Source organism: Ananas comosus, linkage group 25, assembly GCF_001540865.1.
Source record: "Ananas comosus cultivar F153 linkage group 25, ASM154086v1, whole genome shotgun sequence".
Classification (NCBI taxonomy): Eukaryota; Viridiplantae; Streptophyta; class Magnoliopsida; order Poales; family Bromeliaceae; genus Ananas; species Ananas comosus.
The window spans coordinates 1,604,424-1,675,968 of NC_033645.1; the positions used below are offsets into that span (position 1 = coordinate 1,604,424).

The 71,545-nt window shown below is 36.3% G+C and overlaps 9 protein-coding genes across 14 annotated transcripts; 1 reads left to right on the forward strand and 8 right to left on the reverse strand.

Moving 5' to 3' along the window:
- On the reverse strand, nt 9,345–12,782 carry LOC109703685. Its single transcript, XM_020224400.1, has 6 exons — nt 12,579–12,782; nt 12,244–12,379; nt 11,677–12,153; nt 10,639–11,140; nt 10,367–10,448; nt 9,345–9,743 (listed from the first exon to the last, which is right to left on the reverse strand). The coding sequence occupies exons 1-6, from the start codon at nt 12,615–12,617 to the stop codon at nt 9,540–9,542; spliced, it is 1,440 nt and encodes a 479-aa protein (XP_020079989.1). The 5' UTR covers nt 12,618–12,782; the 3' UTR covers nt 9,345–9,539.
- LOC109703473 lies at nt 13,796–21,391 on the reverse strand. Of its 6 annotated transcripts, XM_020224073.1 has the most exons (5): nt 16,220–16,661; nt 15,909–15,936; nt 14,861–15,402; nt 14,530–14,752; nt 13,796–14,450 (listed from the first exon to the last, which is right to left on the reverse strand). In XM_020224073.1, exons 3-5 carry the CDS (start codon nt 15,398–15,400, stop codon nt 14,002–14,004), a joined length of 1,212 nt encoding a protein of 403 aa, XP_020079662.1. In that variant the 5' UTR covers nt 15,401–15,402; nt 15,909–15,936; nt 16,220–16,661; the 3' UTR covers nt 13,796–14,001. The 6 variants fall into 6 exon arrangements, with proteins under 6 accessions (XP_020079662.1, XP_020079663.1, XP_020079658.1 ...); XM_020224074.1 differs by lacking the exons at nt 15,909–15,936; nt 16,220–16,661 and adding an exon at nt 20,976–21,391; XM_020224069.1 differs by adding an exon at nt 18,087–18,175 and having other exon boundaries at nt 14,861–16,493.
- LOC109703715 lies at nt 18,152–20,756 on the reverse strand. Its single transcript, XM_020224435.1, has 3 exons — nt 20,669–20,756; nt 19,104–19,511; nt 18,152–19,006 (listed from the first exon to the last, which is right to left on the reverse strand). The coding sequence occupies exons 2-3, from the start codon at nt 19,509–19,511 to the stop codon at nt 18,152–18,154; spliced, it is 1,263 nt and encodes a 420-aa protein (XP_020080024.1). The 5' UTR covers nt 20,669–20,756.
- LOC109703550 (phytosulfokine receptor 1-like) lies at nt 25,478–29,158 on the reverse strand. The gene has a single exon (XM_020224200.1). It carries the CDS (start codon nt 28,853–28,855, stop codon nt 25,748–25,750), a length of 3,108 nt encoding a protein of 1,035 aa, XP_020079789.1. The 5' UTR covers nt 28,856–29,158; the 3' UTR covers nt 25,478–25,747.
- On the reverse strand, nt 40,696–43,645 carry LOC109703551. The gene is made up of 5 exons (XM_020224201.1): nt 43,578–43,645; nt 42,065–42,166; nt 41,882–41,975; nt 41,577–41,754; nt 40,696–41,019 (listed from the first exon to the last, which is right to left on the reverse strand). The coding sequence occupies exons 2-5, from the start codon at nt 42,149–42,151 to the stop codon at nt 40,953–40,955; spliced, it is 426 nt and encodes a 141-aa protein (XP_020079790.1). The 5' UTR covers nt 42,152–42,166; nt 43,578–43,645; the 3' UTR covers nt 40,696–40,952.
- LOC109703717 (inactive leucine-rich repeat receptor-like serine/threonine-protein kinase At1g60630) lies at nt 46,999–51,794 on the forward strand. The gene is made up of 4 exons (XM_020224439.1): nt 46,999–48,431; nt 50,350–50,383; nt 50,590–50,973; nt 51,293–51,794. The coding sequence occupies exons 1-4, from the start codon at nt 47,388–47,390 to the stop codon at nt 51,634–51,636; spliced, it is 1,806 nt and encodes a 601-aa protein (XP_020080028.1). The 5' UTR covers nt 46,999–47,387; the 3' UTR covers nt 51,637–51,794.
- On the reverse strand, nt 52,629–55,699 carry LOC109703718 (receptor-like protein 12). The gene has a single exon (XM_020224440.1). The coding sequence runs from the start codon at nt 55,697–55,699 to the stop codon at nt 52,766–52,768; it is 2,934 nt and encodes a 977-aa protein (XP_020080029.1). The 3' UTR covers nt 52,629–52,765.
- Nucleotides 61,569–64,677, reverse strand: LOC109703719 (receptor-like protein 12). The gene is made up of 2 exons (XM_020224442.1): nt 64,087–64,677; nt 61,569–62,432 (listed from the first exon to the last, which is right to left on the reverse strand). Exons 1-2 carry the CDS (start codon nt 64,675–64,677, stop codon nt 61,569–61,571), a joined length of 1,455 nt encoding a protein of 484 aa, XP_020080031.1.
- Nucleotides 65,725–67,467, reverse strand: LOC109703593 (tyrosine/DOPA decarboxylase 2-like). The gene has a single exon (XM_020224265.1). It carries the CDS (start codon nt 67,444–67,446, stop codon nt 65,932–65,934), a length of 1,515 nt encoding a protein of 504 aa, XP_020079854.1. The 5' UTR covers nt 67,447–67,467; the 3' UTR covers nt 65,725–65,931.

A 71,545-nucleotide genomic window follows, 5' to 3' on the forward strand; every position in this document is an offset into this window, starting at 1 on the left:
TGGTTAAATAGTATAATCTAACGAGTAAAAATAATCAAATGGTTAAATTTAACGGTGAAAAACTGGATACCACTAAACTCTGGTGTTATCTATAATATCCCAACCGGAATATATATATATACACACACACACGCACGAGCGTTATGTTTTCAGCTAAACAATTTATTAAAATATAGGACAAAATTAGCCGTGACATTATTCACACCTTTTCTTTTCTATTATTATTATTATTATTATTATTAGTACATCTTATGCCGGAGAGAGTTGCTGGAACAAAAATTTTACAGAGACGGTCCCTAAAATAAGACCGTTTTAACTAACACGAATCTCAAAGCATGACAGTCAGAGAAACAGACGGTCCGGTTACGGGAACTGTCGTGAATAAAATTTTTGTTCGGAGTATATATATATATATATATATATATATATATATATATATATATATNAAATTTATGAGTACAAAGGGCTCTATACTTATAAAAGTAGAGTAGCCCTAGCCTAATATATATATATATATATATATATATATATAGTGCGGCTAGGATGCTTATGGAAGCACGGAGGGCCACTTTATTTTCGATCTTCGAACTTTCGAATCGACGATCGGCTCCGTTAGACTTGATCTAGAGTATTTGAAGTATGTAGAAAATAAATTTTGTGATTTTTCGATATCATTTGCCTAGTGATTGAAGTGGCTCAAAATCAACGGCTGAAAATAAAAATCTTACAAAATATGATGATATGACATTAAAATTTTAGATCAAAGTTATTGATCTTATTTTATATAGTATAAAGAATTTTTTATCAAAATTTTATGTGATTTGAATATTTCTACACCGTTAAACTTGCAACCGGCTTACCACGGCTGTTAAAATTATTGATTTTGAACCTCTTCGATCACTAGGCAAATGATATCGAAAAATCACAAAATTTATTTTCTAGATACTTCAAATACTCTAGATCAACTCTAATGGAGCCAATCGTCGATTCGAAAGTCCGAACATCGAAAACAACTTGGAAGCACAGAGGGTTCCGTGCTTCCATAAGCATACCAGCCCACTCTCTCTCTCTCTCTCTCTCTCTCTCTCTCTCTATATATATATATATATATATATATATGGAGCTAGGCTACTATACTATCTATAATACCGAGCTCCGGTACTATAGTGTTGGTTTTCGATCTTATGGCGTTCAAATCAATGATCCACACCGTTAAAACTGATCTAGGGTATTTAAAGTTTTTAGAAATAAAATTTTATATTTTTTTGACATAGTTTACTTTATAATCAAACTGTTTCAAAATTGTCAATTTTCAATGGCTATTATGACAAGTTTGGAGTTTAACGGTGTAGAAGAATATAAATTTCTTCAAATTTTGATAAAAAAATACTTTAAACTATAGATTAGTGAACATTTTTATCTTGAATTTAAAAGTCCTATTATTCAAGTTTTAAAGATTATTCAATTTTACCGTCTATTTTGATATATATTTATTTACTAAGTAAATGATATCGAAAAAAACTAAAATTTATTCCTAAGAGATTCATATACCCTAATCATATTTAACGGTGTGATCGTTGATTTGAACGCCCTAAAGATAAAAAATAAAACACTATAGTACCGAAGCTCGGTACTATAGATAGTATAGTAACCTAATTCTATATATATATAATATATAATATAAAACGTATATTCAAATTTGGGTCTGTCGACAGACCCATTTTTCGGCGGAAAAGAATTAATTCCGCTTTCTTTACGTAAAATAAGTAACATAATTAAACAAACTTTATTTTCTCATTATTTCTACAACAAAAAAAAAATTTATGCTTTCCAAATTTTTGCCAATCGGAAAAATATCTACTGTGAATTTTATTAATTCTTCTTATTTCTATTTGTGATATGATATCTATACTATCCTATCTATATCTATACTATAATAAAAATCACGTATTTCAAATTTTTGATATGTCGACAGAACCATTTTTGGCGAAAAAAAATTAATTCTCTTTTCTTACTTAAAATAAATAACGTAATGAAACAAACTTTTAATTTCTCTTTATCTCAAAATAGAAAAAATATACTCATCCAAATTTTGCCAACCAAAAGATATTACTGTGAACTATGTTTAATTCAAAATTATTTAATTTCTTTTTATCTCTAAAATAGATATAAATTCATGCTTATCTAAATTTTTGTCAGAATATCAATCTTTAAAAAATAGTATTTTTATCCATCTATTTTACAACAAAATTTAAATTTGAGTTTAAATCGTGAATTAAATTTAATTTTTGATTTGATTTCAAATCTATCCATCTATTTATACTAAAATTTAAATTTGATATCATAGAATATTTCTATAAAAATAATAACATATAAATTTACAAATATTTTATTCTAAATTTTTAAAAAATATGATTACACTTTTTATTAATTTAAAAATAAATAAAATAATTGTTACGTGCATTTGCACGTACGCTCAACTAGTATATATATATATATATAAAAGCACGTATATTCAAATTTGGGTCTGTCGACAGACCCATTTTTCGGCGGGAAAATTAGCGCCCATTTTCTCTTTCCGACGAAAAATTTAAATATAAAATAAAAATAGAAATAGAACACAATGAATACGTAAGTTCTCTATAATAGATTACTGATGTGAAAATCCTAAAATATAAATTTTTTATTTAATTTCAAAAGTAATTTTCTATAAACAGATTACGGTGTGAAATCCTATAAAAATATTTCCCATTTATTTTAAAATACTTTTTAAGATATTATCTATTTAATTTCAAAATATATTTTCTTTTTAAGATAACGGATTTTATTTTTCTATTTAATTTCAAAAATTTATTTCCTAACAGATTTTATTTTTCTATTTAATTTCAAAAGTAATTTTTGCATTAGAGATTATTGTTAATTATTTATCATTTAAAGCATATCTTTCTTAATAGCGTGATTTATTATTTTAAATTTTTTAGATACATATTTGGCAATCATATAAAATATGACCTAAAATTAAAAAATAATTTAAAAAAATTATAACTTTTTCTAATAATTATTATGTGCATTTGCACGTACATTTTACTAGTATATATATATATATGCAGAAAGTTACATAAAAGAAATTCCTATCTCTCTCAAAAAAAAAAAAAAGAAAAAAAAAGAAAAAAAAAGAAAGAAAAAAAAGAAGAGTTCCTATGGACAATTATTTATTCTTGCAGCGGTTCACGTACGCATGCATATATAATTCAGTTGTGGCGGGTTTGAATCTGTCGAGAGCGGGAGACATGCAATGAAGAGGGGCACGTTGCTGCACTAAAAAGCTGGTGCTGAAAGCGGGGGCGCGCCCGCCAGTCGCCCTCGTTCGTGCCGACGGCCGCCGTGCGGTCATGACGTGACCGTAGCTGGCGGGCCCCACCGTACTCCCAACTGCATCTATATTATATATTATTTAGGGTTAATTTCGTAGAGATCACTGCAAATATAATAAATTTGAAATATATTTCTATAAAATTTAATTTATATATATATATATATATATATATATATATATTATTTTTATAAAAATTTTGATATTTTTAAAATATTCCTCTAGTTTGTTACCGTTAAAATATAAGTGAAATGACTTTTTTACTATCATAAAAACGTTCCTTCAAAAATATCAACTATTAATTAAAAAAAATTAAAAAAATCAATTCATCTCGTTAACAAACTATAATTAAATATTTTATCTATGATTAGTAAATTTTTTTTAATAGATCATGACGGTATGGACATATTTGAAAATATCAAAATTTTTATTGAAACAATATATAAAAATTAAATTTTATAAAAATATATTTATAATTTACTGTAGTTATAGTATAAAATTATCAATCCTATTATTTGAGTGAACCACGAAATCAGGAGTAAGAGATGCGGGCCCCACGGTTACAAATTGGTGGTATGGTCCAGTGATTGTACCCTGGTAATTAATTAAAGCCGTAGCATGCACCCGGTGCACGTCTGTTCATCTTGTGCACCACATTTTTTTTTTTTCATTGCATTGAATGCTACGGGCTACTGCCCTAGAAGGCATGTTTGCTAAGCAGGACCGTTAACTCATTGAAGTAGTCGGTTATTCCCGCACAAGATTGTAAATTCGCAACATATATACGAAGGGTTGATAGATTTTCTGCTTTCTACTGTCTGATGTTTAGAATTTTGGGTATTCCACAGGTTTGCTCATGAATCTGTCCAACCCAATACTAGGCCGCAGTTTGAAGATCGATGGAATGGACAGCTTATAAAAAATAGCGACCACCATTATTTAGGACAATTGGTTCATACTCTCTTAGAAATGATATATATATATATATAGATATAAAATAATAAATTTATGAGATCTTACCCATTAAACTTTGATCTAATGGTTGAAACTTTATATATAAATGGGCTTTTTTATAATTCAATTGGGCTTTATATTAAGGTTGGGCTAAAGTTTAAATCATAAAAATTTATATATATATATATATATATATATNGATTTCCGGCAAATAAAAAGTCTGAAGGTTTTGCAGCAGTTAGAAAGCAAAAATTGAGTTCTTAAAATTCAAATATAAATTTTAATTTGAAACTTCTATTTCTGCTGCTGCTAAACACTGTTAGCAAGATTCTAGCAAAATTGTTTGTGTATATGATAAAGAATTATATCTGTGCAAAGACATTTACACCTCATTGAGGAGTAACAACACTATTGGGATAATCAATCAGCTCTTCCCTAGGAGGCCCCCTCTCTCTCTCTCTCTCTCTCTCTCTCTCTCAAGGGTGGAGATTGACATAATGTTGGTGGGTCCTAGCAAAAGATAGGGAAAGAGAAGATAGAAGAGAGTTCGAGAATAAATTATTACACTAACCTATCTACACATTCACCACTAACCTATTTACACATTCACCGGAATCTCTATTTAGGCTTTTATACGGTAGTTCAATCTCCTGACCTTATGTCGAATATCTAGATGTCCTACCATTAGAACTTCAGTACCTTGGCCATGGGCCGCGATTTCCTAATACACAAACCTAGGGGAATATAATTTTTCATGATTTTTTTTTTTTCATGTAGTAACAAACGACAAACGCCTTAATAGTTAATACTCTAAAACTTTAAATTTAAAATCTCCAAGTTTGACCTACTGTCCTTAGAGTAAGTGGCAAAAGATTTGATAATTGATATTCGAGATCCTAAGTTCGAATCCTAGTTGATTCATATTTCTTGCTAAGTTTATTTTCTAAATAAAATAAACGAAGCGGGTAGCGTGCTATCTATCTCTCTCTTAAAAAAAAAGTATCTCCAAGTCTGAATTTTCGTATTTAAGAGATCCTGATTTATAGATCGTGCGTAAAATTAGAGAAATGGAGGATGAAGAATTATTGCATGTATCGAGTAATGTTATTCATATACTTACAAATTGGTGTAAATTCTACACTGTCTAATTGGTGGATTTCTCATCAATCACCTTGATGTCATTGATGAAAAGATTCCACCTATTAAATAGGTGGGGTACAAAGTATACGCCTTACATGGGGTGCATATATAGGTAGTATCAAGAAATTAAGTGCCGTCGCACGGGTTGTGCCAGAAACTTGCCAACACGATACGTGTCGAGCCGTACCGATCAAAAAAGTACTTTTGTGCCGACATATAATAGCATGAAATATTTATTTTCTTTAGCAACAAAATATTCTAACTATTTATTATATCTTTTTATTACATCTTTTGAACTTTATTGAGGAAATTACTTATTAATTTAAAGAATAGAGGGTTTTGAGTTGTGCCATTGGTACGGGATCGATGTATACGGCCCGTGCCGACGAATATCTTAAAACCTTATATATTCTGATGCATGAATACGTGAATTTATACGAGCTGAAGCCAAAAAAAAAAAAAACAAAACAAAGACAAGAAAATCTAGAGGGGTCAGAGTGGGTTATGTGCATGTCACTGTTGAACGAAACGTGGAAACAGTAAGCGGGCGAAGGGCCTCTTCTGAATAGTATGGATCAGTAGCAAAACTCCTTTCTAAGATTTTATGCGACTCACCGTCCCTAGGAGATTTAATGATTGATATGTGAGATCTAAAACTCAAAATCTAATTATTTCATATTATTAGTTGAATTTTTTTTAAAAAAAAATTAATGAAGTGGATAGCATGCTGTACGTCTATCTCTCTAAAAAAAAATCTATGCCACTCGATCTCTGTAAAACTTTTCTTTCCACTAAAATTGTTAATGCTAAATTACACTTTTGATCATTAAATTATGAGCTGTGTGACATTTTGATTCTCAAACTTTGATTTATTATAATATTTTAGATGAATTTTTTAAAGTGTAATCGATGAGACGACAATAATTAGATACCATATTACTTGCACATTAGCGATACGTCAATATTTAATCAACTAAATTAAATTGTAGAATTTAATTTTGACAATCCATTCAGAAACTAGACAATTCTTTTGAATTTTTAATATTAAAAAAATGGAAGTGCAATAAAACTTAAGTGAAAATTTGGGCTTTTGGATAAAAAGGGTATAAGATTTCCACGTACAATTGGATATACATGCAGCATTGCTCATACAAAATTTGCTGATTTATTTCTACAGAAGTGTTATTGTTAGGGTAAAAATGTTTCAAGGAGCACTGATAAGATTCTACACAGAACTACTCAGAAAACTAAAAGCTCATTTTAACTACATACCAAGGCAAAAACTGTAACTTCTCTGCTTACTACCTGATGACTAGTAGATACTGTATTTTATAGAGAAGCAATTCCAAAAACTATGTTATAAAACCGGTTTTACAAAGCCAAAATCAGTAGCATTATTTATGGGCAAATGATTCTTCTGGCCATGGCATCATACAAGAAGATCACACAAAAATCAGCTAAGTCTCCCTCGTCTGACAAATCAAAACAGATTACAACTATAGCAACCCTACAAGACAAGAGAAGGGCTACCAAGAAGAGAGTCCATGGGCTCCTACAAATAGGAAAAAGGAGACTTTGGTGCTGTGCATTGGATTATCAACAGTAGCTCAAACACCACCACCATTGGATAAACCTAAGTTTTAGTAATGCCATAGCCTGATGTTAATAGGGATGCAAACCGGGTGGATCTGGGGGTGGGAGCCACGCCCCGCCTCCCGCCCCGACTAGCAAAATCCCGCCCCGCCTCCCGCCCCGAATCCGTGACGTGTTAAAAAATACGTCCCATAATCCGCCCTGCCTTGTAATCCGCCTCCCGCCGGCACCCCGAATCCGCCCCGCCAACTAATATTTTTTATAAAAATTATAATATTATTAATATTTGGTAAAATATAAATTAATAATTTTTAATAAAATTATATATATAATTTAACAATATCAATTATAAAAATAAAAAAATATCAATCGTAATTCAAAATAAAATTCAAAAGTTTCAAATACATTAAAAATGAAAGTACTAATTTATTTCTATTTTAAACTTTTTTGTAAATACATTACTTTTTAGGAATATTTTTTAAAAATATAAATGATTTTTAGGGCGGATCATGGCGGGGCGGATTGAGGGTGGGTCAAAATTTCTCTCGTTTCCTGCCCCGAATCCATCTCGGATCGTAAAATTTACCCCGAATCCGTTTATTTTCTCCCATTTACCGCCCCGTCGAGGCGGATCGGGGCGGGAGCTCCACCAACCCAGATCCGTTTGCATCCCTAATCCCAACCAACACTAGCAAGTATTATGATCTAAACACAACCAATTATCTAATCACTCATAGAGAAAACAAATATAAATATTTCAAAGTAATCGACCGTTCCTAGAGCAAGTGCAAAGGGCTTGGTGGTTGGTACTCGAGACCTAAGTTCGAATCCTAGTTGATTCACATTTCCAGGTAAGTTTATTTCTAAATGAAATAAACGAAGTGGTTAGCGTGCTACCTATCTCTCTCAAAAAAAAAAAAAGAAATATTTCAAAGTAAGTGCAAACCAATCATCCAAACAGTGAAAATCTACTTAACCTCGCATCAATCCTAATCAATCCTAAGATTGCTGAAAACAAAGTTAGAATCAAAACAAAGATAAAACCCTAGGGCTTTTCCTGGGAGGAGATCTAGGGTTTCTCATGACGGGGTCGGGTGAGCAGAGTCAGAAACCAGCAGCGAACAAAGTGGGAGCGGAGTAAGCTCAGAGAGAAAGAAAGGAAGGAAGAGAGAGAGAGAGAAAGAAAACATGGCGAGTCCACGCAAAGCCAGTAATGGAAAGGTCAGGTAAGGGGGAAGTTCATGGGGCTCGCTAGTCGACGCGCCATGGCGAGTAGACAACGAAGCAGTGCTGAAGAAAAAGAGATGTGAGGACATAGGGGAAGAGCAACGGAGTCCTCCAAGCCCTAATCCGTGCCAACCCGACATGATCCGGCCCTCCTCGATCAAGAGAGTGCTTCTAGGGTTTTTATTTATGTCGATCTCTTCGGATTTATAGATAAAGAAGGTAATCGAATGACTTTTTCAGTAGAGGAAGCTAATTGGACAGTGATAATATACGAATCGAGGGATAGGTTTGGGAAACAAAAACNTAGTAATGCCATAGCCTGATGTTAATAGGGATGCAAACCGGGTGGATCTGGGGGTGGGAGCCACGCCCCGCCTCCCGCCCCGACTAGCAAAATCCAGCCCCGCCTCACGCTCCGAATCCGTGACGAGTTAAAAAATACATCCCATAATTCGTCCCGCCTCATAACCCGCCTCCCGCCGGCGCCCTGAATCCGCCCCGCCAACTAATATTTTTTATAAAATTATAAAATTATTAATATTTTATAAAATATAAATTAATAATTTTTAATAATATTATATATATAATTTAATAATATTAATTATAAAAATTAAAAATATCAATCACAATTCAAAACAAAATTCATAAGTTTCAAATACATTAGAAATAAGAGTACTATCTTATTTGTATTTTGAAATTTTTTGTAAATATATTATTTTTTAAAAATATTTTTTTTAAATATAAATAATCTTCGGGACGGATTCGGGGTGGATCATGGAGGGGCGGATTCGGGGCGGGTCAAAATTTCTCCCGTTTCCTGCCCCGAATCCGTTTCGGATCGCAAAATTTACCCCGTTTCCTGCCCGAATCCGTTTATTTTATTCTATTTACTGCCCCCGTCGGGGTGGACCGGGGCGGGAGCTCCACCAACCCGGATCCGTTTGCATCCCTAGATGTTAATACATCCCCTAGTGCTAAAAAATATTTGATAGTCCTGGCCTATGTGGGAATAGGGACTTCATGTCAGAAACAAAGCAACTAAAACCAATTGCTTTTGTTAAAAAGTAAAAGTTAATGATCTTGAAGTGACATATAGATGCTCAATTTCCAATGAACAGAGTAATTCAAGCTGCAGAGACAAAGCATAGAACAAAATATCTGACAGTAAAATTTACAGGCAAATTAAAAGAATGGTAGAAACCTCGAGTAGTTTGAAGATGATACCGAGAGCTTCTTCGTTGAAGACGAAAAGCTAAGCGCACCAACCCCAGCAGGAAATTGAGGTCGGTATGCGGCCGGTTCTTCTGATATACTCTGCTTGCTGGGCAGTTTTTGCCGCTTCTCTGTTTCTGTTGGCCTCGGCTGCTGCGCGCTTTGCCTCGGCCTTATGCTTTGCTGCTGCCAACTTGTTCATAAGCCTATCGTGAGCGTTGGCTCTCATCCTCTCCACCTCAACCTTGATATTCATGGTTAAAAACATAAGATTCATGTAAACAAACAATCAAGAGATACAGTGAACGAGGTTAGGAACATCTGCAAGAATCATAGCTTTTTTCCCATAGCCCATTTATCTTTTTGAACCATATAGCTTATAACAAATCTCTAATTTCACTAGCTGTAGCTTGGAACTTAACAAGCCATAACTGGATTTCTTCTTATCAACAGTTGAATATCCTTTTAACTTTTTCCAAATAAAAAAAAGCAATTACATCTAAAGGGCAACACATTAAATTTTGAATGGAATTGAAGCACTCCTGATGAAACTCCGAAACCTTGTAAACGAATCCTTTTCATTCCCTAAAGGGCCGTTATTTTCCTTTCAGCCAAGCTGAATTTCAATACTAACAAATATTTACAAGGAGACTAAACGACAACAAGTAATGGAAGTTAACACAGAACTAGAATTTTTGCAGATTTTCAGTGGTAGATAGTTTCTAAAGGTAATATTATACCTTGCCACAAACTGCATAAGTGAAAATTTTCAAAGGGACATGCCAACTACAAGAGCAACAGAATGAGATGATGAAAATGTAGATTCCACAAATTATCTTTATTCTGAATAAGTAGCCACAGTATTACCTCAATTTTTCTCATTTCAGCTTCAGTTTTCGCTTTTTGATGATTTTCCCATGCTTGGATCTTCATTTCTTCTTGTTTAAACCTAAAAAATAAAGAAAGATAATTATTACCACAGGTTGACATCCATAAAGTAACCAATATACAGAAGTTTGAAAAGTTCAGTGTTCATCGATTGACTTGTTTATTCACAGACAAAGCTAAGATACTTGTTGTCCTTAAAGAGGGTGAAATTAGAAGCTCTAAGCAATAAAAGATCATAATAAAGTAAGAACCTGGCCAAGTATTTTGCTTTCTCTGCCTCCTCCCATGCTGTCGCACGGGTTTCAATAACTCTACTAGCAGGACCTGGTTGGTCCATGGACAAAGTATTGAGAGAGACAGATGCATCTGTTCTCTGCTCCTCTCTGCTTGCCCATGCCGCAATGTTGGTCTTGCCTAACTGTGTGCCAAGAATCATTATTTCCCTTCTAATCTTCATTTGCAGTTCCTGTTCGCTTAATTCCTTTTGGCTACAATCACCATGATTCTCAGCCAGGGCAGCTGCCTCTGAAGTAGGTCGTGCTCTCCTCGGAGTTGATGGCCGCGAAGAATTAGGGCTTCTCGTTGGTGTTGTAGATCTTAAAGGAGTTCCAGTCCGGGAAGGTTCTTCACTTGCAATGGGAGTCATCTCGGTGCCCATATCTCTCATGGATACGGATCTGACTGTTGACGGGGGATTTACAAATGCTGTAGCACTTTGAAGGGATGTAGACGAATCATGGCGGCTAATAGTAACTGTGAAAGGTTAATTGACACAGGGTTGCTCAAACTAAAGTGATGTTTGAATATTTTCGCAGTAAACAATACTAAGAGAAAAGTGATCAAGAATTCACTCAACGAATATGCAATTACTTTATGATACAAGGAATTTATTAGCCTTTTCACAGAGGAGAAGATAATAATCAAATCCAAAGTCAACATGTATCCAAAAAAAGTTGACCACAGTAATAGCAAAGCATTTGGCATAAGTTCTTTTTCCTAGAAGCAGAAGCAGAAGCAAGGCTGTTAGCAAACAAACCCAAAAGCTGAAGCTACAATTTGCAGCTTTTGCTTTCAATTGTGGCAGTTCATGCAGGAATTTTGATGAAAAAGCAGCTACTACTTTTTCAAAGAATTCAGAGCTTTAACCATGCCAAACAGGCCTATCTTATCAATAGCTCGAATCATCATCACCTATCAGCAGAATACGAAATGACATTGCATATATATATATCATAGTAAAATGTGACTACGAAACCATCGCGTTTAATGCACAATCAAATGCTACTTACTCTCAGATTCAGCAACAATATTCTCCATTTCTGGATAGGGATCAGGCACACAACATGAAACCTTTGCTTGGTTATGATCAATCCTCTTCGTTCCTAATTCCTCCGTAACCTCGACCACTACCTTCGTGGCCGGGAACCTGTTACCAACCCCAACCTTATCCATCTTCTTCGGCATTGCGCCACCAACTTTGCCTACCCTGTTCAAATTAGGGCTTGCAATCCACTTCTGCGCGTCGTCCCATTTCGACGGGGCCGGTTTCGAGAATGGCGGCATGATCGTTGCTGCCGCCACCATCGCAGCTCGATTAGGGTTCCGATCCTTGTGGAACTCGAAATTGGACGCTATGCTCTCCGAATCGAAAGAGTCCTCGTCCTGAGATCGAAGCCTCGGATCTCTCGATCTGTGAGTGATCGAGGTCTCCAACGAAGTGGAGCTCACCATGTCCACATCCTTGCACTCGTCGCAAACACTACCACCTATCGAATCCGCATTACAGATTCAGAAACCGAATCGACTTATAGGGTGGTTTTCGCAATGTAGAGAGATCGAGAGGGGCGAATGCTTACGCCTTTCATCGGTTTCCGACACGGTGAGCTCGGATCTGAGCGAGAACTCGGACTCCACCTCTTCCGCCTCCTTCCTCCTCTTCTCCGCTCCCAACAACATCGCCCGAAGCTTCTTCGGCGAGAACCCTCCTCCGCCCTAAAGCATCAAATCACCGTAAAAAAAAACAAAAAAAAAAAAGCGATCAAATCGACGAGAATCAAATGCCACGATTTCCAAATCTCGATCTACATCGATCCTTAATCCTCCCCAAAATCGCCTTTCCACAAGCAACAGGAGATCAAATCGAAGCAAGAGACTAGACGATCAAGTAGCAGGCGAACGGATCTGAGATTACCTGGTGAGAGAATGGCTTCTCGATCCGTTCGTAATCCATGGCGAGATCTACTGCTACTCCACCACCACGATCCCACTTCAGAGACTGCGGTGGCGCCGCCGCCGCCGCCGCCGCCGCAGGGGAGTGAGAAGGGGCCGGAGAAATGGATCCGATGCGGCGGTTACTACTTGAGCTGAGTGCGGGGGGTAAGAGAAAGGGCTTGGGGTTGGGTAATATTACACTGTGTGCCACTCCCTTTTTTTTTTATTTTTTCTTTATTGAGAGTGATTGAGAAACAGGGGAAAGTATGGCTTTTGACCGGTCAAAAGAGCGGATTTGGTAGGGGCAGTTACGACATTTAATGTGATTGGTGAGGGTACAACGACAGAGTAGATAATGACGCACGGAGTACCTCACTAACGGTCACGTTTTAGGACTTTAAGTTCCGTGCCTAGTCAAATCATAGTCCCTTAGACACCACGAGCAAGTACATTCGTTTGATTTATTTCTTTTCCAATCTCCGTAGTAGCTCATTAATTCATAACCTGTTACGGACCCAAAAAAGATACTAAATTACTGTTCAACTGGATCAATCAGTCATTAAATTTATCGACATTATACCATAAGGTACCGTTTGGTTCGGGGATAATAAATTTGGGGATAAATTTTTTTAACCCTGGGATAGTAGGCTAGTCTAGGATAGTGAAGGATAAAAGTAAAATAGTGTTTGGTTTGTAAAACAATCATTACTAGGAATAACAGAAATTATGTTTGGTAAGTTTATTAGAATAACTAAGAATAGTGAGAAAAAGTGTTAGATTATTTTTGCAAATACCAATTTTGCCCTTAGGTTTCATGTACAAATATTTTGTAAGTTACAGAACTAATTAGATTTTACATTTAGCTAAGCAAGAGAACATTTTATAGACATGATTGTTGGATTAATTTTTTTTAAAAATTTAATGTCAGAAATTATGGTAGTAACATATGCTGAAGAGAAAATAATTAAATTTATGCACTTCAAGTCACTGTTAAATAAAATTAATATCGTCAAATTATACAAGAAGGTTGTTAATTACATCAAATTTAAAATTACAACAAAGTTCAATGCTGCTTAATTACTATTATACAAAACCAAACAGCATGAAGGTATTCAAGAGGATGTTAATTACAAATTCCCAAAGGCATAAAACCATAAAGAAGACACATTACATTGAAAAATATCAACAACCAACTCATACAATTATCAACTATTTTTTCAAATTTAAGCAATTCAGATTGCAAGTAACAATGCAAATAGTTAAAAAACATCCGGTTACGAAAAATTTTCAAACACCAATTAGTGAAGGTTCAAGGTGAAGGCAAGATACATAACTAAATAAAGCAAATTACAAAGCATGTTCACACAAATTTATAAAGATTACATCATTTCTAATATAGCCTCCTATCTATTGTTCCACAATTGCTCTGTGATCATAGTGCGAAGGGCGTCACCTCGCCGAGACTCATCTGGGCCAATAGGAGGTATCGAGTCATCATTTTGGTCGTCTGTAGGAAATTGGTCCGTTTGCATGTTGAAGTATCTATCGGTCCCTTGATGCCTCTTTATGAAATTGTGTATCACACAACAGGCAAGGGCAATGCGGCACTGTACTTTGTAAGGAAAGGGTGTAGCTTGTCGCAGCACCTTGAACCGTCGCTTTAGGATCCCAAAGGCTTTCTCAACTACATTTCTCAATTGAGCGTGACGATGATTATATAAATCTCGAGGTCCTCGATGCCTTCGTGCCTGTGCGTTTACATCAAATTGGCTCAAGTGGTATCGCTCGCCTCGATAGGGAGCGAGGAAGCGGTCAGTGTTCGCATAGCCTGAATCGACTAAATAAAATTTTCCTAAACAAATATAAAGCTTTATTATAATTACAATAATTAAACTTGTATCAGACATTAAATAGCAATATAATTTATTTACCTCCCGGTACTGTGAAACCGCCGCTCTCGCAACACCATCGCAACACCCTCATATCAGCTGCAGAACCCTCCCACCCGGTGCATACAAATAAAAATTGATGGTCGAAAGAACATGCTGCCATCATGTTGTGAGATGTAAAACCTTTTCGGCAACGATATCTTGGTTGCTTAGCCTTTCGTACAACCACCGGAATGTGTGTTCCATCTACTGCACCAATTGCATTCTGAAAAAATATTTACATAGATACAATAGTTAACATCAGATATCTCATTATCAAATAAACATAAATTAATTCGACTAATTAAAGAACTCAAATCTGAGGGTTAGTTACCTTGAATGGATGAAAAATCGGATTATCTTTTATTCTTGGGTGTACACCAACATTAGATGCCGGTGGTTGGATGTACTCATGTCTAAGTTCTACCACACCTCGCAGTACATTATTAAAATGCCTACTAATCGTTTCTCCTGAATGTTGAAAAGTTTCAGCTAAAACTCTGTTGGCTACGCCATGACCTATACCAAATAAAAATATACCAAGTTGCTCATTAGCAGTTAAATGCCTAGTGCTTTGTATAAATCCCCTCGCAACTAATTCATCTCGAAGTCTTATAAACATTGTGGTAGTCATCCTAAAATGTTGGTATCCTCTATCAGGATGTCCACTCAATATGTCATGAATTAACTGATGACCAGTGAACGGCCGTGTTCGACAAGGCTGCTTATAAATTGTGCTGCGGAATGAGAAGTCCCCTTCTTCGATAAGTAACGCATGGACTTCTTCCCAATAGTCCTCTTCCTCTTCTAAGAATGTCATGAGATCGGCAACAAGTGGTGAAGAAAAAGCTTGACGAAAGATTGCACCAGCCATGACTGCAAATGAACAAAAGAAAACATTCATAACACAATTATAGTTATAGATTAATTTATAATGGCTCAGGTAGTAAGGTAGAAAAATATGCAGGTGGCTGCATGGTCTTTAACCATGCCTCCCAACCTTGCACACCTATTTGGTTAGATATCAGCATCGCCAAAAGGAGAAAGAAGGATGCAAGAAAAGAAAAAAGGGTAAAGAAGATGTGAAGCTGAAGCAAGAATCAGGTGCACAAGATTATAAGTGACAGTATTGCAAATAGTCAAGTAAGCAAATTACTGCCTTACAGCTGAAATTCCATATATGAATCAAAGCTGAAACAAAGTATAAATGGTGATACTTTGTGTTGGCTCAGGTTTTAAGACCCACAACCATGAATGTGGATGCAATACCTTACGAATCGCCGCCCAATCCATTCAAGCCTGCTAGTCTTTTATCATCATTGCCGAATTCATTGCCAATATGACCACATGTAGAATATGATCTGGGAGAAGAAACAACTTACCTTGGGCGGCACTGAACTAACCACATTACTGCAGGTTGGAAGAAGAAATGAAGCAGTGAACAGTTGGAGATCGAGGTGAAATGGCATCCAACAGAATGTGAGTAAAAGCAACAATGTTGCAAGTACAAGTATAGATGGTCACATATTGTGTTGGCTCAGGTATTAAGGCCCACAAGCATGAATGGTGGATGCAACACCTTACGAATCGCCGCCCAATCCATTCAAGTCTGCTAGTCTTTTATCATCATTGCCGAATTCATTGCCGATATGACCCACATATACATTTAGATGTAGGAGAAGAAAGAACTCACCTTGGGTAGCAGTGTTCTAACCACATCACTGCAGGTTGGAAGAAGAGATGCAGTAGTGAACAGTTAGAGAGGTGAAATGGCATCCAACAGAATGTGAGTAAAAGCAACAATGTTGCAATTACAAGTATAAATGGTGATATATTGTGTTGGCTCAGGTATTAAGGCCCACAAGTATCAATGGTGGCTGCAATACCTTAATATTGCCCCCCAAACCATTCACACCTGCTACTCTGTTACACATCATTGCCGAACGGACCAACATGTAAACCGACAGCTGACAGGAGAGAAGAAGAAAAGTTATACAATGAAGTAAACAAGCAGCGAACAATCAATGCAAAGATAGGTATACAAAGCTGTATTCGAACTACACTCATTTGTTATACCTGAACTTTACAATCTGAACAAACTAGTTTTACAATGCAGTAAACAGGTAGTGAAGAAACAATATAAAGAAAGCTATATAAAGCTGTAGATGATCTACACTAATTATTTATACATGAACTATACAATCTGAACAAACAAATTTTACAATAAAGTAAACAGACAGTGAAGAAGCAATGCAAAGAAAGCTATACGAAGTTGTATATAAATTACACCAATTAGTTATACATTATCTTTACAATCTCAAAAAACAAGTTTTACAATTTAGTAAACCTGACAGTGAGAAATCAATGCAAGTAAACCAATACAAAGCTGTAGATAAACTACACCAATTAGTTATACATGATCTTTACAATCTGAACAAACAAGTTTTTCAATAAGGTACACAGGCAGTGAAGAAATAATGCAAAGAAAACTATACAAAGCTGTAGATGAAATTCACTAATTATTTATACATGATCTATACAATCTGAAGAAACAAGTTTTACAATTTAGTAAACTGACAGTGAAGAAGCAATATAAAGACAACTATACAAAGCTGTGGATGAACTTCACTAATTATTTATACATGATCTATACAATCTGAACAAACAAGTTTTACAATTTAGTAAACTGACAGTGAAGAAGCAATATAAAACAACTATACAAAGCTGTGGATGAACTTCACTAATTATTTATACATGATCTATACAATCTGAACAAACAAGTTTTGCAATTTTGTAAACTGACAGTGAAGAATCAATGCAAAAAAAGCTATAAAAAGCTGTAGCTGAACTACACTAATTAGTTATGCATGAACTTTACAATATGAATAAACAATTTTTTCAATAAGGTACACAGACAGTGAAGAAACAGTGCAAAGAAAACTTTACAAAGCTGTAGGTGAAATTCACTAATTATTTATACATGATCTATACAATCTGAACAAACAAATTTTACAATTTAGTAAACTGACAGTGAAGAATCAATGCAAAAAAAGCTATAAAAAACTGTAGTTGAACTACACTAATTAGTTATGCATGAACTTTACAATATGAACAAACAAGTTTTACAATGCAGTAAATAGGCAGTGAATAAGCAATGCAAAAGAAGTTATACAAAACTGTAGATGAACTACATTAATTAGTTACAAATGAACTTTGTAAGATAGTTGGTGTCAAACTAATGAAACTAAACAAACTCACAAAAATGTACATAACCATGAACTTTGCAATTAAAAGTTAAGGCATACAACTTAAATCAGTACAAAATAAACCATGATCTAACTTATCCTAATCATGAGTTAGAGCAAACAAACAACTGAAATTGAAATACAACATATAAAGTAAAGCATACAACTAATATAAAAGGGAGCAATCCATTAGTTTAGGCATGTAGGCATCTCGGCTACCAAGCACACAAAATAGCTAATGAGTTTTTGCTAACATAAAGCATAAATACTAAGCGTGAGCCATGGACACAAAATAGCTAATGAGTTCTTGCTTACATAAAGCATAAGTACTAAGAGTGAGGCCACCAAAATGTCGCTACTTCAGCAATATTGCTGTGAGCTTAATTTGGAGGGAAAGAACTCCCTGCCGGAGGAAAGGAAGGTATATCAGCAGGATCGGAAGGAGCTGATAGAGGAAACATGGTTGTACGGCTTGAAAAAGATGGTCCAGGAGGGAAACCTGCACTTGCTGCCGGAAAGGATGATGGTCCAGGAGCAAATGATGAGGCTGTTGTTGGAAAGAAGGGTGCGGTTGATGGGAAAGATGGCGCAACAGGCCTGAGACCAGTGAAAAGTTGATGCATGGCAATTTGACGATCTATCCACATATACAACAGATCGCCATTCATTGCCATGAAAATTGGCCTATTGCGCTCATCTTTTAAAGCTTCACAAACAGCAAGTAAACCATCGGGAGACAACTTAGCGACATTGCTCAACCTTTCCATACACTCCTCTATGGAGTGAATTTTGGGTCTTGCATGTAACTCACGTTGCATTAAAGTTTGAGCAATCTCCGTTCTTTTCTTTCCCAATTCAACAAGCTCATAAATTGCTTCCGTTCGACCGTCATCCTTACGTCTACGGGTTGAAGATGGTGTAGGGATTGGTGGCGAGACCCGAACCCTCTTCATTGATGAAGTGTGGCCAGAGGCACTACCAGTATATTGGCTACTTACTTTAATTGGAGTTTGTGTTGGAGACGTTGAATTTGCATCATTAGCATCATCTAAATTCTGTGCTAGATTCTCCATATTGAGCGCAACCGGAGATGATGAAGAGGTGCTACGAACATCCTCATCCATGTTGGAAGTAAACCCATGCTTCCCGGTTGCAGTTGCTTTTCCCGACAAATACTCAATAGAGTCATATGCAGGAAAAGGCTTGTCCCTACATTTAGCATATGCTGGATTTTCCTACAAATGTGGAAATCATTGATGATAAGTTAATAAAATCTATGTAAATAAAACAACTTGACTTATATAAAAATTTTGAACAGAATAAAAAACTTACCGCTATGATAGCATCCCAATCAGCTGGGTCACCGGCAGTGGGAATGTTTTGGATGTGGTCCCACCCCCATCCACTTTTGTTTGCCAAAGTTTGATACATCAAATATTGACGCTTCAAGACTTTTAACCGATTTTGCAAATTGACTTTGTTAAAGCATAATTTTGTCCTCTCATTGAAATCGTGAACCATTCGAGTCCATGCTAATGGGGTAAAGCTCCCATTAACAAAATTACCAAGAGCATGCTCCTCAGTCATTAAGTTCAACATTGCCGAGTCCATATTTTCTGTCCAGTTCGAGGATCTTACTCGGGTTTTCGATGGTTCCTGCGGTGGCCCATCTAAACTTTGACTATCAGCAGAGGGCGCAGCAAAACCTTTGTTTTTCAACGACTTTTTAAGATGGGCCATCTGGGATAAACAAACATAGAAATCATATTTGTATTACAACAAATATATAATACTGGTTTAGCACAATATTTGAGTGATATGTTATTTTGTCAAAATGCTCAGGGGAGAAGGTTACATATGATTTCATGACGGATGCAATAGTTTTTAAAAAACCATGCCGCCCATGCCATGAATATATATATATCGCCTTTCCCTACATCATTGCCATTATATTTTTAAAACCGTGCCTCAAACAAACTGAATTAGATCAGGATATAGCTAGCAACTTTCAATTCATCATAGGACCTCTTTGCAATCTTATATTGAATTATGATTAGGTGAAGTAATTTCAGCTTGAAAGTTTCTTCAAATCAAATGATCAAACTTGTACAGCTTTCTATAGTTTTCTTTGCATTGCTTCTTCACTCCCTGTTTACTTCATTATAAAACTTGGTTGTTCAGATTGTATAGTTCATGTATAAATAATCAGTGTAGTTCATCTCATATTTTTTCAAAATGCTCAGGGGACAAGGCTACACATAATTCCATGACGGATGCAATAGTTTAAAAAAAACCATGCCACCCATGCCTTGAATATATATATCGCCTTTCCCTACATCATTGCTATTTTTTTAAAAAAATCCATGCCTCAAACTGAACTGGATTAGATCAGAATGTAGCTAGCAGCTTTCAATTCATCATATGACCTCTTTGCAATCTTACACTGAGTTATGTTCAGCTACAAATAATTTCAGCTTCGAATTATCTTCAAATCAAAAGATCAAAGTTGTATAAAAAAAAATATAGAAACTGTATGATGCAGTCATAAAGTATGATCAGCAATACATGGGTGCTGTCATAAATTATGGCAATAGGAAAATTATAAATCAAGCATAAAGTCAGGATGCAAAGTTTCTGTGTATCAAATAAAATTTTTAAGAAACTGTGGGTTTGTAAAATATCTTGAAATAGTTTAAAAAATGAGATTTAACAGCATGCGAGCAAAAGAGACAGACAGATCCAAAATACACTAGAAAATTGGGGTAAAATCCATAAAACCTCACCTCGACGAGATTAATAGAAGGCAGAAATTATCAAGAGTGAACTTCTACACCAGCACAGATATAGTATAGAAGCAAAGATCAGATTCCAAGCAAGATGCAAAAAAGAACCAGTACCTTCGAATCCCACTCAATTTTATAGATGAAAGGGGGCACAAATAGTCCATGCCTTCTACCTGCAAGGCTAGTGGTCGCACTAAATGGGCGACTTGACAACACAGGGCATACATCCTGCAGAACCCACCTCGATTTCTTGCCTCAGAAGCCCACAACAGATTTTGAGCGAAGGAAAAACCAATTTATACCAGTCAAATCCGAGGGTTTGAGAGAGGGGATACAAAAGAAAACAGATCTCAACTGGGATCTTCCTCACAGACTGCGAGAGGAGTATAGAAGAAGAAAGTAAAGGGCAAAGAGGAGTTACCGATGAACGCAGATCTGATACAAGATCTCGCTCATTGATTATGCTGACTGCGAAATGACAAAAGAGGCATAAAGCGATGGTTTATGCTCGCCCAACACGAGGGGGAGGGAGATCGGCGGAGTAATGAGCGAAGAGAGAGGTAGGTGAAGAGCATTAACGAAGAAGAAGAGGCGAAGGTAGGTGAAGAGCAATAACGAAGAAGAAGGAGAAGGGGCATCGCAGCTTTTTCCAACCCATGCCCCTGGGATAAACCAGCGGAAATGCCCTATTCCGCTGGTCCCAGGGGTTAGCTCTTAACGGGTTATCCAAGGATAACCCGTTAAGAGCGGGATTAATTATCCCACCAAAAAACTGCACTGTTTGGAAGGTTTAGCAGGATAAAATGGTCTAAACCCACTTTATCCTGCCAACCAAACACTGCCTAAATAAATAAATATTATTAATTATAAAATAATAAAAATATAAAAGATAATTTTAAATAAAATTAATTGAACCGTCTGCTTAATAATTTATAGTTCGAATCAGTTTAATTAACACTTAAGCTGATCTACGGTTTACCGATTGAACCTTTGGTTAAAACAAGGTAATACAGGTTTGAAAGTTTTTCCATTTATAGGGGCCGTTTGGTTAGATGTAATTATAAATACAGTGTAGTTAGAAATGCAAGCAGTTTGAAATACAGCAGTTATAACTATATGAATCTTATTTGGTTGGATGTAGTAGAAAACGCTGTAAGTATAAATAATTTGTTTGGTTGTATGCAGTTGAGAAATAATTTTTAAAATTTTATTATTTTATATATATGATGGTAAGATTACCTCTAATATAAAAAAAAAAAAAAATTTTATTTAAAAAATATTCAGGAGGTAAGCATACCTTTTATTTAAAATTACTTTTTTCAACTACTGTAGTTGGAACTGCGGCCAATTTGGATGTAGTTCGAACTGCTGCAATTGGGCCTCCTCCTGCAGTTCCTACTGCAGTAAGGGGTTGTTTTGTTGCACTCATTTGCAACTGCAGCAGTACAGTTGCAAATGCGTGCAGCCTCAATTCTTTTGTTTGGTTTAGTGTAGTTGAGTTCAACTGTTGCAGTTCCAACTACACAAGAAGGTCCAAATGCTGCAGTTGAAACTATATCCAAATTGGCCGTAGTTCTAACTGCAGCAGTTGGTGATGGATAGGATCACCCACAAATTAACAATAATAAATAAATAAATAAATAGCTAAATAAATAAATAATATATGTATATAGGTAAATAAAAATACTTGTAAATAAACTCATACTAATAAAATTTTTTAGACAATACAAGCTTTGTGCAAAAAAATCAAAATTTTTAAATTTTTTTTATTTAAAATATAAATATAGTTTTTTTAAAAAAATTTTATAGAATGTGATCGTGTATGTTAATTTAATAAGTTTTAATTAATTATAATTATTAAATTTGATAAAAAAAATGAGAGAATCGTTAAATTTTAAAGTTCGATTTACATATTAAAATTAAATAAATTAAAAATTTTAAATATGTCGATTAATAAGTTGAAGAATATTATATATATCTACTTATTTATTTATAAATAGTAAATTTAAATGATTAATAAACTTATACAATTATTTTATGTTTAGTGAAGGTAATCTCACCACTCTATCTGAAAAGGTGACAAAATTCACAAATACAACTATCAGCTTCATATTACCAAACAGAAGAAATGTAACTGCAGCAGTTGCAACTGCGTAAAACCAAACAGACTAGGTGTAGTTACAACTGCAGCATTTACAACTGCATGTATTTTCAACTACACTGTTTCTGCAACTACGTCCAACCAAACAGTCCCTAATTGGAGTTAAATATATCAAACCAAAAACGAAATTTACATTTACATGCAGTTACAACTACAATGCAATTGTAACTACATGCAACCAACCGGCCTCTTAATGGGTTGAACCAAACCGGTCTAGAGCATATACACGGATACGAAATACATGATATGACACGAACATGATGACTTAGAGTGTTCAAAAAGTTTGACATGGACACGATATGACCACTTATTAAAATAATAATTATTATATATAAAATATTAAATTTGTTAAAATACTTTTATATTTCATAAAATTTTTACTGATTGTTGATATGGTTTAAGGAAAGAAAATTTTCATCATATTTAATTTATTTATATTGCCCAAAAAATTTATATACATTCACAAAAAAAAAAAACAAAATATAAATAATTTTACATTTTATATGCATAAAAAATAAAATAAAAAATGTATATTTTAAGGGATGCGTCATGGATCAATGTCAAACGGATCTACATAGCGTGTTGAGACTTATAGAAATATAAGTGATATATAGTGCATAATTGAATTATTTAATACTGAAATTTTAACACGTTATATGATGCATAAATCTAGCGACAATTGAATCAATAATCTCATAGAATGAGAGATTGTTAAATTGACTTTAAAATTATGTTACGCAAAAGAATGATCTAATAAGAAACGAGTTCAAAAACATTTATCAACAAATTTAAAGTAATTGACACAATTTATGTAATATGATTAGATTCCTACACACAATATGTAATATAAATGGCTGTTACATAATGCATTTAATGCTACATGTGAAAACATGAACAATTGCAACAACATTCTTTTGAGTTGGCCTACTGGCCTAGTCAGATAGGTGGAAACATCTAGTCCCTTCGAATTAAACTCCTCGAACTACTACAATCGTGATTTGATGTTAGAGATTCTCATGTACCATGTGTTCAATCAAAGATCTGTGACATGAATGGTTCTGAGAAGTGAACAGTTGATGAGAGTTTTTTCTTTTCCCTCCTAATATCATGCTATTGACCATTGAACAATTAATGCGTGTGGGCATTTGCAGATTGAAATTTCCCTGAAACTGACTTTTTTTCTCTTCTTTTTTTTGACATTCATGCTCTTTGAAGTATCTCCAAGCTACCTAAATTCAAAATTTCGAACTTTCTCAACTTAGCCAATGGTCAATGACACAGGCAGTGTGTTAATTAATCGACTTATCGCTATATAAATTATCTTAATATCTGATAATACTTGATTGGTTAAACTAATGAGGAACTCAAGCGTAAGCGTAAGTGTTTTTAGAGATACCGAGGATAAGTAACTAATGTAGAATTGAAAGAATAAGAGTAAGTATGTTAAATAATGTAAATTTCAGAGTTTAAATAATGTAAAACGACGGTTCGTATCTAAAAGCTTAAGATTCTAAATAACGATAGTTTTATATTTTATATTCAACAAAACACAACTATTTCATAGCATACAGATTTGTTTCGACAAGTTTGTAAAATTCAAAGTTCTATTTTGCAAGTTTGGAAATTACTCTCTTATCTCCCATCTCATCCTTCAGAGTCAGAAACAAAGAGGCAATTCATGTTTGTGAATGCTTTGGTTCTCAACCATGTCAGATAAGAAAGATGGAGAATGATTACTAGTGCAGGAGAAGTAACAAAGCATAAGTAGCATCGAAAAATTGCAGAGTAAAAGCATGCAAAGTTGATAAAAAAACAACTGCAGTGAAAACTCACTAGGGTAAAATATACGGATAGTCGCTGTATTAGACCAAGGAATGTTACTACTTATAAACCGCCTACCGATTATGTAACCCTGATTATCTTACCTCATTTTCTTAAAAAAAAAAGAGAATGAAATAACCTGAGTGACAAATTTTCAGCGAGCTGCGCCCAGTTTATGATAAAGTCATGAAGCAATTGCAGAAGTAAGCAAAAGCAGAGTAAATACTCAGCCAGTAAAGCTTAACTAGTCCAATTGCTTAAAAACCAATTCATTTTACATCATTTTAGAGGACCCCCAAATCCCAGAACACCATGAACTAAACCTCAGGAATCTAATTACAAGAGAGGAGAACAAAATGTGTCAGAAAAGGTTTTACTGACATAGAAGAGCATCATACAAAGCTGTGTCCTCCTCTTTCTCTCTCGATCCAGTAAACCTCTTGATGCCAACAAAATTGCTCTTTATCTCTGAATCTGTCTCACTTACAAAACCCTGAGAAGGACATTTTCTGCGACTAGAGGATCTACTACCATGAATTCATATATTGGCATTTACACCGTGTGATTCCGGCTTTCGGAACAAAAAACGGGTCCTAATTTACTTTTCAGTTGTTCGCAAAGCCACATCCATCATACAAGGATTCTGATTCTTAAGAAGGGAACAGAGATTCCCGGCATGGTTAACAGTATTTCATCCTAAGTTTCACCTTAGTCGCATACATTTATCCTATTCATGATGCCAGGATTATGGAAGTGAGAAGATCAATAAACCATGATTTACCTGTGCACACATTGACACATATAGAACCTAGTGCGAATAAAAGATCCCATGAACCTTCAGAAATTACCTGGAATGCATTGCATTATGTCTCAAAACCGAAAAATATCAATAATAAACTTGTTATCATCACATTTACGAAAACTAACAGGTCCTTCCACAGTTCAGGTAAAATATAGCTCTATTGATAGAAAACTTTCACTTACAACTTTACATGAGTATTGTTTCCTCTGGTGGCGATCTCATCTCCACCTTACAGTGAAAAAAAAAGAAAGAAACAAAAATAAAAAAAGAAATTGCCCAAAGCCGACAAAAAAGAAACAAAAGGAGAGCTTTAACATTTTGAGGATAAGTAAATGTTATATACATTGGTTCTCCATTATTCTTTTAGGCACCTGCTATTTGGACGCAGATTTTCAAGTCCTTCACTTCGTCAACAACCGATTTCCTCAAGCCATGCGAGTAATTGTTGCGACAAAGGCCTCAATTTAGGGGAGTCACTAACACAGAGGCACGCAATCTCGAGCATTCTCATAACCTCATTATTGTTCTCCTTATCATATATATGCGGGTCGATGACCTCCATTCCCTTCTTTTCCTTCTTCATCTGAATTACCCAAGAAACAACATCCCTACTTCCTTTCGGCTTACACATGTCCACGGGCCTCCTCCCTGTAAGTAACTCTAGCAAAACAACCCCAAAACTATACACATCGCCTTTATACGTCGCGACCGCAGATTGCCCATATTCAGGAGGAATATATCCCAAAGTCCCGACGAGATCGGTAGTAACATGTGTATCGTAGGGCAAAATTAGCCTCGCGAGCCCGAAATCCGCCAAGTGTGCCTCGAAATTCTCATCTAGCAAGATGTTACTAGACTTAATATCCCGATGTAGGATATGAGGGTCGCAAGATTGGTGCAAGTATGCTAAACCCCTCGCGGCCCCTTGTGCTATTTGAATTCGCTTGCCCCAGTCGAGGACCGCACCCCCTTCTACCTTTTCATGAAGCCAGTAGTCCAAACTCCCGTTCTCCATGAACGAATAGATCAGGAGCCGGTCATTGCCGATCCTGCAATACCCTTGGAGCAGAACAAGATTCGTGTGCTGGGCTCTTGAAAGGGTTTCGACCTCGGCATGGAATTCCCTCTCCATCTGACAATAATCGCCGGAAAGCCGTTTGATAGCCACCTTACTTCCGTCCGGTAAAGTTGCTTTGTAGACCAACCCAAAGCCGCCGCATCCGATAATGCGAGACTGATCAAAGTTCTCGGTGGACTTCAGTATATCATTTATGCTCAGCTCCTTGCTCTCCTTGTTCTGAAACAGTAGAACCAATCTCGACCCAGCCAACTCTAAGCTATAATCGAGGTCTGCCACGACCTTCGCATTATCTTCTCTTTTCCTAGACCGAATTCTCAAAACGATTATATATGTAGCAATGATAAGGGAAGCGATCCCCGCTCCGATTCCAATTGCCAATCCGACTATCGTGCCTTTTTTCTTATGCTTCGTACTATCCACCTGCGAAGAGGCGTTTTTTGGGCAAGGAATCAAGTGAATGCCACATAGGCCAGGATTTCCTTGAAAGTCTTCTTTAGAGAAAGTTGAGAACTGGCCTCCTGTTGGGATTTCTCCAACTAAATTGTTGTAGGCCACATTGAAGTAAGAAAGAAAATTCAACCTCGTCAAAGATAGTGGTATGGTACCGGTGAGATGGTTGTGCGATAAATCCAAGGATTCTAAACTCGACATGCCCGACAAATCGGGAATAGTTCCCGAGATATTGTTCCAACTCAAATCCAACACATGGAGCTTCACAAGGTCGTTAAACCCAGGCAAGATCGACCCAACAAGCTTATTGTTGCTCAAAATTATCGACGGTGGAAAGCTGCTAACTTGATTGTATTGTAGACCCTTCCCACTCGAATTTCTCTTGATGAAAAAGGGAAAATCTTGTGATGCCGTCCTTTCTAGCGATGAGTTACCGTAGATGAGGCTCTTCATGAGTGTTAAACTAGTAGGAATTTCTCCGGTGAGCGAATTATTCGATATGTCCAAGTAGAAGAGATTGTCCAGGTTTCCCAACCATACAGGGATCGTCCCGGTTAAATGGTTCCAGGAAATGTCCAAGACCTTCAATTTGCTCAGATTCACCAACCACGGCGGGATAGAACCCGAAAGAGCACAATTCGCAATGACAAAGACTTCCGTGTTAGCAAATCCTTGAATCCCTTCGGACGGCATTGACTCACCACCGCGAAAGTTCTTAGTGAACACAAGGTTTTTAAGATTGGGCAAGTTTTGTAGGATTTGTAGTGCCGAGAATAAGTTGGCGAAGTTGTTTCCGGTGAGCGAGAGATCGGACAGGGAGGTGAAGTTCTTGAAGCTAGAGGGTATTTCGCCAACAAGATTGTTTCTAGCAAGATTTAAGGTGGTCATTTGCGTGCAATTGGGCAGATCGGGAGGGATAGGTCCGGAAAACAAATTCGATCCGAGGTCGAGGATGTTTAACCTCGGCAAGGTTGTAAAGTTGAGATCGATGGTCCCCCGAAGAGAGTTATTTCTCAAGCTAATAGTAGTGAGTGTTGAACAACTAGACAAAGAAGGGGGTAAACCCCCAGTGAGTATATTGCATAAAGCACTAAAGCACTCTAGCTTATTTAATCTATCAAATACATCCGGGATCACCCCGGAAAAGTTATTGGAGGAAATATCTACATGGACAAGGTTGGAAAGGTTTCCAATGTTTGTGCTCACAGTACCAGATAGTGAATTCCCCTGGAGGTTTAGTTTGGTCAACGAGGATAGTGTAAAGAGATCATCGGGCAAAGTTCCGGTAAGGCCATTTGCATCGAGCAAGAGCTCGGAAAGGGAACTGCAGTTCCCGAAGCCGGCAGGGAACTCGCCGGAGAACATGTTCGCCGAGAACCGAAGCACTTTAATGGAATCAGAGGAATTGCAGATACCTGTATCGACGGGGCCCCAGAAGCGGTTCAAGCTGACGTCGTAGACTGATAGATTGCTCGATCCGGCGAAGATCGGGTGCGTGCCGTTGAATGAATTGAAGGAGATGTTGAATACCTGAATCGACGATAGGTTCGATTCTGCAGGGATAAGCCCAGATAACATGTTCGTACTAAGATCAAGGAGCTCCAAGTGGGGGAGATGGAATAGCTCCACAGGAACCGGTCCACGAAGGGAATTGTAGGAGAGATTGAGCAGCTTCAATTGATCTAATCCGCCCAGAGAAGAAGAGACGGAGCCCTTTAAACTCTTCTTGGACAGATCCAAACCAATCACCCTCTTCACCAGAGCAGAGCCCAAATCACATGATATCCCAACCCAATTACAGCAATCTGAAGAGGACGACCCATTAAAGCTCCACCCAAGATCACTCGATTGGAGCCCTTCCACAAAGCCCTGGAGCGCATTCAAATCGCTCGAGTCGCAGCTTTGTTGGCTCTGGGAACAGCAGAGGGGAGCGAAGAGGAGCAAGAGGAGGAGGGAGGAGAAGCAGGGGAGTCCCCTGTTTCCCATTTCAGCGGGTTCCCAGAAGAGGCGAGGGGGTGAAGTGGGTAAAGGAGACTCTTTTATGGAAGAGCATCGAGGATTAGCAAAACCCAGTTGAGATTTTGGCCTTACTCCAAGTGGCTTGGGAGGAAAAAGAAGAGGTGGTGGTGGTGAAGGAGAAGAGCTTAAATTGTTCACATCAATGGCGAGAGAGAGAGAGAGAGAGAGAGAGAGAAAGGGAGTGCGTGGTTTGGATTTTTCCCCGTAGTTTACTTCTTCTTCTTCTTCTTCTTCTTCTTCTATATAATTTATTTTATTTAATTTTCTTTCTTCTTTCTCGTGCTTCTTTATTACTTAATTCAACGCACTATTGCTAAAAAATTTTTTCCCCCTTTCTTTGTAGGTAATTAAAAAAAAGGGCGGTGGTTTGTTGAAGGTTTGGAACGGCGAAGACGAAAAGAGCAAAAAGAGGAAAGTCCAGAAATTATTCCATGCACCTGGAGCACCAAATGCCATATTACCCTGAGTATCAGCATACTATATAGTGACGATTTAGTCCATAATATTAAAGCTTTTTTAAAATCATTCGACTCTTTATATAGTATTAAATCATATCTATATATCAATTTGAATTCTTATTTTAATACATTTATTATTATTATTAAATATTAAGTACGGTGCGTGAGTTATAAGTATACACGCGGTGTAGGGATCAAGAACACCGTTTAGGGGGAGGGGGAGTGAGAGAGACGGAGAGAGGGTGACCGGGGAACAGGAGTCGTGACCGGCTGTAGGCGGTAGGCTCTGAACGGCGCACTCGGGTGGTGACCGGGTGCAGGAGGTCAACGGTCAGGCGGGGGCGACACGTTGGAGAGAGAGGCGCGCATTTCGAAGCCGCCGTGCCGACGTGGCGCGTCCTGTTTATGTTTATGATTGCAAAAATTTCTTCTTGCGCTAGTATTATGTGATTTAAAGTGTCATTTTCACACGCTATAATTTTATTTTTTGGCTATTTTTTTACTATTTTTTTATTTAATTAGTGACAAAATTAAAATTAAAAGATACCTAAGTAAATTATAAATAGGGTATCTAAAATTTGTTGTATATGATTTAACGAAAAGTTAACGAAGAGATTGGTGAAAAAAAAAAACCACCAAACACTAAATTGATACATTTTAAACCATATGATACTAAAATGAGAAATTGTGAAATTACTGGGATGGTATTTGAAGATTACCCTTTATAATTTTTATTTTTATTACAAAAGTTAGAAAAATGAAAATATTTGACTTTTCAGGAAATTCTAGAAAACATTTTAGGAATCAATCAAATTTACTAATAATTTTATCATTTATTTAATGATATTATTTACTTTTTAGTAGATAAAAGTAGACCAATGAATGGTTAATATATTACTAATAACCATTCATTGATATAGTTTAAGGAAAGAGCTTTCCTCATAGGGTTTGTGATAGAGTGGAGATGGAGAAAAGCAAAGAGCTAAAATTGGGTTCTTAGTTGTGTCATTGTTACTCCATTACTTTTGTAAAAAGAAGAGATGTGCAACAAAAGAAAATCCTTTACTTTAGAGGAATCATAATCTATTTGGCTTCGCTTCTTAACGCGCACTTCAGGATATGCGCGTTAGCATCAAAAAAATTTACAAGTTAGATAATAGATATTTTTGTTTGCCCGTCTATCCCCAAATTATTATCTACAAATGTACTTTTAATAAGTTATTAATGAGCAATAAATGAAACTTGGCGGGATAATATAGCTCGCTTATGAACAAAGCCAAACACGCACTGAATATCAAAGTTGCTAATAAAGATAAACCAAAATGTTATTGCATAATAGAATAAGTAGAACCTTAGTTTGTAGTATATGTTTTTCAATTATCAATTTGTTTATTTGTTCATATTGATTTTTTAATTATCAATTTAATTGTCATGAGGTTTTATATATAGATATGACATTAGAAAGTTAGAATAACAAGAAAATCTTTTGTTAGGATATATATTATACCCAATATATCTTTGATATAATATGGTTACCGTGTACACCTTTATTCTTGTAAATTTATTTTAATGAAAACTTAAAGAATCATTTGTATTTTCTCCAAAAGAAAAGCTTCCACACTTAAAAAAGAAAACAAAAAAAAAATCATACTTAGAAAGTTGAAAGAGAAAATGAAAAGGCTACTGTCAAGTTGTTGCCAATTGGTGTGAACACTTTGCTCAAGTTAAAATTTAGGGAAAACTTTAAAAACCTGTTTTGTGGTTTTACTTTTTCTCACTTTAGTATTCTGTGGTTTAAACTGTATCAAGTTAATACTTGTGGTTTCGCACTTTTTTACTTTAGTACTCTGTAGTTTAAGGTGTATCAAGTTAGTACCATGTGGTTGCGGTTTTGCACTTTATCATTTTAGTATCCTGTGGTTTCGCACTTTATCACTTTAGTACCCTGTGATTTAAAAACTATATGGTACTAACTTGATACAAAAATAAAACCACATGGTACTAACTTGAAACAAAAATAAAACAACAGAGTACTAACTTGAAGCAAAAATAAACCACAGATATACACTTTAAACCACAGGGTACTAAAGTGATAAAGTGAGAAACCACAGGATACTAATTTGATATACTTTAAACTATAGGGTACCAAAATAAAAAAATATAAAACCACACACACACACACACACATATATATATATATATATATATATATATATATATATATATATATATAGTTTGACTATAGTGTTTCCCGAAGTATTAAGGAGTTGGTATCGATTTAATATAATAAGTGGAATAGTAAATAATTCAAGGGCTAAAAACTGTATAGTAATTACTATTCATCTACCGTCGATGGTAGCATAAATGGACTCATTTTTTTTTCATATATAAAAATAAATCCTACCTGTTGAAAATGAACTAAAGTTAATTAATCATCCACCTAATTTTTTGGGAAAATATTTATTTACAAACCAACTACCATGTGTCATTGGGATCAAATGACATCATGTTAAACATTTTGACTTGGAAATATTGAAATTGATCAACTACTATCTAGAGTCCATTGACCAACACCAATTTTAGGAATTTTTAAAGATTATTTAGACCAGGAAAAAAGGAAACAACTTTTTTTTTTTTTTTTTTTTCCTTTTGTTTTCCTTCACTCTTTTAATAAATAATGCAATAATCTATTTGCAAGTAGACCTTTCCCTCTATTTGATGTCAGGTAAAGCTATTTTAGTCATGAGGATTATGAGGTTTAGGTTAAATTATACATATCTTATTTGAACTATATATTGCTTATTTAAAATTAATATCTTGACTTTTAAAATTTTCACTATATTAATGGTTATCTAATCTTAGTAGTATTTATAACATTTTAATTGAATACTTTGTAATCTAACGGAGTATTCTACAACTTAAAAATGTTATAAATTAAAAGTTAGACAACAATATCTAAATTTTGAAGTTCACATATTCTTTCGATATGCTCTGTAGTTCATGTCAAACTTGTATCTTCAAAGAGGGAAAAAAAACGATTTTTTTTTTTCAAAGAAGCACTAAAAATTTCAAATAAAATCCCTCAAATATCAGTTTTTTAATTATCTTCTATTTTAACTACCTAAATGTTTATTTCAGCCTCATATCCGGACACAAATAATTATAGAACTCTCCATGCTACCGAAGAATTTAATATAGTTAATTATCAACAAATGACAGAAAAAAAAGTTAGAGAGTATCGATATACAGTACATTTTCGTAATACGAATATACTAAAATGTACTTAATTAAGTGTTGACCTTATTATTGAATATGTACACTAATATATAGGAAACGTACGTAATACATGATCAAGTATGATATTTTATATAATATACACCAACTATAAATTACTGTTTATATATAATTAGAACAAGATTACTTGATTAAACATAAAGTAAATTATATTATATATTAACATAGTTGACATTTAAACAAATACTTTTTTTTTTTTTTTTTGAGAAAAGGTAGCGAGCTACCCGCTTCATTCATTAAGCAAAATGAACTAGGCGTACAGATTGGAAGCAGCTGGGGCTTCCGGAGCAAGAGACAGGAAAGTAGAAAAACAGAAAACCAAAACAAGAAAAAAACTGAAAGAAACAAAGTAAAAGTAAAACAGGAAAGAACAGGCGCAGGGGCAGATCACAGTAGATTCCTCCAAGATGTCACTAGGAGGTTGGCGCGGTCAAGAGCTCGAGCCGCATCAGGGGCCTTTTGGTTGAAGATAAAGTGATTTCTTTCATTCCAGGCAACCCACCAGATTGCCGCCAAAGAAGTTAGACCTTCCGATCTCTTTTGTGCGTCGTTAGTGTTGGAGATAGTGGTCATTTAAACAAATACAAATCAGATATGATTTAATTCATTTAAACAGGCATCAGGGGACATTTAAACAAATACAAATCAGGAGCCGCATCAGGGGACATTTAAACAAATACAAATCAGATATGATACATTGAACAGGCATTTTGATCGTCGCTGTCCACCTCTATTAACTATTCATCAAATTCATTTAAGTATTGTAACAATGGAAACTTGACCAAGCAACAAGGCTTTGGTTACGAGTATTTCAATGCCCGTGTATGTAGGATTTTGATCATGCAAATTAAGTATTCATGATTAATTAGAACTTACACTTTGGTCAAAAATTGTATATTGCACTATATTTATATTTATATTTATACGTTATGATTGATCCAAAGTATCGTGACACGCACTTTGATAAGTCAAAGAGTATATATATTTATTTATATTTATTAAATTCATTGTTATAAAGTGTAAAATTTTTTATCCTAGCTTTATGATTTGGTCAACAATTATTGCACTATATTCTATGCCACATGATTGATCCAAAGTATTGTGACAACTCATCTTGATAAGTTTAAGTGTATATGTTTATTTGTAGAATACGAAGTTATTAAATCGTTGTAAAGTGTAAACTTTATAAAAAAAGTTCTCAAGTTACTCTATTTTAAATGGTACACTACAACAATTCTATTACACTACATGAATTATTACATCGAAATTAAATTATTATAGAATATATTTTATTGTAATAATTTGCGCTGTTGTGATAATACAACACCATAAAATTTATAACAACAATTCTTTTTGTTACAAAAAATTATGATAATTAATAACCATCAATTATAACACTATATATTATTGGGAAAAAATGAATTTCCAATTGTGATAAACTCTTAAATGAGATATCAAAGGGGGGATTGCATTTAGACCATTATTTTCTAATTGAAAGGGATAGTGCTAAAGTGTTGAACTATTTTTCTGTAGAATTTTGTAATAAATAAGTTATTTCACTTAAGAGAGAGAGAGAGAGAGAGAGAGAGAGAGAGAGAGAGAGAGAGAGAGAAATAGTAATGTCTTTAAATACTCTGTTCTATGTATACACCCCTACCTGGTTGGGACTCTATGAAAGAAAACCAATTTGTTTCCTAATTATGAAATTGGAGCTTATAATAATACTAGGGGATTTTTTGGTCGCATGCAGTTATAATTGTACTACAGTTTTACCTGGATGTATATCTAAATTCAACGTTTGTTTTGATACATTTAAATTCAACTACTATAGTTGTAACTGCATGAGAAAACTCAAGAATTACGCCTAAATTGCCTGCAGTTTCAACTATAATACTTTTAAAAAATAATTTAAATAAAAATAAATTTACCTTCCTAATAACCTTTTAAATAGTGTTTTTTTATCCTTTCCTACATCGGGGGTAATCTCTTATTACCCCATATATTAAATGACAGAAATACGTAAATGCACTTCTCAACAGCCGGCAACCAAACAAAGTATTTATAGCTACATCGCTTTTTATTACATGTAACCAAACAAATATATATATAATTATAATTGCTGTATTTTCGCTGCATGCATCTCTAATTACAATGTAATTATAAGAGAAATGATTCGGTACTTTTTTAAAAAAAAAATAAAAAAGATCTTAACCGTTGATTAATAGAGGGTAAAAATGTAACTTTAATACTTAGCAGGTAAAATGATTATTTTATTCAAGGTTAGTTTGGTAATTAAATACTACAATATTTTAAGAAACTTTTAATTGAGGTCCTAAATCTATGCATTAATTAGCACTAATTTAGAAAATTAATTGATTAACCAAATTTATGCAATTATTAGTCATTAATTTAGGAATCTACTTTAAATGTTTTAGTGCTTCTCAAATTATGCATTAATTTAAATTATAGAAATTTTAGAAATAGTTTTATTTCTAAATACGATGAATTTAAATTTTAAAAATTAAATACTTAAAATTTAAAAGTGAAATTTAAATTAGAGGAATTTCATATTACTATTTAAAAACTAAATTTCTACCAAGATTTAAAATACAGTTTATTCGCATCAGTTTAAAACGTAATGCATAAAAAACTTAGAGAGTAAGATTTCTACAACTAGATTTCTCTAGAGGAATTTCATATTACTATTTAAATTTTAAATTCAATGATTTAAAAACTAGATTGAACCGATTGATTTGACTGATCAGACTTTGACCTATTCTATCAAGAATCTGATTTTAACCTATTGAACCGAATAACATTAAGAACAATTTGGAACCGGTAAAGATAATAAATATTTTAAACAGAATGATAATTTAACTGTTAGAGCTAATAAATATTTTAAATATAATTTTAAACATATAAATTAAAAAGATTAGAATTATTGGTGAGAAAAAAAATAGTTAGGAATTTGAATTCGAATCTGACTAACAATCACAAAACTTATTTCCGAACTCGACAGATTTCAAAAATCTATATCCAAATTCAAAACTGACCAATTTTCCGAAACCCAAAACCAAACATAAACCAGAAGACTAGAATTCAAACAATTATTTCTATTTACCATATTTCAAAGTATTTATATGAAACTTAAATTTTTAAAATATAAATTTGAATATAATATTAAATTTTAAATTTAAAAGTGAAATTTAAATTAGAGGAATTTCATATTACTATTTAAAGTTTAAATTTAATGATTATATTGTTAAATTATTTGAAAATTTTCTTATATGAAATGCCAAATTATGAAAGGAAAGATAGAGAGAGTAAAAGGAAACAAAGAAAAAATAAAAATTTTAAAAATATAGTAAATATAAAATGACTAAATTGCCCATGTATTAAAAGACAAAAATATTCTTTTTTGAGGTACCTGGTAACCGGTACCTCTCCTAAAGTGACCTGCTATTGCAGGTCACAATTTAAAAAAAACTAAATCCGAGCCGTTGAATACACGTGAATGAACGGTAACAAAAAAAAAAAAGTATAGAAGCATTACTCAATTATAATTACGTCAAATCAAATGACCCCTAATATGCTATGAAATCAAAGTTTTTTGTAACTATGTTTTGTTGGCTTAAAGAGCCAGCATCCTATCCTGTGGTGAAGATCAAGGTGGGTCGAGTCATAATTAAAGTCTGTGAGCTGTGTGGTGGAGGCCGGGGCGAGCCAAGTCACAATCGAGACTTGCTTTGTATCTATATGTTTTAAGTGAATGAATTATATATTTCTAACAACTCGAACTTTTGAAATTAACGGTTAGCACCAACGATCCTACATAGTTCACTTAAATTTATAGATGTAAATGTTATATGATTCATTTTGAAAAAGCTTCCACTACAACATCACATTATAGGCCTACTTAAAGGCGATCATTTGAATAATTGCATTATTATACTAAATTCCACTTAGATGAGATCAAGAATGAAATCAGAGTTTAAAATACAAAAACATTGTGGGTATATCTCTTGTGACAAAAAGGCACATCCAACTTATGCTACATCCACCATTAGTGGTATTTGAATGTTGCACCATTCTCAAAAAGCAAAATTTCATGAGGACCCATAAGCAAATAATAGAAAAAAAAAATATAGTGGTACATGCTATGATTGGAATAACCTGATAAGGGGGTCACCATCACTTATTATTTGATGTTCATGGCCCTATAATATGTCTAAGAGGTGAGGAATTCTATTCTTCGAGTGTGTGCTTTAAAAATGGTGCAAGGGCATGTTGGTTTATATGAATTTAGGCAAAAACCTACATAAATGGAATCCAACATAGGTATTGGGGTGCTTTTTCAAGTTGAACTTGTGTTAATTGATGATTCAGGGTTGAGAATGTATATATAACTTAAGGACCTGTTTGGAAGAGAATAATTAAAGTTCCATAACTTTAGCTTATGTTTGTATCTCATTATTGGACACTACAATTCTTTTTTTCTTGTGTGTGAGGCTAAAAATTAATTGGATTGGACCGAACCGCGAGCGCGTAAACTAACACGTAAACCAACTCAATGCGCCTACCCGAAACTTGGTTTTGCCACTTAATTATCACCTGCACTAGATGCAGAAGCATTTCCATAGTATATTCCTAGAGGTGCCAAACACACTTCAAAATTCAACTGCTATTCTTGTGCCAAGTTGCATGTTTCTTTTTTTTTTTCTTTTTTTTTTTCTTTCCTAACAAAATACAATCTAGGGTTTCAGTGGTTGTGAGGAGTCAGAGATCACTTTAATTTTTCCACAGTGAACACTTTGTATCTCCTATTCCCCTCCTCATCTTTTCCCCACTAGATTCATCTAGAATTTGGTGTATAAGTGATCATGAGGGTGACTTTTTTTGATGAAGTAAATCGATAATTAGATCATATAATTTATTTGGATTGTTTCCTGTGTTTGATTCTGCAAAACAACTGTTGTACTCTAAAAGGTTAAGCTTTTAGAGAACAGTGTTTATATAATTTTATATTTAATAGATTCCATATAGAAATTTAGTTGTAATATAAATTTGAATTTACAAATATTTTTGTTAAAAAATCAGCTTTGTGTTAACAATAATATATAGTTCCATATTAGATACAAAATCAAACCTTAGCCTATATATAATGTAGCGGTTGCCTCTGAATTTTGTCATATCAGATACAAAATCATTCGAACCTTAGCCTACATATAGTGTAGAGGGTACATCCATCTAAAAGCATAATTTTAAAGGTTGAAATTAATAATTGCAAAAGAGTCAAAATTTTGTTTCCAATCGAATCTTTCTTTTCATTGACTATCAAGGGAAGCAAAGCATCTTTTCTTTTTTTTTTCATCCTTTCTTTGTCTTTTTGCCCCAATTTAATTGAAATTCTAACAGGCCAATGAACTTAGATGGCTCCAACCCAGCATGAACTTACATGTTGATCGGTTAGTCGCTTGTCGCAAATTACTCTCCCCACTCGCACTGATGCCAATTCAAGTTTCGAGTCAAGATAACAAATTGAAGGATATGCTATAATTTGCTTGTGGCCCAAGTTATTATATTTTGCATGTAAGGGTTTGTTTGACTCAAGTGGAGCTTCTGTGCAAGTTTTGTTTAAGCGCAATCGTTCACAAAACTACAAACTTGTTTCATTAAATTCAAAAAAAGCTTCCAATCGAATTCGAACATCTGCTTTCAGCTCTTCAAAACTCAATCTTCTTCTTCATGAGATACTATATTGTTGCTTCTTGCAGTAGAGAAACTGCTTCACAAAACAAAAAGCTTCACAAAGTGCATGGTTGCGTGTGGTCGGAAAGAGATGGAAGCTAAAAAGAGATGCAATTGCCGCTAAAAGAGAACTCAAGATATCATTAACTAATCTCATTGTGGTCAGCCATTTCACTGTACCCTATTAGAGCTGAGATCAATGTCTTATGCTATAATATTCCTAATAATAATTGTTAATATCCCACTAGGGATTAGAACTCAATACCCACCATCTAAGAACATGTCAACCAAGTAATGCCACATAAAATAATAACTAAGGAGAGGTTTATTAGTGATATCCACTTGGTAGGGGGGATGATACAAAAGGCTATGGTCAACCTCCCCTTAGCTTAGTGTTAATAATGAAGTGGAAGTTAATTCCATCTCTTAAAGCAAAGGTTGATCAAAGTGGTTTGATTTTGGAAAAGCTGAGCATTTTCTTAGTGTTTGACAAAGGCTAATGGTTTTGATGATAAGGGGAATCACTTTTGGAAGCTTTTGAGGGGGCAAATCAATGGTGCTTAGTGATGAAGGGTGTTTATAGTACTTAGGTGGAGGGGGAAATAGTGGTGAGTTGTGGTTTGTGGGGGTCTCACTCATTTTGGGCAATTGTCCCCCTTTCCATTAGCTTAATCATGGCACTAAATCTCAAGTCCCATTAGATAGTGCCTAGTGTTCTCTCAATAAAAAAATTATCTTAGAAAATATGATATATTATGATGGTTGACATGTCTCTACTCTTTTGATGTGTGACATTAAATCTTAATAACAAATCTAATAGATTTAAAAATCTTGAACACCGAAAGTATAAGTTACCAATTTAGAATTTCTATTCTTACTACATAGAAAAGCTGGTAGAGAGCTTTCAAAAATTATATATTTTTTAATAGTAATATCAGGTAACACTTTATTTTTTATGTCAAAATCCACCAAACTGAAAATGAAGCTAACAGAGAGGTCAGAGCATCGAATCCTTGTAAGCTTTTTTCGGTGTTCTAAATTTCATAGTACATATGCTTTTTATAAGGAGAGTTTTTTTTTTTTAAAAAAAAACTCTTTTATAATGATTGGTTTTTTTTTTTTTTTGTGAGATAGGAAGTACGCTACCCGTTTCGTTTATTTTATTTAGAAATAAACTTAGCTGGAAATGTGAATCAACTAGGATTTAAACTTTAGACCTCGGATATCAATCATTCTTTTCCACCTGCTCTAGGGACGGTCGATTTTATAATGCTTGGGTTGAAAATTAGGATGCTTGATTTTACTTGCAATGCAAAGGCAGCTCAATTTGCACGGCATTTAATTGACTAGTCAATATGAGAATTTTGAATCTTAACAAAGAAGGTTCAAAAAAAAAAAAGAAAAAAGAAATTACTGTTTTTAGTCAAAGCTATTAGCTTTTATTAGAAACAAGAGAACTCAACAGAAACTCCTAGTAGATTTCTATTTTTTTATTGTTTAATTACGAGTGTTTCTTTTGTGAACAAAGAAAAAAAAATACTAGCAAATTAAAAATTATTTCTTTTAAGATCTTTTACACACTTCCGACTACAATACAAATAGAACTAGAAAAAAAAAATTATATGCATTGAATATAAAATATTAAAATATTATTCTCTCGCTATTTAAATTTTTAGAGACCGGACCGGATCTCCGATGCAAATCAATTAGGTGTTACACTTTATCAAACTTTTAGAATAATTGGTTGCCTCAGACTATGTAAATAGGTATTGAGGAAATTTATACACAATTTCAAAAGATGCGAGGGACAATTTTAAAAAAGAAACAAGTTTATTTTTATAAAAATTCTTAATTATTGAATAGACTTGCCAAACCCAAACCCCAATCATATTCAAGTGGGATGTACTTATGCTTAAGCCATATCCGGGTCGAATCCAAACTCGACCCAATATTATACCCGGTCCAAAATCCCGAGTTAGGCCCAAATCCCTTTATTATATTAACAATATTAAGGCATACCAATTATAATTTGCGCCCGGCCCAATATTTAGTGGTGAAGTAATTTTTGCTCGTAAATGCCCACTTTCATTCTTTGGTTCGCCGTAAATTAAGCTCGGCCGTCGTAATTATCTCGACCTCGATGGATAGAAAAATCAATTGCAAAATAAAAGATACAGAAAAATAATAAAAAAAAATTAGTGTGTTTTCAAGGGCATTGATTTTCTATCGAACAAACAGCACTGGAAAAATAACTTTCATCTGAATTGAAAATTATCGTATACCTGAAAATTACTTACGGATAAACGAACATGTCCTCGAAAATGAATGCTCCATAGTTACAAAATTTCGACCATTCGCGCGGTCGGCGCGAAGCAAATAAATCTCACAAACCAATTTACTGGGGAAAAAATAAGCAATGTAGCTCTCTCTCTACCTTCATCACTGCTCAACATTCATAGAGATGAAACATGTGGGCTCAGGGAAATTATTGTGAGCACCTAAGCATGCAGTGTAACCAGGAACTGTGAACATCAGAAGGGGCAAATGCATGCACCGCAGTTACGTTACGATCCGCCTCTTCGGTGAATTGCGAGCGTGAAATATATGAGAATCATTGTCCCAATACTCGACCTGTCGCAAAATTATGTTGCATTAGTCCTATATTTTGAGATCAATAGTTCGACAGAAAAGTTACAATAATATACTAGAACAGTTAGTGAGTGAATAGAAAGGGAATTTGTCTCAGGCAAAATAGTCATGGGGGGACATGACCACATGAGAATCGAGGGACAGGTTTTCGATGGCCGAGATCAGATAATGCCAACTCTAGTAAATAAACAGTTACGCTGACAAAATCAGACAAGCATGGTAAGCGAATAGTTTCGCGAATTGTTCGCAGAATGATGCTTCCGAAAGCGAGCACCACGAATCGCAATTGCGTTCGACTATCCAAAATGGTGAGTAAGTTAACACTGTCCACCAGTAGAAATCTTAAGATTCCCCTCTGGCATTGAATTTGCCAAATCTAGATCGCAGCAGCAGTGGTCCTTGGGATCAGAAACTCTAGGCCCAGATACACAATTGGACCGACAGTGACACCATTTTTCGTTCTCGTCGGGGACTGTTCCTAAATATTATACATCCAACATTTCTGTATTCAGAACAAGAACAAAGTTGAGGATGCATACAGAGTTGCAAAGATGAGGAGTATTTTGCGAGGGTGCATTGCTGCGAAGCGACTAAATCTCCGACTCCTCCCTTCCCCAGAATCAGTGAGAATAGGGCTAGTGGCCGCAGATTGCGCGGCCAGGATAGCTTTGTTCGGCATCGAAGGTAGCTTCAGCAGCTCCAACTGCAACGGCACCACTGCAACGAGAATTACATTCAAAATGCATGATATTTACTGTTGTTGCAAATTCAAAAGCACTGCTTTCGAGTTTCGACTTAGATAAGATTAAGAAAGAAAAAAGGAGACTAGCCCACAATGGCGTACCTTTAACAATGAGTCTTTTCGACGCGTCGTCTGTTTCTTGCTCCTCGCCACCCCGCCTCTCCATGCGGTTGGAACCCTTACGAGAAAGAGCTCGCTGCGAAACGATTTACATTATCTAAAGCGGCACTCTCGCAACGGCCATAATGAATCTACACTACACAGGAAGAGCAAAATGAAACTTACGGCCGCTTTCGGATTCGCAGAGCAGCATATTTCCGGTGGCTGCGCCGGACCGTCAATGTCCAAAACCACATTGCTCGCATTGTCCATTGCTGTTATCTGATTCTGCAACAACGCAGAGGCGTAAACAATCAATTGAAACAAGAAAAATCACCAATGAATCTGAGTTTGATAACAACTAAAGTATGTAAAAAGAATATAAATTCATCGGCATATTATTATAACCATTATAACTGCATTGGACGGTTCCTCGCATAAATTTGTGATCTGCTACTCAATTTGCACCAAAATACTCATTGAAAAGACAAAGAGGCCATAGTAATTGTAGGGCCCTACCACATTTACCACATAAAACTATACTAACCGGCATTAAAGCCTCCTCCATTTCCGAAATTTACCGCGTAAAAAAATCCAAACGCGAAAAATTTACTGCAACTGATAATCAAAAAGAAAGATCTGATTAGAACATTGAAGGGCATAATTCATGAGTAGTCCCTGAGCATAGGGCAAGTCATGCCATTGTAAGAAATTATGGAAGTTCAGGGACTAACCTGCTTAAAGAGACAAAATTAATGACCATATTACCATTAACCAAAAATTACAGGGACTATAAATGCATTTGTAAACCCTTTTGAACTAATGAGGCATTGGGACAAATTCCTCTATTTGTAGAATTTTTTAACTTACATTGTTTGTTTCTTTTTTTGATTCCTCACTAAATAAGATATATATGTTAGATGTGACTCGAAATCTACTATCGATTCAGGTTTGGGTTTACGACTCGCCGACAGCTTCGCGGTGCGACCAATTTGGAAAAGAAAATTATGGAGGAAAAATGAATGTCCGTTGTGGGTACGGATCGGATCTGAAACCTGTTATGAGTTTTTCTTTTTTCGTTTTTGCCCTAGAGGCGTGTGATTGTGATCGGTTGTAACTGGAAGCACATTGTATTCCCTTTTTCGTTCCATAGTGAAGTTCTCTCCTCCCTCGCCCGTGGTTTTTTCCTGCAAAGGATTTTCCACGTAAATCTGTGTCTATTTATTTTCTGCTTGTGGTTTGATTGTTTTTGTGTTCGTCATTTCGTTTTCGTTTGTGCGTTTGTCGTAACAATATATTCAGGTATAATAACTAAACTGTGAAATAAGGCTTAATTGTTGAATAAGTTTGAACAAAAACACAGCTGTATCTAACAGATTTGGATTCCTACAACAAATTTCCATTCTATTTCTTTTCTTTTTGGGCTTATTTGAAGAAAAAATAGTTAAAAATGTGTATTAAACTGAAAATACTAACAGCAAAACAAAATTGAAAAACCATACTTTTTTTTAAAAAAGTAATTCACAATAGATGAAAACCCATTATTATAACACAAAAAAAGAGAAAATGTGAATTAAAAATCAAAAACTTTAAATGTTTCCTATTAAGAAAAGGCAAAAAAAAACCATTTTTTCATTAAAAAAACAAAAAAAAAAGGAAAAACCAATGCAGGTAATGAATAAAATTACTTGTTTCATACCTCATTCAATAATCCATGTTTAAGGATGAGGAGAAATGGAACTAAGTATAGAGAGAGAGAGAAAGTTAGAGAGAAAAGCAGTTTTTAGAGAGAGAAGCAGTTTTCAATGCATTTGGCAATTGTTGTGGCTTCAGACTCGGACTACGAGTATGTCTAAATTATTCTATACTCTCGTCGTGTGCGCGTGCGTATCTTATACACCGTAACTTATATTTAATAATTTATTATTATTAAATTAAAATTGTATTAATAATTACACCGTATAGAAATTTATGAATTTGTACAAAAATAAGTATAATTTGATTTATACAAATTTGGTACTCAAAATTTGTAAATTGTACTAAACAGCAATATATGTACACAAAATTAATTGGTGTATGAGATATGCTGGTACGCAGGGTATTGATATGCTGGTACACAGGGTATTGGGACTGTCCCTCTCATTTTTGCAAGGACACCCCTCAACATCTCTCTAATTATGGAGGCAGAACAACGAAGGGAGTGGGGTTAAAATAAAAAGAAAAGGAGAGTAGTGGATCCACCTGCAAACATTTGCACCGGACACCCCCTCTTTTCTCTAAAATATTATGTATATAGTTTTAAATTTTATATTCTAGTTCATAAAAATTCTTTGGATTTTGATAGATAAATAAAAAGTAAGAGTTCTTGAATAAAAAAGGTGTAAGATTTACACCGAATTAATTAAGTTAGATAAAGTATTTAAAAATATTATCAAACTCATTGATGATTCCATCAAATTTAATAATCTTGATTACTTTTTAGTAGAAAGATAACTAGATTAATTTATCGATTAATAACTGATATAAAACTTTCTATGTTACAAGAATAGATGTTAAATAGAAAATAAGAAACTGAGAGGGTGTGAATGAAAAAAAATTAGTTGAAGAGACTATCGCTGATGAATTGTAATTTCATGTGCGACTTGTAGCGGATTAGTTTTATTTATTTAATTTTTAGAACCATATTTAACATAACATTATACGAATTAATCATACGGCTTATCAAACTGTCTGAATAAAAACTCGTAAATGACTTTTCCAGTGAAGTCGTACCTCAAACATTGGATTCGAAATTTCAAACGGAGGCACGATTTGAAGTTTTAATTTTTCTTTCTTTTTTGATTAGAAATGTGTCAGGCTTTGCTATTTAAGGCCTTATTAAGATGCAGGGCATTTAAAACCAAAACTTAACCCCTGTTTTATTGGGTTCAGGCCGGTCGAGTCACGTTGATTGGGTCGATTATTAATCCAAGTTCACGATGAATTGCATTAAGCGTCTTCAAAACTTTCCTTCAGATTCAGTTTTGAATCCTAATCACAACTGGATAAAGCATTTTCGCGAATGGCGAAATTACAACCAATGAATGAGCTCAACTTGTGCTGCAGCTCAAAGATTAAAGGTTAAAGATGCAGTTTTACTCGAGCAAATTTTTAGAATCAAACGGAAATTTCAAAAGCTCAAAGCTAAATGTGAAAGAGCAACTGCACAACTATTCACTGGCACTGTTTTACCTGCTGGTACAATTAAATTTGCACTATTGTTATACATTATACATTACTATTATTTGTCACCAACATGGTGAATTAAGAAGTTAATATTTTAAAATAGTTTAAACCCAATCAATCTCCAGTTCCTTGTAGATCTACTACAGTTGTCATTCCCTGAACTGGGCCCTCCTTTCTCATGTAACTCACATGAGATTCTCTCATTGGAGAAATTTTCGCTTGAACCTAGGGCGTGTTTGGTTCATCTATTTTAAACTATGAAATCGGAATGAAATTCATTGATTTCGATTGTTGCCGTTTGTTTTATAGGAATCGGATTCCGATTTCCATTCCACTCCGGAATGGGAATGACAAAATTCATTTATGATCCAATTCGGCTTTAAATCCCGGATTGGTTCATTCCAAAGTAAACTATTCAAAATCCTCTTTCATCAACACCTATCTCGTCTCCCTTCATCACTTTCCTCTTTCTTAATCAAAACCCTCTCTAAAAAATTTTAAATTTTCATTCCGATTTTCATTCCAATAATAAACCAAACATTTTTGGATGATTCGTCATTCCATTTTCTATTCCAAAGCAATTCAATTCCATTTTTCATTCTTATTTCAATCATGAACCAAACATGCCCCTAGTGTAACTGTACATCCTATGCAGTGCATTTTATGATAAATATTTTAAAATAAAAATTTATTCGGATAGATTTGATTTAGAACAGATTGCAAAGTTCATAAGAAAACCTATTGGTAATTCAAAATATATGTAAAAATTTGTCAGAACTATACAATTTGAAAGATTGATCTATTTAAAAAAAAACGGTTCAAAAATATATTTAACTAATAAGACAAGATGCGTGTTAAATTTATCTGTTAAATGGTATAGATGCGCATTGGATTCACGACCTCACGAACAGGTCGGTTGTCATGCCATGTTACCAACAAATAAATATAATAAAATAATGAATCGCGACAACATAATACATGTAATAGATTAAACTCTTGATTGATTTTCAAACTACTATAGTAGGGTTTTAGTAGAGTGGTGCATGAGATGTATGCATACACCTGGTGCGCCCAACAGTTTTATGCCCACATCACCGGTGTTTGGCGCACGTGGTAGGCAATAAAGCGAGTCGACTCATTAATTGTACTCGTCCGTGCCCACGCCGACCCTCGTGCACCGGGTCTAATAAAAAATTGGGTCTAATCAGCTCGCACGTACGCCCTCTGCATCTCCACCGTCGAACACGAACTCCCGTGGCAACAGATCCACATGATCTGCGCCAGCTGGCAACTGGTGGTGGGGGCCACAATTCGGGCCCTCGTGGGGCCCACCCCGGTTGCAAAAGAGACTGAAAGTTGGACCATGCATTGGACCCCCGTGAGAATAGTGGGACCCACAAATTTACTTGACTGCTTGAGGGCGGGTAAAATTGCACGTACACCCTTACACCTATTCATAATCATGTGTCCTTCCTCAGAAAACTCCCTCTCTTTATCAGCTGATCATGAAAATTCAAATTTTTATTTAAATAACTATTTTGCCCTTATCGATTTACTATATCTTTTAAACTTTAGTTCCTTTTCCTGCTTTGTCTCATCCAAATTGTAAACACATTTCTCTCCAAGATATATTTTGTAAACTATAAATTGTAAATCAAATAATAAATGAGACTTAAAAAATTGATATTTGATTCTTTATTAGAGAAGTTTTGGGGATACATGTGCAATTGCTCCTAACTAATAAAGGTTCTTTTTTGGGAGTGATCTCATTTATATCCTGCGCAGGGATAGTAGCTAAGAGCTTTAAATTCATTCACCCATTTCCTGAGACACTTCTCATTTAATCCTCTCTCTCCTCTTCATTTTCTCCAATCTCTCTCTCTCTTTCTCTCTAGAACCATCCCTTTCTCACACTCTACATTTCCTCTATCAAAACCCTACTCTCTCACTACCATGGGGATCTAAATCCCCATTTGTCCCCCCCGCCCCCCCATGCAAAGGAAAAGGGGAAAAAAAAAAAGCTGTGATTTTTATGGACCCGAGGAGTAAGTAGTAAATAAATAGAAATTGAGGGGGAGTACCGAGAAAAGACCCCCTCAAGGCATCTTCTTCTCCGTTGCACCCTTTTTCACGTGGTGGCGCGCGAAGCGCCAATCTCTTCTTCGTCTTCTTCTTCCTCCTCTCAAAGGCGTCGCCTTTTGGGGACAATGTGAGCTCGATCGAGGCCGAAAATGGAAAAAAGGAGCCATTTTTAGCTGCTTCCGAGCGATTTTCCCGCCGCCTAATGTCCATGGAGCTCGAGCCCATCTCGCCGAGGTGGTTGTTCCCCTTACTCTGTTTCTTGGTCCTCTGCGTCCCCAAAAGCGCTTCCGGAACCAGCGACGCAGAAGCGCTTCTGGCGCTGAAGGCCTCGCTCGACATCTACAACTCCCTCCCATGGCGACGCGAGGACGCTGACTCCCTCTGTTCCTCGTGGAAGGGGGTAAAAGAGTGCTCCGCTAATGGCCGAGTCACGAAGCTCGTCTTGGAGTATCTCAGCCTCACGGGGGCGCTCAAATCCGAGACCCTAGCTCCTCTCGATCAACTCCGCGTCCTCAGCTTCAAATCCAACGCGCTCTTCGGCCCCATCCCCGAGCTCTCCCCGTTGCGCAATCTCAAATCCCTTTACCTCAACAACAACCGCTTTAATGGCCGAATCCCCCCAACTCTCGTCGCCCTCCACCGCATAAAGGTCGTGGATTTCTCCAATAACCTCCTCTCGGGGCCCATTCCCAAAACCCTAGCCTCTCTCCCGCGCCTCTACGCTCTCTTCCTCCAAAACAACAACCTCACAGGGGAGATCCCTCCCTTCAATCAACAGACCCTTCGTTACTTCAATGTCGCGAGCAACAACCTCTCAGGTACGATCCCCGCTACGAAAACCCTCGCCCGCTTCGATTTGAGCTCTTTTGACAACAACCCAAATCTCTGCGGCGCCCAAATCCATCGCCCCTGCTCTAAAAACCCCGCCGTTGCGCCTTCTCCGAGCCCAAATCCCCTCGTCTCCTCCTCGGTCAACTCGTTCCCTCCCCGCGCCGCCTCCCGCGACGGGAGGAGCGAAAAGCGTCGCCGGAGGCGGCGGCGGAGGCTCATCGCCATTGTCGCGGGCTCCGTTGCGGGGGCTCTCGTGCTCTCCCTCTCGGCATTGGCGCTGCTCGCGTGGGGCTCTCGCAAGACGAGGAAGATGGCGTCGTCGGCCAATGGAGGGAGAGGGGTCGGGGGCGGGAGCAACAAGGTGACGGAAGGGGGAGGCGAAGGAGGGGGAGGAGGGGGAGGGGGAGGGGGCNGTGCTATATATATATATATATGTTGTTGTTGTGACTCTTGACCTTAAATTTAAATAAGAAACTAGACTAAGCTAGTGCTAGAAAAAATAGTATAAAATTAATAACTTGACCTTGTGTTTTGTTCTAAATGAAAGGTTAAACTCCTAATATTCTGGTTACTTTTGAGGCTAATTTAAGCAGGTTTTTTTTTTTTTTTTTTTTTTTAATTTTTAATTTTGTTGTTTTTGTACTTCGTTCAAGAACATGGCTGATATACATTCGGGTATAATGTGGGTATTAGTGGGTAAATGCGATGGGTTCCCTGATAGGAACTGATAAGCCCCAATTTGTTTGAGATTTCAATTAGTTTGTTTGACCCAAAAAATTGCCTCTAAATGCTGTTTTTTTTTTTTTTTTTTTTTTTTTTTTTTTTTACTCGTATAGGTCCCTTACTTTTTATCGTCTTATATATGAGTCCTAAAATTTCTAAATTGCCCGCCACCCCACCCGCCCACCTGAAATTTTCGTAAAAGGGCAATGAGATCCCTTACGTTTTTGTGTTGGTTATATTTAATTTTTATTAAATTAAAATAGGTCAATTTGAATAAAAAAATTTACTAAATTTACTTTTTTACAGAAGTAAATTAATTTTTTTAGATTTTGATGCTCTCGTTTCGTTTTTCTCAAGTAGTGTTAATTTTAGAAGAGGATTCAAAAATTTTGAAGCTGAAGCAGCATAAATCAAACTTTTGACGTATTAAAACTTCATTATTTATTAGTTATAAATATCCAAATTGTCAAATTCGGGGTTCATTAACATTCTACATAAAAACCAAAAAGAACTTTTCTCAAAACAAAAAAAAAAACCAAAAAGAAAAAAAAAATCAAATTATCGTTTTTTAATAAAAAATTAGGAGCTGAACCTTCTAAAAAGCTAACATTTCACCTACCTTAATTTATCGCTCACAAAACACAGTAAGAGGGCGACCTTCGGAATATTAAATATAGCAAGGGGTTTTATAAAAAAATATATGTCGTCGTTTTACTAGCTCCGTGCACGGAGGAATTCTACACTATCACACTTGCACAACGTCATCAATTAACAAGCCAATCAAATTCATTTTTTTCAAATAAAAGTACATTAAAAATATTTTTTTACAATTATGATGAGACATATTTTTAAAAAGAGAAATTTGATTGGTTTGTTACGCCATGTCACCTATATACCTGTTGCATTTTAGAATTTTTTCCGTGCGCCGGAATTTACCACGTTGGACGGGCCCGCTTCACTTGCCAGCGTGGCAAACCGTGATATATAACACGGTAAATACTGAATTCAAAAAAAAAAAAAACAATTCTCTCGATGAGCGCGCCATAACGCGATACCTGTAATACTAATCATAAAATATTTAGTGTGCAGAATTTTTCAACTCACGATATAATCGCATCAATAATTTACTATTGACACGAAGAGTACAAACTACAGAAACTGTGTTGCCACCAAATACAGATAATCGACAGATAAAAACATTCAAATTTGTGCCCAACATTTCAAACGAATCTAGTCATTTTTTTTTGTCAGTGGCTGGTGGCTAGATTTACTGTACGAGTGTGTTATTAGTAACATATTAATATCATTATGTTTCCTTTATCTATATGCTTATTTTTTTTTTTTCCTTTACAATTATTTGTACTATATATTTTTTAAAATCTTTTTATGTTAAAATTGCTACTTTGACCGAGGTGTGTACGCGGTCAAAAAAGAAGTAGCCTGTGGTGTGTCCCTGTCCATGTGTTTCCAGGGGAATCCTCGCTAGAAACAACGTGCTCGTGAGAAGGGATAATTTGTACCGTAGCACTCGATCGGCGCGTCGCTGAGCTCGTTTTCACTGTAAACAGTTGCTTATCACGGTGCAGTAGTGTTGTTTCTGATCGTCCCAGGCTTTAATTTGCGTTTCGGTGGCTCGTGAGATTCGTATGATAGTAAAATATTCAATTAACTTTATGTTCAGATTTTTAGAAAAAGAAGAATTAAAATGGATGAAACAATCGATGAATTTAGTAGATTGATTGATAACTATTGATTCATTTTTGTTTCTGTTTTCTTTTTATTTATTGATGTGCCTGTTTTTTTTTTTTTTTTTTCAAAAAAAGAAAAAAATAATGTTTCCGTGCTGGCAGGTTCGCGGCCCTCGGGGAGCGGGAAGCCCCTGCATTGGACGTCGTGCCTGAAGATCGCGGAGGACGTCGCGACGGGGCTCCTATTCCTGCACCAGCAGTCGCCTCCGGCGGCCCACGGCAACCTCAAGTCCTCGAACGTCCTCCTCGGCGCCGACTTCGAGTCCTGCCTCACCGACTACTGCCTCGTACCCTCCTTCCTCCCCGCCACTGCCGCCGACTCCTACCTCGACAATACCGCCACCGCCGCCGCCGCCTCTGGTCCCTCTTCCGCCGCATCCCTCTTCTACCGCGCTCCCGAGACCCGCCGCCCCAATTCCAGCTCCTCCTTTACCCCCACCGCCGATATCTATAGCTTCGGAGTTCTCCTCCTCGAGCTCTTGACAGGTGTGGAGATAATCATCTTATTAGAAAAGTTTCAGCGGCTAGAGAACGGTATTTAATTATTTGGGCGGGCTCTCTCTTCAGGTGTACAAATAACCGCCGAGTAACCGCTATCGGTAGAAATGAATATTATAACCTTTGGAAGGGCTCAAACATCCAGCGCGTAGAAATTTCTTGCGCATGGAGCTACAGAAAATTTGTGCCCTCTCATGCAACATGTTCTGATCGCGAGCCCAACACGAAGATTTGAAATAAATTAGAGAATAACTAAGCTTGAAAAGATTTGGATATTGTGTGAAATAACCGTTTTTTATAACTGCAGGCAAGACGCCCTTTCAAGATTTGGTAGAGGAGCACGGCGCCGACATCCCCAAGTGGGTCCGGTCGGTCCGCGAGGAGGAGACAGAATCCGGTGACGACCAGGCGGCGGCAGCAGCAGCCGAGGAGAAGGTAGGGGCATTGCTGAGCATCGCGGTGGCGTGCGTAGCGGTGGATCCGGAGAAAAGGCCAGCCACAAAGGAGGTGCTGAGGATGATACGGGAGGCGCGGGCGGAGTCGATGGCGGTGTCGTCGAACAGCAGCGACCGTTCGCCCGGCAGGTGGTCGGACACGGTGCAGAGCTTGCCGAGGGAGCAGGGATCGGAGAGTTTCGCCGGGAGAGATTGATCGACGGGGAGGTCATTTTAAACTTTCTCTTCGATCGAAATTTCGCTTTTGAATTGTAGAAAATGGTGTGTAAATGTTTGCGATTTAGAAGAAGAAGAATTAGCTGCTAGGTTGAATGAAAAATTTTCATTTTAAATCTTTAATTCAAATTGAAACAATATTTTCTACTTCCCTCAGATTTCGGTCACTTGCATGAAAATTAACACACTCCAATAATAGGAGTATCATAAGATTGATAGATATTCAGGGGCTTTTTGTAAATTGGTTAACCTAATTCATTAAATGTTTTATTTAATTTCTGAAAAGGACATTGAACAGCTACTAACTTAACCCAGCTTCACCCAGAAGATGCTTGTGAACAAGTAGCTTTTTAGGCAGCATTACTAACTTAGAAAGCAAAAGGAAAATTTGCCAAATTAGAAAGCACTTTTTAGATGCAAACACAAAAGGATGAAGCAACCACTTAACTCACATTATTGGTACTCACAATCTTATCATGTATATGTTTTTTTTTTTTCTTTTTTGAATTTGTCATATCACTGTATTCATATCTCTGTATTGCAATTTGCATTCCATATTCATATATCTGCTTCGTAGAGCAAGAATTACTGATTGAAAGCCATTAAGAAACATAATTAAGGTCTCTCAATACAGAGCCTCCATTTTTTCGTGAGGTTATAAATGCATGAAAAAGCATGCATTGAAATAGAACCTTTTTTGTTTTTTTTTTTTTTTATTTTTGCTGAGCTGCTCTGCATGCTTCTATTTCAATCACTGCTGTTTTATTGTTTAAAATTTGCCTAATTAATTCCAACTGATCAGTAGGTATCCAGCATTTGATCTCAGCTTATTTAGGATGCATTTTGAGCAAAATAAAACAATGTTAATGAGAAGAAAATCTGAGGAAGAAAATATTGACTAGGCTACGTAGTTCTCTTCTTCAACTCAAAAACTAACATAAAACAAAACATTACAATGGATAACATGGCAAATTATTACAAGATACATGTGGTGCAGCTGTGGTGACAAATTTCATGCAGAATTAAAACAAGAAACACACACAAAATAAGCAGGAAATAAGAAAGCAGTAAGATAACATAAATACCTTAGGTGCCATTAGCTTACTCCTTCAAGAAAGTGGCTTTTGTCCAGCAATTTTTCCTTTCAGCCTCCTCCAACTTAATACTACCATCACGTATATGTCATCGAATAATTTATCAGTCATCTGAAAATAAGCAATCCTCCACGATCTTCGGAATAAGAAAGCAATGTACACACCCCATAATCCTGTCGCAAATCCTGTTCCCATTCCAAGATATAACCATATTGTCTCATGAGTTCCGTTGTTGTCGTCTCTTTGAGGATAAGGGTTTGTATCATCTTTGGAACAGTTGTTTTTGGTAGGAGGTCCACAAAGATAATAATTGCCAATGTATATTGACGGATCGTTAAGTCGGTCCAATTGACTCCCAGTTGGAATCCACCCAGATAAGTTGTTGTAAGATAGATTCAAGCTGCTCAAGAAGGTCAAATCCGATAAGCTTTGCGGAATAGCGCCTGAAAGCTCATTCAGCGAGAGGTCAAGAGATTCCAAGTTAAGCATGTCGCCTATGTTTTTCGGTATCCATCCCGTCAAATGGTTTCTTGATAAGTTCAAACTCTGCAACATGCGAAGTGCGACTATTTCTTCTGGGATTTGCCCACTCAAATTGTTTCCTGAGATATCGATAGTCTTGACAAGATAGAGGATGGTAGAGTACCGAAATTCATTCCTTTTCATTACAAGAAGTAAATTATCCATAAAGTTGAATAAAATATCCGAGATTAGGTTAATCTTATATTCGTCTGGATTATAATTGTTTGCCGATGGATGAATCATAGCACTAAAATTACCAAAAGAATGTGGTACCGGTCCCGACAGATTGTTAGCCGCAAGATCCAAGACATGGAGGTATGGCAGTTGTGCCAACACTTCTGGAATGTCGCCGGAAAACATATTTGATCGCAACTGCAGAACTACTAGATTCTGCAGGTTCTCACCCATCCATGTTGGAATTTTTCCTGACAATTTATTTCTGCTAAGATCAACAAAAGTCAGATGCTTGCAGTGCTGCAAATTCGCAGGGAGTTGCCCGTGGAAGCGATTATCGTTGAGATGTAACGATTTAAGCGAGCTCAACAAGCCAATGGATGCTGGAATTTTTCCGGTAAGGTTATTGTTTGACAGATCCAAAATTTGGAGGGACGAATTTTGCCAACACCGAGGTAGTTCTCCGGATAAAGAGTTGTTCGATGTATTCAGAATTTTTAGAGAATCCAATTCACACATGTATGATGGGATACTGCCATTAAACTTATTGCTTGACAAAAATAAAAAGCCTAACTGTGAAATATTCAAGGATAGTGGAAGCGGTCCGGAAAGAGAATTTTCAGAGAGGTCTAACATGTGCAGACTCTTTGGCAGAGATGGTATCAGACCTTCGAATCTGTTGGACTTCAAAACAAGAATCTCTAGATCTTTGAATTGCAAAAATACTGGCAATTGGCCTACAAGTTGATTATAAGAGAGATCTATCGTAACTAGTGACAAATTCCACAACCATTCAGGCACGGTGCCCGCGATGCTTGTGTTCGATAAATCCAAATAGAAAAGTAGCGTCTGCCCCCGGAGCCATGCCGGAAACTGCGAGCCAACCAGTTTACAGGAACCTAAATTAAGAACCAGAAGCTGAAATGGAGGGACCCAGTTGTCACCCACGTTGACGATTAGAGAATTGGAGGAGAGTAAAATTCCCACTAAACTTGATAGGCTAGCGAGATGAGCTTCGGATACGACACCGTGCAAGGAGTTAAAAGAAAGGTCCAACCAAACTAAGTTCGAAAGGTTCCGAATTCCAAAAGGAATAGGTCCAACTAGTGAGTTGTTACTTAGATCAACGTAGCGCACATTCTCCAGCTGCTCTAGCCAGCCGGTTAAATTCCCGTGAAGCTCGTTATTGCCCAAATCCAACATGTCGAGGCTCTTCCACGAGCAGCGCAGCGTCCCTACCACCTCTGCAATATCTCCGTCCATGCTAAGAGAGTTCAGGTCTACAACTTGTAAATTACACAAGTTTCCAAGCGATTCAGGTACGGTACCGTCAAAATAATTTTCTCCTAGGTACAAGCTGCTAAGAGAAGTCAAGTTTCCGAGTGCGTCGGGGATCTTTCCATAAAATCCACCGTTTTCTAGATCAAGATAGGAAAGGTTGGTAAGGTTCCACAACCATGTCGGTAAGGCGACATTGAAGGGGCCATTTTCTCTGAGTTTAAGGATTCTCAGAGATGTAAAGTTGACATAAGACAGAGAGTTTGGAATGCTGCTTAGACTACAATCTTCCAAAGACAACTCTGTAATGTACTTCAGCTTATTAACTTCTTGCAACCAATCAGCAGCACTAGACAGATCCATATAGCTCATGGCGAGGTATCGGAGAGAAGATAAATGAGAAAGCCACGAAAGGTCGCGAGTGCTGGGGCCACTTGGAAAAGCGTTTTCTAAGCCAAGAGCGTGGAGACGAGTGAGATTGCCTAGCCAAGGAGGTGCTACACCTATGAAGAATGACCCGGAGAGATCGAGAAAGCGAAGGTTGAAGAGATTTCCAAGTTGCTGAGGTACTCTGCCGCCAAAGCCAGAATTNTAGGAGAGATCGAGATGCGTCAAATTTTTAAATGAACCGACGAATTCCGGGACGGTGCTTCCAGAGAAAACGTTCGAGCTAAGATCGAGGTGAACTAAATGATGTAAAACAGCCAAGGAAGGACTAACCTCACCGAGCGGATCGTACAGCCATGAATTTCGCAGGCTGAGCTTCACGACGTGCCCGGTGTTGCTGTTGCAGACTACTCCCCTCCAACCAATACAACAATCCTGACCTGCCCATGAAGACAAGCTCTCCTCCGTGTCGATAACATCGGCTTTGAAGGCGAGGAGCGCGCTCCTTTCGATCTCGAAGCACCCACTTGTTAGGGTGGCTTGACAGCCTAAAAGCCATAGTGTGAGTAGAAGAAGCAAACGGTGCATGGCTGTGGTAGTCCTTGTTACAACTTACAAGTGCGTTTGCTTGCTCACTGAGTTATTTACACTTGCATCTTGTACCAGTATACATACATATACATAAACACACGCACACACACGCGCGCGCACACACACACACACGCACAAATGCTTGTGTCTAGCTACTTCACTACACCCCCTAATTAGAAGCCTTTAAATTCGTGCTGATTAATTTGAAAGCATGTGTGTACATGAAATTCATGTTCCATACTTAGTCAAATTCCGGCCGCAAAAGGCCCGAGAATGTGTGATGCTCCGAATATATATATATANCTAGGTACTCCAAATACTCTAGATCAAGTTTAACAGAGCCGATCGACGATTCGAAAGTCGTAACATCGAAAACGAGCTGGAAGCACGGAAGGCTCCGTGCTTCCGATAGCATAGTAGCCTCACTCTATATATATATATATATATATATATATATATAGAGTATAGAAGGGGCAAAAGATTAAAGACCCGAAGGTCAATAATGAAATGAAATAATTTTTGAGTAAACATGAAATGAAATAATTATTCTCTACACTGAGCATCCTTTTATATTAATGATATGAAATATCTATTATTTTTTAAAAGTTTACGCTGTAATAAAAGAACAAATTTTTAGTATTTTATATTTACGATCTCATGTTTTGATATTATATTAATAAAAAAAAAGTATAATTATACAAATCACCCTGCACTTTTTCACTTATTTCAAATATCTTTTTAAATAAAAAATTTAAACAATATTAACTGTGCATTCTAGTTTAATTTGTCTCAAATACTTCCCTCCCCTAAAATTTTTTATTTATTTTAACGGTGGTGTGTTGATAGCACATTTTCAAGCCCATTCAATCCCTTTCAAACCCACCTTTTAGTACCGAGACTCAATGGCAGCGTTTGGTTAGGGGATAGGAGTAGATATAGACCCTTATCCCCCCTTTATATCCAAACGCTAATTTTTTATTCGAGAATAGTAATTCTCGGTTATTCCCACCAACACTTCAGTTTCTATATAAAACTATCTAAAATTGTTCTTATTTCCGGGAACAACCTAATTTTCATCTAAATATTATTTTTCTTATCCCCATACTTGTACCTATTCCTGTAATAGTCAGTTCTCGCTTATATCCGAACCAAACGCTACCAATAGCAATCACGAAAAAACATTCACATGAGAAATTCTCTTCATCTCGTACGAGAATTCGAATGTTTTTAATGTCAAGTCACCTTCCGCGTATCACATCCATTAATATTTCCGTAAAAAGTTAATGAAATTTGGCAATTTTTTTTATAATTTGCCAAAAAAAATTTCATAACTTCTTTCTTGCCTATCATAGAGGGAAGTTACACTTTATATGCAGCAGATCTAAATTTGTACCAAAGAGTAAATAAAAGAAATGAATTTTAATCCAAAACCTAATAAAACATCACAACAATTTGGACTCTATATATAAACAACGTGAGTCACACTAATATGGGCCCAACACATAATGCATATAATAAACAATAATTTTTTGAAAGACCCATACTAATACTCTGTGCAAAAAAGCAAAAGTAAAGGCCCCAGTCAATTCTCTGTATGACAAAGAAAAGAGTTAAAACTTTTATTAGTGGAGGACTCCCAAGTCACAAGGCCTAATTAACGATTTTAAAAATTAAAAAAGGGACAAAAAAACTTTGATTTTCTTTTCCTTTTGGATGAAGGGAAATTTTATTTGTACACCCTAAAAACGACTACATATCTTACACCCTTCAATCTAGGATTGATAGAAACCTAAATAGTTTTTAATAAAAAAAAAATTTAGTGTGACAAGTGAAAAATTGATGGTTCTTGGATAGAAAAAGTGCATGTAAGATGTACTTCTCTTCTTGAGGTGCACCAGTTGTTTTGCTTCTAGATAAATAACACTTTTGGTTTTCAAATTATAAAACTCGTGACACTTTGGTTTTCAAGCTTTAATTTGCAAGTTCAATATAATAAATTCATATAAAAAAAGATGATAAAAAAATAGTTTGATACTATTAATCTTAAATAAAGTATTATATTAGAAGAAAGAGATTTCAGTAGGCTATAGATTTGACTAGCTAAGAGCTTTTTTGACAATGAAAGGCGTCAACAGCTTCAAGTGGACTCACTATCATTCTAACCGGACTCCACTTGGCGGATCGGGACGGACTCCATTTACTTGGCGGATCGGGATGGATTCGAGATGAGTTATATTTTTCTATATTTTTGTTCTCACTTACTATCCTATTCAGGGTGGAAGCTCCACTAATCCAGATCCATTTGCATCCCTACCTATACACTGCAGTTAAGAGCGTATATTATACATCTCAACCCATAGGTTGAGTTATATATTAGCCATCTTTGTAAGTTTCTTATAAGCTTCTTTGCTTAATGAAACTTATCAGTCTAAGCCCTTGTGACTTTGTCAATCCAACATAAAAAATTGGAAGTAAAAAAAAAAAACCAACCCACCCGGCGGGTGGGATGAATTAGTCAGTCACATCAGTTCCACCCATTCGATGAATGGAAATATATGATATACACTTTGCGAAATAAACTAGTAATATGAGTTCGGCTATTGTATTATCAATAGTACTAAGTTTTTGATGCTATCGAGTTTTTTGCCGTTAGATCTACTCTTTGATTATTTCTACTCGTTAGATTATATTATTCAACCAACCACCTACTCAACCCTAGAGAACTATTATCAGTATATGATAAAAAAAAAGATGATAAAAAAATAGTTTGATACTATTAATCTTAAATAAAGTATTATATTAGAAGAAAGAGATTTCAGTAGTCTATAGATTTGACTAGCTAAGAGCTTTTTTGACAATGAAAGGTGTCAACAGCTTCAAGTGGACTCACTATCATTCTAACCGGACTCCACTTGCTTGGCGGATCGGGACGGACTCCATTTACTTGGCGGATCGGGACTGATTCGAGATGAGTTATATTTTTCTATATCTTTGTTCTCACTTACTATCCTATTCGGGGTGGAAGCTCCACTAATCCAGATCCATTTGCATCCCTACTCAGATGCCTACCTATACACTGCAGTTAAGAGCGTATATTATACATCTCAACCCATAGGTTGAGTTATTAGCCCTCTCTGTAAGTTTCTTATAAGCTTCTTTGCTTAATGAAACTTATCAGTTTAAGCCCTTGTGACTTTGTCAATCCAACATAAAAAATTAGAAAAAAAAAAAACCAACCCACCCAGCGGGTGGGATGAATTAGTCAGTCGCATCAGTTCCACCCATTCGATGAATGGAAATATATGATATACACTTTGCGAAATATACTAGTAGTATGAGTTCGGCTATTGTATTATCAATAGTACTAAGTTTTTGATACTATCGAGTTTTTTGCCGTTATGTTTACTCTTTGATTATTTTTACTCGTTAGATTATACTATTCAACCAACCACCTACTCAACCCTAGAGAATTACTATCAGTTTAACCGCACATCCTGTCATCCTATGGCCAAAAATACGATAGCACTAAGCGCTTGATACTATTGATAGTATAATACCAACCGTCCTTAGAGCAAGTGGTAAAGGGCTTGGTGGTTGGTACCCGAGGTCTCAAGTTCGAATACTAGTTAATTCACATTTTCAGCTAAGTTTATTTCTAAATGAAATAAACGAAGCAGATAGCATGCTATCTATCTCTAAAGAAAAAGAAAAAAAAAAGAAAAAAAGATAGTATAGTAGCATAATTCCTAATAGTATTGCTCGTCACTAAAAAAAGATACAAATGTATCACGATCCCCACAACTATTAGTTATTTTGAGAAGATTCTTAGCTACATAATTTTTTTAATCCAATTTTTTGGACTTTTAATTTATTTAAAATTAATAATCTTAAGTAATTAATATAAATTTTGTTAAATCCGGCTAATAGTAATGCTAAATGTAATACTGAGTACTTATAAATAAAACTAAACTAATTAGCTGCAAATAATTAATAGAATTATTAAATTTAATGATTTTTACTTAATACGCTGAAATAACTCAACTAAAATAAAATAAAATTTTGAAAAATATCAAAAATATATATATGGCTGAGGGAGCCATTTTAAAAATATTTTAGTCGAGGGGGTCTTGATACATGACTTTTTTTTTTTACCCATTGTAGCTAAGTCGGCAAGCAAGCTGCCAACAGAGAAAGTCGTGTCTGCTACTGCCGACTTCATGCATCAAATGACATCATTAAATAGTCGGCAACGCCGTGTTTCGCCCCAGGTGTATACTTTATTTTATTTTATTTTCTAAATGTAAATGTTGCAAATGCATTCCGCCACTCGTCGTTGAGAACCACATCCAAAATTCCAAATAATTCATTCTAATTTGTTGGGTTAGTGATATCAAATTTGCTTATTAGCCTAATTGGTTTTATTTTGCGTTTGGTTCAACAACTCATATAATGGGTTAGTTAGTAATTGCTTTGGGCTTTAGTTGACCCATTTGGTATATTGGGCCAAGTGATGTTAAGAGAGATTCTCTTTGGATTTAGAGGGTGAGTTCTCATTTTTGCTCTCTAGGGTTTTCTCTTTTCTTGTAATAGAGAAGAGAGGTGTAGAGAGGGTGGGAGAAGGAGCTCTCTTGTTCTTCTTGCTTGATTCAAAAACTTCCAAGGTAGATTGGATGAATTTTAAGAGGTATTCCGAAGCGGGATTCGCGGAATCGGAAGGTGTTTCAAAAAAGGTGTAGCAAGAAAAAATTTTCATTGGAAGGTTGTAAGCCTATTGTGATAGAGTGGTAATTTCTAACCAAATCTTGTAATCTCCTCATTCGATAGTGGATTTGATCTCTCCGTACCCGTGGATGTAGTCTAGTTTGGATGAACCACGTAAATCTTGTGTTGTTGTTGTGGATGTGTTTGGATTTTTCTCGTTCAACTTCATTTACTCTGATCTTCCATATCTTGGTTGTGGATAATTTAGATACATTACATTTGTTTACTAGTGTGATTAGTATCTTGATAGTGAGGGTTCCGTCATTAGCTCACTACAATTGGTACCAGAGCTTCAAGGTTGAGTGCAAGGTGTTCGATAAATTATCTCAATGGCAACAAATCAATTGGTACCACATCCAAAATTCCAAATAATTCATTCTAATTCATTAAAAGTTAGCTCCTCAGTGTGCTATTCACTCTTTACTGTTCTTGTCATAGCAATTAAAATGTAGACTTTTTTTTTTTTTTTTTCCTGAAACTTATTTTTTCTGAAGAAACAGTCCTCTTTCTCTTTCTAACTTGTATTCTCTCCTGTGCAACTTTTAAATCCTTATATTATAAGGTTCGTAAATTAGTTTCCTCACAATACTCTTATACGAGAAGCGACAATTTGTTTTTTTTTGTTTTTTTGTTTTTTTTGCCTGAAGCATAAATTAATTAGCAAGCAGGAAGATAATGAGAATATAAAAGGGGTAATGCATGCAACACTACCAACTTTCTCAAAACCATCATTTCACAGTAATACCCAAAGAGTTNTCTTACTGTTCTCTTCCTCTTCTATATCCTACTCAATCATGTGCAACTTTCAAAAATCCTTGAATTACAAGGTTGGCCAATTCCTCACAATGTCAAAAAATGATTATTAGAAAAAATACCTTGCTTAAATTTGAAAGCATAAATCAATTAGCTAGCAGAAACATAAAAGAGAATCAAAAAAGGGGTAATGCATATTTCTGAAACCAGAATGACATAAAAGTATTAATACTCAAAAAAGGTAAAAAAAGAAAAAAAGTAAATCTCACAGGAAGTAGACATTATTATTAAGCAAACATTAAATATAGGAGAATCTTGTGAATTTATAAGGAAAACGAGAAACACACCGACTTCATCCGTGCATTTTTCTATTCAACCTTCTAATACTTATTGCTATTATCACATATATTTTGTCGTATAGGCTATCAATCATTTGAAAATAAGCGCTGCTCCAGGACTCCTTGAATATTAGGATACTACACACGCCCCAGAATCCAGCGGCGAATCCTAATCCCATGCCGAGGTATGGCCATGTCGACTCAGATCCATCATAGTCGTCGTCTCCGACAATATTAGGTATTGTTTCATTTTCAGAACAATTCTTTCCCGTCGGAGGTCCACAAAGATAGGTGTTGCCAATATAAATTGAAAGGTAATCGAGCGTGCCCAATTGATTTCCTGTTGGAATTCTTCCAGATAAATTGTTATAAGATAAATTCAAGTAGTTCAAAAATGTCAAAGCCGACAAGCTTTGTGGAGTAGCACCTTGAAGCTCATTTAAAGAGAGGTCCAGCGATTCCAGGGAGCGCATATCACTTAACCTTTCCGGAATCATTCCAGTTAGATGATTTCCTGATAAATTCAAACTACGTAATAACGCAATTGCAAATATCTCTTCAGGGATTTGACCGCTTAGATTGTTTTCCGAGAGGTCCATAATCTTGAAAAGATAGACAGTGGTAGAATAGTGATACTCCTCTCCTTGTATTACCACAAGCAAATTATTAATGTAGTCAAAAACTGTAAAGGTCCTCTCGTCAACAGAAAATCCTTTTCCGTCATAATTGTGAATTGTATGATAGATCATAGCGCTGAAATTACCAAAAGAGCGTGGTATTGATCCTGTCAAATTGTTATGCGCAAGATCCAGGAATTGGAGGGAAGCAAGTCGTGCAAGTTCCGAAGGAATTTCTCCCACAAACATATTTGACCTCAACTGCAATATTACTAGATCCTACAAGTTTTCACCTATCCATCTTGGGATTTCCCCTGTGAGTTTATTGTTGCTGAGGTCAAGGAACAGTAAATTATTGCAATGTTGCAATCCTGAAGGAAGTTCTCCATAGAAGTTGTTATTGTTGAGGTGCAATAATTTGAGTGAGCAGCTCAGTGAACCAATTGAAGAAGGAATTTCGCCGGTAAGATTGTTGTTCGACAAATCTAATACTGAAAGGGATGAATTGTTCCAGCATTCAGGGAGTTCTCCTGATAAAGAGTTGTTTGATAGGTCCAGCACTTCTAGATATTTTAGTTTACATATATAAGATGGGATACTACCGTTGATCTGATTACTTGATAGTTATAAATATCTGAACTGCAGCAGATTCAAGATTGGTGAGAGGAGGGGTTCTGATTTCGAATTTTCTGAGAGATCTTGTTAAAATTAGAACGGCGAAAAATAGATTCAGAAAATAATTTAATGCAAGAAAAAAAAAAGATAAGGAAAGAACATACCGATAATTACGTGGTTTGGCCAACGGACTACGTCCACGGACGAAGACGGAGCAAATAATTTATTAATGTCGAAAAGGCGGAGTACAAGAAAATCTCTCAAAAGATCAAAACTTAATTAGATCCGAAATGCCGCAACAAGCAACTCCAAGAAAACGGCTCGGCTCCTTCACCCGTACGGAAAACCAACATGCCACTTAATTAATTAGCTTGGATCTTGGGTGCATGGCTAAATTAGAATCGCTGCGGATGCTTGACCGTACGGAACCAAGGTGCATGACTTGGCTTAATTAATTTAGCACCGACCACCACCAGCTAGCACCGAACACCAACAAAAGGAAAGGCAACGTTTGGCTAATTAATTAGAGGGTTGTATGTCCTTAATTTTGGTCGCGCCGGCTTCTTGATCGTCCGGAACCAACATGCATTGCTTGTTTAATTAGAACGTGGCATCTTAATTTGGTCGCGGCGGCTTTTTGATCGTCCGGAACCAACATGCATTGCTTGCTTAATTAGAACGTGGTATCTTAATTTGGTCGCGGCATCATTAACTTGGCCGTAGCATGTATATATAATACATGTTTCCTAACTAGAGTCTAATTCTAATTCAATTAGAAATTAGATTCTGACTCATAATCCATATATGCCAAATTAAATCTAAATTATATCCAATTCCAATTAGATTAGGATTTAATTCTAATTTAGATAGCTACGAATCTAAACCAAATATAACAGATCTAATGCTACAAGCGTGTTTGGCAAAGATGGAATTGGGCCTTCAAGTCTGTTAGACCTCAAAATAAGAGTGCCTAGGCTTGTAAATTGCAAGGACATGGGCAACTTGCCTCTAATCTGATTATAAGAGAGATCTACGAAGCCATATGATGAATTCCAAAACTATTCAGGTATAACGTCTGTGATCCCTGTGTTGTACAGATCTAGAATGTCAATTTGCATTTGCGATCGAAGCCACGCTGGAAATTGAGGATGTAAAAATTGACAAGAATCTAAAGCAAGATATGAAAGCTGAAACGGAGGAATCCAATTTCGATCCACGTCAATGATTAAAGAATTTGAGCCGAGAGGTCTAACCATTGCAAATTTGAGAGTCTTCCAAATCCAGAAGGAATAGTCCCTACTAGTGAATTATCGCTGAGATCAAGATACCTAAGAGAAGATTTATTAGATAGCCATGATAGCCCATCAACGCTATGCGGAACTATACAAGTTTCGTTGGAGCAAGAGAGATCAAGAAAGCGAATATCAGATTGATTTCCGAGTTGCTGAGGTACTACTTTACTGCTGAATCCACAATTAGAGAGATCAAGATGCTTCAAGCGTTTAAAAGAACCGATGAATTCTGGAACGTTGGCTCCACTAAAATTGTTGCTGCCAAGGTCAAGGCGAATTAAATGACTTAGAACAAGTAAAGATGGATTGATCTCACCGTGCAGGGCACAATCGGATGAATCAGCATCATCGCATTGATACTTGTTTTGAAGGTTAAGCTTCACAACATGGCCGGTGTTGTTGTCGCAAACTACTCCCTTCCAAGTGCTACAACAGTCCCGACCGGTCCATGAAGACAATCGACCACTGGTATCGATAATACCAGCTTTGAAGACGAGGAGGGCCTCCCTTTCGATCTCGAAGCGCCTGCTTCCACTTGTTAGGATGGTTTGATAGCCTAAAAGCCATAGTGTGAGAGTAAATAGCAACTGGTACTGCATGGTTGTAGTCCTTGTTGCAGCTATTATGTTTCACTAATCTAAACAATAGCATTGGCTATATATATAGTTGATGTATATATCCCATACATGCAACGCTTCAACATTCAGGTCGGCTAGGAAAAGCTTTCATACGAAAAAAAATAGTCTAACAGAGTTAGTTGGATGTTGGTGGATCGTTTGGAGGGTCAGAAATAACTTTATCTTTAGTAAAACCCAGCCGAGCCCGGGAATGGCGGTCCGCAATCTCAATCAGCTGGTGAAGGAGTGGGACTCACTGCTCCCAACCTAAGTGTGTGTGTGTGTGTGTGTGTGTGTNACGAAAAAAAATAGTCTAACAGAGTTAGTTGGATGTTGGTGGATCGTTTGGAGGGTCAGAAATAACTTTATCTTTAGTAAAACCCAGCCGAGCCCGGGAATGGCGGTCCGCAATCTCAATCAGCTGGTGAAGGAGTGGGACTCACTGCTCCCAACCTAAGTGTGTGTGTGTGTGTGTGTGTGTGTGTTTTTTTTTTTTTTAATTATTATTTTTCTTCTTCTAGGGGCCCGGGCTGCCCCACTCTTGTAGCCTAGTTCATTTTTTTAATGAATGAAGCGGGTAGCGTGCTACATTTATCTAAAAAAAAAAAACATTCCAAGCACGTGATATACCACAAAGAATATTTATTGGATCTATACCCAATTTTTTACGGGTAATTTCACTAGCCCCCAAAACTTTAGGCCAAGTTTCAATTTCAACTCGCGTTTGAGGACTAGAATAAAATGTTGTCGAGAGTTCATTGTCTGGATTGTCGAATTTGAAAGTTTAAGGATAAAAATGAACAATAAATTGGGGACTAATTAATAATGTTATTTATTTATTTTTTTATAATCTCCTTTTTTCTTTTTTTTTTTTAACCCCCCTTCCCCAACCAAGTCTCTAACTATTTCTTCACTTTAATTTCCTGCCAACGAAAATTGTCGTTCAACGAGATTGAAACAAATAATTTTTTGGTGAAAGTGAATCAAGAACCCCTCATCTATGGGCGATTTCGAAATGGCCCCCTCAACATCAAACTCAATATTGTTGATGCATATATATTAATTAATCATCCTCGATTTCCTTATTTATTATAGAGATATCATAGACATAGCTTTATTCCGTCTAGCATTCCATCTTACTATCTTTCAGCCTATTCTCCGTTTTGCCCCTTGTGTGTGTGTCTGTGTATATATATATGCATGCATGCATGCATGATTCAATCCATCTCATATTATTCAGAGCTCCTTGAGCAGCTCCTCCGCGTGCTCCACCACAACCTTCCACGCCGCCCGCACGTGCCACTCCTCCGTCAGCGTGGTGCCGATGGCGAACCGTATCAGGTAGACCCCTCCGACGACGGCGTGCGTCATGTACACCTTCCCCGACGCGTTCGCCGCCTCCAGGAGCCTCTGGTTGATCTCGTTCGCCGCCGTCTCCTCACCGCCACCGGTGCCGTCGGGCGGCAGGAGGCGGAAGCAGACCATCGCGAAGTATCTCGGCACGACAACTTCGAACCGGCCGTCGGCAGCCACCATCTCCTCGAAGTCCTTCGCCATCCGGACGTGGCCGCGCAGGAAGTTCCGCAGGTTCGCCACGCCGTAGCTGCGCAGCACCATCCACAGCTTCAGCGCGCGGAAGCGCCGGCTCAGCGCAATCTGCCAGTCCTTGTAGTCCACGACGCTCTTGGTCTCCGTGGCCCTGTTGCGCAGGTACTCGGGGTTCGTCGACAGGGCTCGGACCAGCGCGTCCGGGCTCTTGACCCACAGGCAGCAGCAGTCGAGGGTGGTGAAGAGCCACTTGTGCGCGTTGAAGCTGAACGAGTCGGCGCCCTCCACGCCGTCGATGAACCCCCGGAACTCGGGGCAGATGCACGCGCTCCCCGCGTACGCCGCGTCGACGTGCACCCACATCCCCTTCTCCGCCGCCGCCGCGCAGAGCCCCGGGAGAGGGTCCACCGCCGCCGACGGCGTCGTGCCCACCGTGGCGCACAGGAACAAGGGGACCAGCCCCGCGGCCTCGTCGGCGTCCACGGCCCTGCGCAGCGCCTCGGGCGACAGCCCAAAGTGGTCTTCCTTGTACGTCTTCACCGCGCGGAAGTTCGCGGGGTGGATGCCGGCGATCTGGGCCGCCTTCTGCAGCCCGCAGTGCGTCTGGTCGGAGCCGTAGACGACGAGCTTCCCGATGCCGTCCCTTCCGATCCTGCCCAGCATCCGATCCCGGGCGGCGGCGAGCGTGCAGAGGATGGCCTCGCACGTGGTCCCCTGGAGGACGCCGCCGCCGCCGCCGGAGAAGAGGAAGGGCTTGGGGAGGGCGAGCGTGCTGCCGAGCCAGTCCATGACGATGCTCTCGAGCTCGGTGGCGGCGGGCGACGACACCCAGTTGAAGCCGACGACGTTGAAGCCGGTGCTGAGCATCTCGCCGAGGAAGCCGGCGGTGCTGCCGCAGCACTGGAAGTAGGCGAAGAAGCTGGGGCTCTGCCAGTGCGTGATCCCCGGGACGATGAGGTCGCGGACGTCCCTGAGAATGGCGTCCAGCGGCTCCGGGTCGTCGGGTGCCGACGCGGGGAGGAGCTCGCGCAGGTACCCGGGCTCCACCTGGCTGCGGACCGGGTACGAGCCCACGTCGCGATAGTAGTCGGCCAGGAAGTCGACCGTGACGTGCGCCTGCCGACGGAACTCCTCGGGGTCGAGAGGGTTTGCGGGGGACGAAGCAGCGTTGGCTTTGAGGACGTCGGCGTCGAGGCTACCCATATTGGAGGAGAGGAGAGGAGAGGAGAGGAGAGGAGAGGAGAGTGTGCGTGTGCGTGTGCGTGTGCGTGTGTGTGTGTTAGTGTAGATGAAAATGTTAATGTAGATGGTTTTTATTTATTTTTATTTAATTTTGGAAGGTGCAGGTTTTTGGTACCTGTGAATAGGAAGGGTTAATTAGGTTTTTGAGGGTGGGAGGGAAGTGCCGCGGAGGGGGAGTATATATAGTGGGAAGAGCAGGTTGTTAGAAGTTGGCATATGGGAGATTGTGCGAAAGGTGTGGGAGGAGAGGCGGGGAAAGATAGATAGATGAAGAGAGCTAGAGATGTCCGCCCCACTCGGGTCGCGCGGAGAAGAAGAAAATCTACTTTATCGTATTTGTACTCCATACAATTATTAATCAGTCACTAATATAATCCGTACATTCTACAATTTTTCGTGAAAAAGGGGCCGGCAGATCTGGAGCTGTACTACAGGTACCGTATAGGAGAAATTATTGCATGCACTAGGTTCGTTCGTACATATTATTTATTATTCCACTTTTTTTTTTTTTTCTTTTTTTTTCCGCTGTAGGGTTTACCTCATCTTAATGATATATTCATATCTTCTATACTATATATAAAAACGTATAAAAATTCTGATAATGACAGACAAAATCTAAAAATAATAATAATAATATTTTCTATGAATGGTTATGATTAATTTGTTAAAAATATCTCAAGTAAAAACGAACGGTTGTGATTAATCTATTAAATATAAACTAATATTATCTACAAATGATTATGATTAATTTGTTAAAATATCTCAAATAAAAAATACTGTAGGATATTGTAAATATTTTTTAATAAAATATAACATATTAAATTATAAATATAATTTTTATTATAAAATTTTGGATATATATAATGTACAAATTTATATTGATTTGAAATAAATTATAATGTTACGTGCATATTGGACGTACATTCGACTAGATATTATATATATTATAATATATATTATATATTTATATAATATATATATAATATATATATATATATATACTATATAATAGAGCTAGGTTGTATATATCGGTAGCACGGCCTCCGTGATATCAGTTGTTTTTCAATGATGCGCTTCCAAATTGACGATATGCTCTGTTACACTTGATTTACACTATTAAAAATATTTAAAAACTAAATTTCATAATTTTTTCGACATTATTTGGCTAGTTATCAAAAGGTCTCAAATTGCAATTTAATGGTAGATGTGATACATTGTAAATTTAATGGTGTAAAACAATCCAAATCAGCATGAAATTTTTATAGAATTTTTTTTTTTTACTATTTAGAGTAGATCAGTACCACTGATCTTAAATTCAAGTATTCTATTCATCATTTTTTATGAGATTTTTTATTTTCAGCTGTTCATTTTTGACTACTTATTTGATAGGCAAATGATACTAAAAAATTATAAAATTTAGTTTTCAAATACTTTTAATAGTGTTAGATCAAGTCTAACGAAGCCTCGATCTCATTGAAAACGGTCATTGAAAACAATTATTGGGAGCACGGAGACCTCGGCTACCGATAGTATACAGCGGACATATATATATATATAGATTTATATAATATATATATATTATAATATATATAATATATATATATATATATAATTGAGCTCCTATGCTTTTAAAAGTATCAAGTTATTGGTGCTTGTAAGTTTTCGGCCCTTGGATTAAAGAATATGCGGTTAGGATGATGTGGGCCCCCTAGGATTGAGTGAGTGGTTTGTTAAATAGTATAATCTAACAGGTAAAAACAGTTAGAGGGATAGATCTAATGATAGAAAACTTGGTAGCACCAAATGTTTTATTCTATCGATAGCATTGTAGTCGGACTCTCTCTCTCTCTCTCTCTCTCTCTCTCTATATATATATATATATATATATATATATATATATATATATATATATATATAACTAGGCTGGAATACTATCAATAGCACCGAGCTATTGGTGCTATTAGGTTTTGACCTTTGGTTGAAAAAATTTACGGTTAGAATGATGTGAGCCCCTAGGGTTAAATTAGTTATTGATTGAATAAAATAATCTAATGGGCGAAAATAGTTAAAGCATTAAATTTAATTGTAGAAAATTTGATAGCACAAAATGTTTGGTGATATCGATAGTGTTCCCGTCGGACTCTCTCTCTCTCTCTCTCTCTCTCTATATATATATATATATGGATGCACTGGGTGCACCAGGTAATATTTCAGGAAAAAAATTAGCAAAGTCACATCGCAACATGCAATCGTGCGATTGCTCGGAACCGGCTGTATATGCATCACGTGCTGCATTATTTTCTCTCTCGCTCACTCTCTATATATACGAGGAAACTATGCAAGGGGTGCGTAGCAAATCAATAATATCGATCGTATAAATGATGATTAATTAGGATGGTAAACGTAATTAGGATATACGAGTATGAAAAAGTAAAAGGGTCTCGTTGTTGTATTCTTTCAGATACCTGAAAATTGGGTCGGTACCTGAAAATTAGGTGGTTCAGTTAGTACGTAACTCGTCACTATCCCGCTAATTAAGTTGGATTAATGTACAGTGCAAGGGTAATATTAATGCTCCTGTACCTTGCCAAAATTAAAAAGTCACAAAAAATAATAATAATAATTTCCACCCCTTATCATTAGATGACATTTTTGAAATTTTAAAAATCATCAGTTAGCTGTGATCTTCTGCTTTCCTCTTCGAGGAAGGCGAAAGTTGTTTTAGGTACAATTAATAATTATTAATGTTGCACAAACAAATCCCGATTAGTTAGATCTTAAATTAAAATTTAAGCAAGTAAATATATTTCATCGAATCTAGAATTAAAGTTTGTTTATATTAGATTATAAATTTTGAACATGCATGTATTTCTTGTGAACGAAATTACTATTATTTTTGCCTGCCCACGATTTTGCAAAATGTTTATTGTCAAAGCAATGGATTTCGAAATTTGTAAGTTTTATATATAAATTCCTTAGAAATTTTTTTTTTTTTTCGTTTTGAGAACAATTCCTTAAATATTATGTATGTATATTGATAAATTTATTTTAATTTGGAAATAATGAAGAGAATATATTGTAAAATAAAATTTTATAACTTAGACTTTATTCTTAAGCCCTTATTACAGCCATGAGGTATACTTAACACCCGGTGCGGGCAATAGTTTTTCCTGAATTGATTGGTATAAATGTGATAGTTTTTTATTGTTTAGTCACAAAAAATACCCGTTGTGGTGACACAGATTAAGCAATGTATGGACCGTCTGATAATTGAACGGTGGAACTATAAAAAATATATCATTACCGACTCATATGTGAAACATTATATTACATGCGAAAATACATGAAGTATTTTTTTTACCTACTTTGAGATTGCTTGGAAAATATGTTTCTATTTAAAGGAGAAAAGGTAAATTTATAAAAAGGGTAAACTTCAAATACCCTCCCGTGGTTTCCACTTTCTCACTTTAGTATTCTGTGGTTTAAAATATATCAAGTTAATCCTTGTGGTTTTGCACTTTCTCACTTTAGTACTCTATAGTTTAAAGTGTATCAAGTTAGTACCTTGTGATTTTATTTTTCTCGTTTTATTATCAATTTCACTAGTTTTTTTCGTTAAATCAATGACAAAGTTAAAACTAAAGGGTACTAAAGTGAATATTCGATAAACCTAGATAGGGTATCTGAAGTTTTTTGTATATAATTTAACGAAATATTAACGGAGGAAAAAAAAAATTAGTGACAAAGTTAAAACTAAAGGGTACTAAAGTAAATATTCGATAAATCTAGATAGGATATCTGAAGTTTTTTGTATATAATTTAACGAAATATTAACAGAGGAGCTAACGAAAAGAAAAAAATGAAGCCGCAGAGTACTAAATTGATGCACTTTAAACCATAGGGTACTAAAGTGAGAAAGTGCGAAAGCACGAGGTATTAAATTGATACACTTAAAACCATATGGTACTAAAGTGAAAAAGTGCGAAACCACGTGGGTGGTATTTGAAGTTTTTTCTTATAAAAATCATTCCGTGCTTTTTTTTTTTTCTTATTTTTAACG

Coding starts and splice junctions, on each gene's coding strand:
- LOC109703685 (XM_020224400.1), bottom strand. CDS start 12,617: ATGGATTACGAACGGATCGAGAAGCCATTCTCTCACCAG. Junction 12,380..12,578: donor AGAAGCCATTCTCTCACCAG/GTAATCTCAGAT, acceptor TTGATGCTTTAG/GGCGGAGGAGGGTTCTCGCC. Junction 11,141..11,676: donor TATTGTTGCTGAATCTGAGA/GTAAGTAGCATT, acceptor AACCTTTCACAG/TTACTATTAGCCGCCATGAT.
- LOC109703473 (XM_020224069.1), bottom strand. CDS start 15,430: ATGAATGTTTTCTTTTGTTCATTTGCAGTCATGGCTGGTGCAATCTTT. Junction 14,753..14,860: donor CGATTTTTCATCCATTCAAG/GTAACTAACCCT, acceptor ATATTTTTTCAG/AATGCAATTGGTGCAGTAGA. Junction 14,451..14,529: donor CGGTTTCACAGTACCGGGAG/GTAAATAAATTA, acceptor ATATTTGTTTAG/GAAAATTTTATTTAGTCGAT.
- LOC109703715 (XM_020224435.1), bottom strand. CDS start 19,511: ATGGCCCATCTTAAAAAGTCGTTGAAAAACAAAGGTTTTGCTGCGCCC. Junction 19,007..19,103: donor ATTGGGATGCTATCATAGCG/GTAAGTTTTTTA, acceptor CCACATTTGTAG/GAAAATCCAGCATATGCTAA.
- LOC109703550 (XM_020224200.1), bottom strand. CDS start 28,855: ATGGGAAACAGGGGACTCCCCTGCTTCTCCTCCCTCCTCCTCTTGCTC.
- LOC109703551 (XM_020224201.1), bottom strand. CDS start 42,151: ATGGACAATGCGAGCAATGTGGTTTTGGACATTGACGGTCCGGCGCAG. Junction 41,976..42,064: donor CTGCGAATCCGAAAGCGGCC/GTAAGTTTCATT, acceptor ATCGTTTCGCAG/CGAGCTCTTTCTCGTAAGGG. Junction 41,020..41,576: donor CTCCTCATCTTTGCAACTCT/GTATGCATCCTC, acceptor ATTTTGCGACAG/GTCGAGTATTGGGACAATGA.
- LOC109703719 (XM_020224442.1), bottom strand. CDS start 64,677: ATGCAGTACCAGTTGCTATTTACTCTCACACTATGGCTTTTAGGCTAT. Junction 62,433..64,086: donor ATCTCAGCGATAATTCACTA/GTAGGGACTATT, acceptor GTAATATTGCAG/TTGAGGTCAAATATGTTTGT.
- LOC109703593 (XM_020224265.1), bottom strand. CDS start 67,446: ATGGGTAGCCTCGACGCCGACGTCCTCAAAGCCAACGCTGCTTCGTCC.